This window comes from Elaeis guineensis, chromosome 8, assembly GCF_000442705.2.
Source record: "Elaeis guineensis isolate ETL-2024a chromosome 8, EG11, whole genome shotgun sequence".
NCBI lineage: Eukaryota > Viridiplantae > Streptophyta > Magnoliopsida > Arecales > Arecaceae > Elaeis > Elaeis guineensis.
In genome coordinates, this window is record NC_026000.2 from 55,078 (window position 1) to 127,166 (window position 72,089).

At 43.8% G+C, this 72,089-nt stretch overlaps 2 protein-coding genes across 11 annotated transcripts; one reads left to right on the plus strand and one right to left on the minus strand.

The window, feature by feature from the left end:
• Window positions 1-8,587: 8,587 nt before the first annotated feature.
• LOC105050912 (probable histone acetyltransferase HAC-like 1) lies at window positions 8,588-41,484 on the plus strand. 10 transcript variants are annotated; one of them, XM_010931142.4, is made up of 19 exons: window positions 8,588-9,517; window positions 9,611-9,663; window positions 9,787-10,123; window positions 12,490-12,601; window positions 12,791-13,106; window positions 13,196-13,693; window positions 13,948-15,785; window positions 16,109-16,405; window positions 16,572-16,850; window positions 30,790-30,918; window positions 31,079-31,279; window positions 31,463-31,605; window positions 31,716-32,028; window positions 32,266-32,405; window positions 35,896-35,974; window positions 36,078-36,470; window positions 40,349-40,566; window positions 40,654-41,176; window positions 41,279-41,484. In XM_010931142.4, exons 3-18 carry the CDS (start codon window positions 9,930-9,932, stop codon window positions 40,766-40,768), a joined length of 5,265 nt encoding a protein of 1,754 aa, XP_010929444.1. In that variant the 5' UTR covers window positions 8,588-9,517; window positions 9,611-9,663; window positions 9,787-9,929; the 3' UTR covers window positions 40,769-41,176; window positions 41,279-41,484. The 10 variants fall into 10 exon arrangements, with proteins under 10 accessions (XP_010929444.1, XP_019707805.1, XP_019707801.1 ...); XM_019852246.3 differs by having other exon boundaries at window positions 9,902-10,123; XM_019852242.3 differs by having other exon boundaries at window positions 8,588-9,175; window positions 9,536-9,663.
• Window positions 41,485-44,614: 3,130 nt separating this feature from the next.
• LOC105050907 (uncharacterized) lies at window positions 44,615-47,477 on the minus strand. Its single transcript, XM_010931133.4, has 5 exons — window positions 47,000-47,477; window positions 46,651-46,896; window positions 46,407-46,475; window positions 45,507-45,699; window positions 44,615-45,175 (listed from the first exon to the last, which is right to left on the minus strand). Exons 1-5 carry the CDS (start codon window positions 47,381-47,383, stop codon window positions 44,769-44,771), a joined length of 1,299 nt encoding a protein of 432 aa, XP_010929435.1. The 5' UTR covers window positions 47,384-47,477; the 3' UTR covers window positions 44,615-44,768.
• Window positions 47,478-72,089: the final 24,612 nt, after the last annotated feature.

A 72,089-nucleotide genomic window follows, 5' to 3' on the forward strand; every position in this document is an offset into this window, starting at 1 on the left:
GCTAACTCAATGTCACATTTCTACCTTTTGTAATTTGTTCTGATTAGAGTTTTAATGAGAGCAGTGGTGTTATTCATTGCAAAGGTGTTAACTACAAAATAAACTTAATGCAATCAATTTATGGATAAACATAGGCAACCAATATGCTTAAAAATATTTATAAATATTATTTCAATGAGAGCCTTTGGTACAATGCCATAAACTTCCTTTGAAAAGAAAATAACCCATATAATGTTTCTCTCTAGCATCCAATAGATACAATTAGTAAGGTATCATCAGCTTTTGGAGGTTTATCTACTTTGGTAGAATGAATCCTTAGGCCATGCACCCTTACCTATCATAAAATATTCCACTTCATAATTATAACATAAACAATGAGCTCCATTTGGAGAGATAATTGTATGCAATATTTTTGTGATGCTTTTCAACCCTTCTAAAATATCATGCAGAAGAATCTTGCAAATGTCAATGAATGGGCCATTTTGGTGGTCACCATCTAATGAAATTCACAAATTTGCAAATCAGGGACCAACTAGTATGCCTATAAATCTATTAATACATCTTGATGCACCCACAGCAAATAGTTCATCAAAAGAAATTAACATGTCTAATCTCCTGAAAAACTAAATAGAGAGATCCTATAAATCTCAATAAATGATCCACTTTGATGGTCACCACATATTAAAATCCACAATCCTCTAAATTAGGGATCAACACAAAAAATATATCATCATTCAAGCTTAATATGAGGATAAAATTTATAGTAATATATTCAAAAGTCTTTATGCAATTAAATTGCATTGCAGGGATCATAATATAATTATGTAACAAACTTTAGAACATAGACTAAACAGTAAGAAAGTCTCATTTCAGGGATTAAAAGTTTTTTTTAGAATTGAAATCAAATAATGCATTCTACAAGGACTAATATGCAAAAGTGCCACATAATTCAAAATAGCTAACCAATTTGGTTTTGGGTGAAAACCCAAAATCTGAACCCATTGGTGGGTTCTCCTTCAGTGATCGTGCAGTGGGAAGGGGTGCCAAAATCGACACTCCCATTCTTATTTTGGTTTGACAGTCGGTGAGAAGCCTCAATCAGCAAACCACCAGCCCCTCTCCAACCATCTCCATTGATTGTCGGCTCTTTCTCCACCACCCACTACCGATAGATACAGAAGTCCACACTTTCCAAAAGCTCCTTTTTTTGTTTGATCCTTTTTTTTGGTATAGAGAGGCCCTTGAAGGGAGATTTTTTTTTGTTTGATCTTTGATGGGAAGAAGGGGAAGAACCGGCACCTAGCACCACCTCCCATCATAGTTCTCACCTAACTGCTCAAAAGGCACCACCTATCAGACAGTCACTAGCAATCAGGCCATGAAAAGAGGAGGAGGGCACTACAACGAGAATCGTTGGCCCTTCACCAAAATTTTTTGCTTTCTTTCATGTGATCGAACCAAATAGATTTATTTTGATTCTAATCCTCTATAAAAATCGAGCTCTGCTATAAATTGTTGGAAGGTTTTGTGGATCTCATATAAAAGACTAAAACACAAAAAATTTTCAACAGTAAATCCCAAAAGAATGATGATGATGATGATGATCATACCTTGAGATCTCTGAGCAGCCATTGATGATTACTTTTGGAATATCCTCTATAGAAGAAGAAATCAAGATGGGGTAGATCTTTCTCTTCATCTTTGCTTTATGTCTATTTCCTCAATGGAATAGGTTTGCCATAGAAACGTAAAGATCTTGATGCTATATATAGAATTTTTCTATAGATAGATATATATAGGAGTGGAATGGAGACCTAACCCAGTTAGTATGCTAATGGATCCATCGATCATAGAGCCCATTAATCAAGTCAAGTCTACAGCGATATTTGTTACATCACATAACCAAGACAATAGGGCCCAAAATATCAATATAATTATAGGTAATCATGGCCTCCTTAACCATTCACTCAGATGATAATTTAGCCTATATTTTGTAACAAATTAGAGTAAGAAATCGGCTATAATCAATGGAAGCCCACGTTATTAGAATGTCTAACAAGTTAGTCAAATAACGTAAAGGAACAGATGATGTGGGAAAGACGAAGAGAGGAACTAAAGCTATACCTAGGGTATTAATCAGACTTAGTCCGACATCATACAGGTTCGGCTCGGTCAGTAGCTTATGTTGAGGGGGTACCTCGACATCAAGTAGAAGTTAGAAATCTTCTTGATCCTTGTCAAGGACCATATTATTCCTATTTGGTGACCAACTAGGTCCGACCCAAACCTAGTTGAAGCCCCATAGATAGTCGGTCGAGAAAAAGAAAAATATTTTTTTCATCTATGGATGGAAGAAGGAAGACTGATAATGAATTGCCGATGGAGTCAGAGGGCCGAAATACCACCAGCTCCTTTTTCGAGGATAAAGAAAGCCCAAAAGGGAGATGGTTTCAAGAGAATGTGAAGGATATTGCAAAAGACGACTAAGGAATAAAGAATCCAAATGGAGTTTAGAGCGAGCAGTATGGGGACGATCCGATAAAGGTCAAATATGTGACAAATGAATGGATGAAGAGGAAAACAAAGTTTTAACCAATAAAAACTCTTCATAAATGGTGATGCGACCCTCTCGAGCAAGGATCCAAAATTGATAGCTAGTATCGACCTGAGATATGATATAGATCCTGAAGTCATGTCAAATTGAACTCGATCAGCATGGACTTATCACTTTCCAGACCTAAGAAGTACTTGAGGATCGGACTTTCCAACCTTTGAGTCGAGGACTATCTAGGATGGGGCAAAGAACTCGCTTCGATAGATGACTGAGAAAAATCTTCGGACATCTCCTAACAGTGAGGAGGTTGAGAGCCCTGATCCCATAGACGGCCCCCACCTCCAGACCCATCCCTAAGGCTTGACATTGGAATGGAAGAAAAATAGGCATGAAGAGAAGAACAAGACAATAGGGAACTAAAAGGAAAACTATGAAAGAGAAGTGTAAAAATGAAAAAGAGGAGGGGGAAGGAGAAGATACCTCTAGAAGTCGTAGGAACGATCGGAAAAGGACTAGAACAACGATGAAACTGGAAGGAATGGGGGAACAAAAAGCTTGCTCTCAACTATTCAGTAGAAGAACTTTCATAAAGAAGGAAAAGAATAACAAGGAAGGAGGGAGACTGCTATATATACCTTATTCTGATGGCAATGATTGAAGCCTTGGTTTTCTATCCCTCCATCGATGTCAACATGTTGTGCAGTCTACACTGGTGAATCTCTCGACTTTTCACCACTCCTATCTTGTGATGATGCCGCATAGGATGGGATCCAAGGGACCTATCCATGGCCAATAGTGTTTCGATACATGGGAGATTGCAGTTGATCTGAGGGTGATCCTGCATATCATCGAATCGATTGAAATAAAGGCAACATGATGCTTCATTCTACTCATTTATTATCATAGCCGCACGGGCTTATAAAATGATGAAATGTCTAGGTGTCCCTTTCCAAGATAACTATAAATGCTGGATGGCTGAAGATATAACTTCTCGAAGAAGTACCGAGAATCAGAATCAATATAATAATGAGGTTACCCCTTTCGTTTGAAACAGTGAGACCATCGCAAAACTAGGAGTGGGGGGCAACCAACTATTGAGGCAACCTCTTGAGTTCTTGACCTCAGATCGGTACTGAGAAGAATTACTTAGACTCTCCACCTTGGTTATATGCCAAAAAAATCTCTCAGGACCTAATCGACTAACAATCCTCATCCTCAGTCGATTGACACTCCTTGTCCTCAATCGAGTCGATTGAGGATCAAGGATGATGACAGTGATATGCAAGAATACCATCATAAAGTGACCTCACATTGACCTCGGATGAATCATCGTCAGTATCTTTTTGAGCACACGAGTGATCGGAAAAGAGATGACATCATCAACTTAGTGAAAGCAAAATCCATCACCAAGATCTGGTTGAAGATTGGCCATAGATACTATGACTTTGGATATGATGTCTTCGGACCTAGACCCGAACTAAAAATTTGTACTTCACCGATAGCTCGGTCAGTTCACCAAGTTGATGACCACACAGAACAAATCAATGGTTGATCCTGAAGATCGAGATCGTTCAACACAAGAGACAGTAAAGAAAGTCATCTCATTTAAAAAAGATTCATATTTATTTCATTCAAAGAAAGTTTATTATAAGTCGACTTCATTTGAATAAAATTTGTTACAATGAGAGAGAAAGTAAAGAATACAAGCTCAATCGACATCCTTGGGTTTGGTGGCAACATCGGATCTTATTCGGCAAGGCAACGTGATATTGCTTAAAGAAAATTTTTTCGGTGGTTGTTGGTCTGCATCGAAGGATATTGGAGATGGCATAGTAGGCTTCCTCCTCGAGAACCCATACATTTCCTAGATATTCCTTCTAGAAATTCGAAGAAGTTATCTTGGGGGCTAAAGATCACCCTCCAGAAAGATCTAGGACCTGCTGGAGGGGGCTTGTAGAGCTGTCAAAATGGACCGACCCACCTCGACCCATCCTGACCCACCCCGACCTACCTCTAAATGGGTCGGGACGGACTAGCCCATTTAACTGATGGATTGAGAAAACCTCAATCCGATCCGACCCACCATGGATCACGAGTTAAATGGACCAACCCATCACAATTCAAAAAAAAAAAAACTGTAAACAGTAATATAAACTGAATTTTATATTCAATTTGAGCTCAAATCAACTTATCAAAATCTTACATCTCAATTCTTAGAGTCATAAAATGAAATTATCAAATTTAAACTAAATATTTAATACAACCCAAACTTAAAAGACTTTAAGTTCTAATTTTCAAACTAATTTAGAGATAAATCAAAGTCCCAAAAAATTATCCTCCATATCATTATTGTGGTCTTCATCATTCAATTCTTCATTTTCTTCCTCTTCTTCATCAATTATCTCTTCAATAATATCAGAACCCTTTTTTGAAATATATATATATATAAATATATGTATAAATAAAAAAAGATGGGTCAGCCCGCCTCGACCCACCGACCCAAATGGGACAGATTATTTGATCTGTTTTTAAATGGGTTGCTAAAATATAAATCCAACCCATCTCATTTGCATGGCGGGGCGGGCCAACCCGATGGGCCCAACCCAAATTGACAGCTCTAGGGGCTTGATGCTGAGAAGGCCTCCTAACCAGTTGCTCACTCCTTGTTGAAATTGATAGCTAATATGGATTGCTACATCCTTAACCAAGACCACACCAGAGAGGTGGCACTTTAGCAATAATGAAAATCAATTATTGGCTCTGGATGGGATGGTTGAAACTTCAGCAACTCCTCATTGGAATGATTGAAACTTCAGCAGCTTTCCCTTATTGGCATGCCCCTTTTGGATGGCTTGTAGACAATTTGACGATTAGAGAAAATCTCTCCATGGAAAGGCACACATCAACGATCATTGGACCCCTGACAGAAGGCTGCAGTGATGACATTATGAAGATTAAATGGGACAGGCTTAACTCCAAACAACAAGTCCCTCATATTTATAGAGGAAGTGGGTAGGGGCATACCCTACCATCACCTAGGTCGTGCATCGATATTACAACTTTAATGACCTTAGAAGCCACACCTTCCAAGGAAAGGTGACAAGTCGTCCCCTCCAGCAAAATACCATTTTTGGAACTGTGAGCATTAAAGGCCACATGCATCAAGACCCTCAAATCATGTAATTCCTCATCGCATGGCCTTCGAAACAAACCACTCTGGTCGATTAGGGCCTATCAATATCCAACACATGACAGACTCCAATGAATCTAGAGATAATCCCTGGATCTTCTTTTTACAAGCCATTATGTTGTAGCACCTTGAACTCCCTGTCTCTCATAATTGCAATGAGAATGGGTATTGATAAAATCCCAAGATTCCCTTTATCACATATTATGGAATAAATATTTCAAGAAGAGGATCGGATTGGTAATTGACGATCAACCATAGAGCTAACTACTCCCTTCATCCAAAGTGGTGAAATCGTTTCGGACTCGAGAGTAGGAGATAACTGTTGTGGGGGTTATTCACTATTTGACTCAACCTCCCCTTCTCAGATTGTTCCTAAGCACCTACTGATGACCCGGCAAGATCACCTCGGATATCAGAGAAGCATCTAAGAACCTGAGATGAGCGGTGCTATGTCATTGATTTATGCTCGATCTCCAAATTGGATATTTATCGACCTCGAGGTCAGGGCCCAATTGATAATAGGAAACGATGCTCAATTAATCGCATTGGCACTGATATGCTTAAGGCAAAGTCTCGATTCTACCTTGACCTTAGACCGTCAGTCTATTCGATCATGCGGATGATTCTAGAAATCTCCCAGGAACTTTCAGAATATAGGCATAATTGGTGGCTGACACTCATGACTAACAAATCTGATTCACAGGCACAACCTGCTTCTAGCACCCATGACTAATAATCTCGATTTATGGGTTAGTGGATGGGTTTCAGTAGCTTGTTAGATTGTGGCCTCATAGACCCTAATAGCCTATCAAATTCTAGCGTGTCAGCCTATGGCTTTATCTATATAAAAGAGGTAAAACTGGGGGCCCTCAGGTAAGGCTCAACTTCATAGCGAATATCTGGCTCCTTTTCTCCTCTTTCCTCCTTTGATGGTTTCCTAAACTTTGACTGATCTAAGTATCAGAGGGTCCCCCATCGAGCATGCCTAGGCGAGTGGACTTCCTTTGCAGGTCCATCGACCTTCGTAAGCGGCCCACACCCTCTAAAGTGCCTGATATATACTATCTTTGGATACGTTGCCACCAGGGTTTAGCGGCAATAATTTCATAAATTGCTATACACTTTACTGCTCAGTGTTTAACATGCCAAGAGCATAGCAACCATACAAATCAATAAGCCATTCCATTCAGCATGATTTAAATATCTTGAAATGCATGTGGGTAAAAATTAAATTGGCTAAAAGTATTTTGACATCATGAATTAAAATAAAATGTCCATTTAGCAAGCCAATTTGGCATATTTCTACTAGTTGTTTGAAAAAAAAAATATCATATCCAAATGAGTTGGAAACGCACACACATATATAGGTTTAGGTCATATCTTTTGCATGAAATAATGATTGATCTTTATTTATGATATTGGCTATTGGATTGCATCCCAGACAAATCTCAAAGTATTTCAAATCCTTTTATTTATCCATTTGCATAGATGTTGAAGTGACCATTGCACGATCCGACAGTGGATTTATGCAAAAAAATATGAATCATTCTCTTACACAAGATACAATCTTTATTCTACAGCCATAGCCAAAATGTGTAGAAACAAGAATCCTATGTTAGTTGCCATTGCTATAGACTAACCATCCATTGTTAGTTGGGTTTCCATTTTTTATTGGTTATATTTTTAATGATGCCATGAGTTTAGTTAACTTAGAGTATGTTAATTGCTTTTAGAAATATAAATATAGCAATGGTTGCGGAGATGATAATAGTGATAAAGACAATAGAATTGTTAGAGGTGTTGATAGCGAAGATAGCGATGGTATGCAAAGATGGTGACAATGGCAACAGCGGTTATAGAGGGCATCGACAATGTGGTGGAGGCAGTAATGATGATGACATTATAGTGGTGAGGGTGTTGGTTATCTGATGGAAGTAATAATGACAACAATGGTGATATCATAGTTGTAACAATGGTGGTAGTAAAGTACCGATGATATAATAAAGGCAATGATGATGATAGTGTGGTATGATGAAATCAACAATGATAATAGTTATGGTAGTAGTGGCAATAAGAAAGAGAACAACTATGTTGATTGTGGATTGGGGTATACAAGATTCAGTTTGGATCAATCTTCAAATCGAACTAATTTGAATCAATTTCTTAAAATTGAAATGCGACTATATGAAAAATCAATTCAAACCAATCCAAGATAACCGGTTCGGTTTGGTTTGATTTATCAAATTATGGACCATTGGACTTCCGTGAAATGGGCAGCTTATAGAATTGGTTCAATTGCTACTATCTATTTTAAGTTCTATCATATTAAATAGGCAACTTATGGGATGGACTAAATAGATAGATTATGGATGGGCTAAATGGAATAGAACTATAATCTCTTTTGAGAAATAGGATAACTTATGGTTTATCATATATATATATATATAGACATAATTTGATTTTAATTAGATTTTTCAAAATTAAAATTGAATCTAAAATAGATTTTTAAAATTTTTAACTAAAATCAAATTAAATCTGAAAAAAATTCTATCTAAATCAAATTAGAATTAGTAGTTCAGACTGTGTTTGCGGTTGGATCAGTTTGGTCGAACACTAGAGGCAATAGATAATAGGAACGTAGAGCGTTGATTTTGATAGTAAAAATATTTATTTTTTTGAAAATTATTCATACTTTCAGTATTTTGCTGAAAATAATAAAATAATATTTTAAAATAAAAATAAAAATTTTAATAGAAATTTTGTCTTGCATTATATATATTTTTAAAAATAAAAAAAAGTGATAAAATGATGCAAAACAGTGAAAATTACCAAGCGCACCCTTCCCATTCCATTCGCGCGTCACATAATAATCCCAATTCCGAATCCCGCTCGTGCGCTTCCGATGCTTGCCTTGATTGTGTCAGGATTTGAAACGGCGGTGGGCTGGATTAGGGAAATCAATCAAGAAATCTGTCCGTCCGTCCGACGGGAAATCATTCATATCGGAGCGGCCCGCCGCCGTGCCGCCGCCGCGGCCTGGAGTGGGAAGAAGAAAGGAAGGAAGACCTCCTTCACATCATAATCTCTTCGTCCGTGTCGGAGAGAGAAGGAAGGACCAAGCGGCTTTTATTTCTCTTTTCTTTTGGGGGGATTCCCCTCGTGTCGTCTATCCGTCCGTCGTGGGCGCGGGATCCGTGATTGGTCGGGGTTGGCGAACCTGCGGCGGTTTCTCTCTCTTCTTGGTCTCTGCCCAATCGCCACAAGGCGGTCACCATCCCGGCCCGTCGGCCGGCAGGCCGTGGCTGCTGCTGCTCCTTCGGTTGTGAGGGAGCGAGGAGCAAGGATCGGTCGGTCGTCTTGTCTGTTCCCATCATCGTCGTCGTCGGCGGCGTTGCTGCCCTCTCCTCCTCTGCAGCGGCACTCTTCCCCAGGTGGGTCTGCTTTCCTCGCACCTCTTCCTGGGCTTCGGTTTCGCTTCTCGATTGGGAACAGCCAGAACCTGGTTTATCGCTAGCTAGGGTTTGGGCCCTTCCACAATATTTAATTTTGATCTCCCTCCTATTGTCCCGCACTTGCTGTCCCTCAAATACAATCGCTGTGACATCCAACTCTACGACATCCGGGGCCTTGCTGTATGGGTGACCATCACTTTCAAGCCCTTATCCTCGAGCCTTAATTCCGTCCCGTTTCGGTCTTGACTGCTGTTTCTTAACTTCCTGCTACTACTGTTTTTGCTATCGCATTGTTTCCTTCACTGACATTGACAAATGATGGTAAGAGCCATTCTACAGTCCGTTGAATTGAAGGTTTTTGATCATTGTAATCGCCCTGAAAACAGCATCTGATTGATCAATTGCCATTGGCAGAAGTGAACTCGAAATACTTGGAATAGTAGGAGGAGGACAAGAAGAAAGAAAAGGTGTGGGTGTCTTCTTCCTCATTTTTTCCCTTTTGTTAGATTGTTACTTGTTTTACCCATTCTGTCTTTCATCTACTAGTCTGGACATTGATCAGATCATATGTCCTTGTCCCAATGAGCTAGATGACATCGATACGATTAGCCTTTGGTGATTGGGATGATGGGGCTGATCCTCTCAAGCTTGCTACCATGTATTATCCTAAGATTGGCACTGGATTCTTGAAATTTGGACTCTCAGGTCAGAAATCTTGACACATGTCCTCTGTATGTACGTGCCACTGGGGAAGACGATGAATGCACATGCGCATATTTCGGGACAGATGACAAATCAAGCAAGCCCACAATTGTCTGGTCTGTCCCAGCGTGACGGAAACCCTTTACATTCCCAGATGCAGAATCTAGGACCTCTCAACATGGATCCCGAACTTTTGGCAGGACGCAAAGCTATGCATGAGAAGATGTAAGCTGGTCATTAGGCTGCTTCTTTAAGTTTGTTTTATTTTAATTATTCTCTGAATAGCAAGAGCATGCATTTAATATTGCTTCTGAATAAGCTGCATATATATGTATACATGTATATTTTTTTATGTATATATGTATACATGGATATGTGGATACAAGTATATGTATATGTGTGTGTGTGTGTATACAGGTGTGTATATATATGGGCCCAAAATAATGGTAGTTCAACCTGGACCTCTATTTGATTTGGTTAGGTTTCCACTAATATAGTACTAGATCCCAACACATGATCTTGCTTGACTCAAGATTTCAGTACTTGTTGGATCCAAATACACAGACATTATTAGCCATCATGACATCTGATCTACGGAACGACAAAATAGTGTTAGATTTTCTTGTGATGGTCATAATCTATAAATGTACCTTTTCCTTGTCTGAATCTTCTGCCCTCTATATTGACCTAGCCACCATAATGTCACAATAGCTCATGCTGGAAATCTTGGATGAGCCCCATCACCATTCAGCTGAATATGGCAGCTTAGTCAGGCCTTCAACCATTCTGCAATACCATGTACTCTGTTGCAGATAGGATTTCCATCACTCTAAGACCTTGTTTGGTATGATCCTGCAGGATTCGGAAGGTTGGGCCTGCACCCTAGCAGGTGAGGGAGAGAGTGGGAGGTCATCCTTTCTGCAGCTCCCTACTCTCTCTCATTCCCTCACCTATTCCTTCCATTTATCACCCCCTTCCTCTCTTTCTGGTCCATCTCTCTGGATCCCATGGGATATTCCTAAATAGGGCCTAAGCAAAATTCTTTGTGCACCGCGGGTGGTGTAGAAAATTCGACGTGAAGTGCATCACCTCATCCGATTGGTCTACGTAGTTACCACTTTTTAACGCGCATTTAATGTCTGCAGGTCGATTTTTTTATTTAAAAATTTTGTATAATGAAAATGCTCCTGTCCTTTAGAAAAATTATGATATTGTATGTCCATATTATGACATACTGTGTCCATAATATGCATAGGATGTCATAATTTTTTTCTAAAGAACAAGGGCATTTTCGTCATTCAAAATTTTCAAACGAAAAAGCTGACCTGCAGGCATTAAATGCACGTTGGAAAGTGATTGGACAAAAATGCCCCTCTCATATTATGACATCCGAGGCCCTATTATGACATCTTGGGCTATATTACATCACAGGATATTATAATTTTTTTCAAAAAGCAGGGGTATTTTTGTTATACAAAATTTTTAAACAAAAAAATCGACTTATAGGCATTAAATGCGCGTTGGAAAATAGTGACTACGTGGACCAATCGGACGAGGCGGTGCACTCCACGTCGGATTTTCTACACCGCCCGCGGTGCACAAAGAATTTCTCTAGGGCCTAAAAATATGTCTGTTCTCTAAACATGATGACAAAGCACAGCTTTGGAGGCATTATTGCATCATATTTATTAACATATTACTTTCCTATATAATTGCTCATGAGTGAGATTTTATTAAAAATTCTTGGTAATATGAATATTGCATCATAGTCCATATTACCTATTATTGTGAGAGAAGTAATCAGTTTTGCAACTGTCCCCTTGTCTTGTTTCTTTAATTATTGCCATGGCTGAGTTTGCTAAGTTGCTATGTTGTTCGAAATGACAACTTGCAATCACAAATGACTTTATGTGAGACTGAAACTGCATGCATATAAACATATCATATCTATCTTTGTTTGTATCATGATTATTTCTGCGAGATACATGCTCTATTATTTCCAATGATGAAACTATAAGCTACCGCATGCATCTACTTGTGTATTTTGCTTCTTCTATTATAACTTTCCTTTTAAATTCTTGCCTTTTACACTATAATATTCTGCCTTAGTCTTTGGGATAAACAGAAAATAGTAATATATTAATTGATAAGATAAACACACTCACCTCAATCTGCAAAGCATTGCCATATATATAAAAAGCTGACATAAACAACCTAGTTGTACCAAAAAAAATGCTGACATAAACTACCTAGACTACATACTACTGGCCTTGAGTCAATTCTCAGTATTGTGGTGCAAAATCCTTCCTAACCCAACTTTGGGCAGGAGAATGTATTATCATGAAACTTAGAAGATGAGTTAAGAGGGCAAAATAATCTTATTGTTCACTAGATTAAGCTCATACATTTTCTAGAATGTCCCTCCAAATTTCTCCTAGAGTCGGTAACGCTCCACACAAATAACAAAGAGGTCAAGGTTCAACATTATGAGCCATTTATCTTTAGGCACATGATATACATCCAGAGCCTTTACTGTTAATACTCTAAATATCTAGAGCTATAGACAATCCTAAATGATCGAGTGCGTGCAGCTACAACTACCTCAAAAGAAGAAATCATCCCTCTTATGATGATTGGCTGCGTAGATTACCAGAACTTGCAAGGCGGTTGGAGGAGCGCATATTCAAGGATGCTGCGAGAAAGGTATTTTTGTTCTTGTATCAATAATTCTTTTCTTTGGAGCAACAATTTGTTCATGAATTTAAGTGTTTTAATTGATGTCCTTGTGTTTTATGACCTAAATATTCTCAATCTATTTGCAGTATTCTTGCTGTATGCCTGTATTATCAACTTTTGTATGCAGTCTCTAAACATGCATGTCCATGTCATCAGGAAGATTATATGAGTGTGGTGATGGAGCCGGTTGAGCACCGTTTGCAATTGATAATGAAGAGTTTACCAAACCACAGCCAATCGTTGTCTCATAATATTACATATTCCTCCTCTCTCAGTACAATGATTCCAACACCTGGTATATCCCATAATGGCAGCACAAGTTCCGTAGCTTCTTGTTCAACAGAAAACTCTGCTACTGCAGCCAGTGGTGCTGGTATGGGGATTCAAACCACGGCCAACATGGGTAACTTATTACCAACTGGAAACAACTTAACTGATGTTGGACATAGTGTCTCCTTCAATGCATCCAATGGTAATTCTAGTTGCTTTTTTCTTTGTTCTTACTCTTATTCATTTGTTTGCCCGGGTTGCAGCAACAACAACTGTGTCTTTTTTGTTTAGGACCAATATCTAATGGGTACCAGCACCAACCTGCCAATGGTGCTCCTGGTTCTGGTGGGAGTAACATATCAATAGCTTCCATGGGTACCCCACAACAACTGAGTCAAATGATTCCAACTCCTGGGTTTAATAGTTCACAGGCAGTGCCGATGAACTCTGGATGCTCCAGTGGAGTTGGGTTTTCCAGTATGGGGTCCACTGTGGCTTCACAGTCACAGCAACCAAGTCAACATGTTGGAAGTCAAAACAGCCATATATTGCATACTCTTGGAGGCCAAATTGGTGCTGGAATGAGGTCTGATCTGCAGCAGAAGCCTTCAGCATATGGGTTTACAAATGGACTTATAAGCAGTGGTCTTGGGTTAATTGGGAGTAACATGCAGCTGGTGAATGGGCCTGCAGAATCAGAGGGGTTCCTTAGTACGGCTTATTGTGGTAGCTCTCTAAAACCTGTATCACAGCACTTTGATCAGCAAGATCTCCAACAAAGGATCCCAAGTAATTTTATCTACCTTAAAAGACGAAGAAACTACAGTATCATGCCCCCTCCCTCTCCGTTTGTGGTGCATTTCATGCGCATGCATGCTTGTTTATGTGCAATTTAAGTTGTCTGCCTTTTTTGAGTTTCATGCTGATTTGTGGCGTTTGTAGTCTGCATGTGTATCTGCCTTTTATGCACACGTTCATCATTTGTTGCCTGTTAGCTAATTAATTGTCACAAATTGTGATGATATTTCTGTCTTTGGGTATAGCATCATTGTCCCAGCAAATATTACCTATGGTAGGGGATGGTTATTCAATGAAGGGAACTGGTGTAGCTGGGAGCATTCATGGAGCTGGTTCATCTGCTTTATCTGCCAAAAATAACCTGAATATGAATACTGCAGGCTTGAACTCGAAGTCAAGAGTAAACTCGGCCTTGCTAAGCCATTGGGCAAGTCTGCAGTCAATGCAACCACCTCCACATATAAGAACTCATATATTTGATCATTCACAAAAGGGGAACTTCCAGTCAAACCAGTCCACACATGAAAATTTACTGCAATCACAACAACAGATGGAGCTATCTCAGCAACAACCTAATCAGGCCTGTGTACAGTTTGCTCAAAATCAGCATCAAGAAAGCCAGCGGGACCAACAGCTTATGCTCAAGAATGACACCTTGAGGCAGTCTTCAATGACTCCCAATCTAAGTCAACAGCTAATGGCCAATACAGTTGTATCTCATAATGAGTCAGTACTTCCACAAGGAATTGAATGGGTTCACCTTCCAGAAATACAGGGTCAAAACCTGCAAAGTACTTCTGCTGATCATCATGCCAAAAGTGCTCAACTGCTTGGTCATTTATCTGGCTCTCAGGGTCTTCATGCTTCATTTTCACAAGGTTCACTGCAGTTGTTGCATCCACATGAGCAGGATGATGAGTTTCAAAAGGAGATTAGTTGTCTCTCCAGTGGATCACAACCAGTGCCACTCCTACAAGTTCATCGTCAAAGCCACATGCCAAATAAGTCTTCACTTGAAAAGCACATCCAGGAGGAACTTCATCAGAGATCAGTGGGACAAGATGAAGCTCAACAACCTCATACATCATTAGAAGGGTATATCACCAGTTCTGCTGCTACAACAGTAAGTGCTGCAGTGCCTCAATTTCCAAGGGGAGTCACCTGTGGACCTGAAAACTCTACACAAAAACGAAATTATCTCAACCAGCGGAGGTGGCTGTTGTTTTTGTACCATGCTCGTTGGTGTTCTGCTCCGCAGGGAAAATGTCGAGAACCTAACTGCATAAAAGCTCAAGATTTAGTGAGGCATATGGATAAGTGTGATAGAAAAGAATGTCCATATCCTCGTTGCTCAGCTTCTAAGAGACTTGCTAATCATTTTCGTACTTGTGGAGCGACAGATTGTCCTGTCTGCATTCCTGTACGTGAATATATAGCATCAAATCGAAAGGCACATGCTTATTCTGTATCTGATCCTGGTTTGTTGAGTCGGGCTAACGGCTCATCTGTAAGTATCAATATAGCTGATTCTAATAGAATGAAGAGAGACACGATAGCTGTTGAAACTTTTGACGATCTGCAGTCTTTGCCAAAACGCATGAGAGTGCAACATATATTGCCATCTGTCATGCCTAAGAGCGAACACTCTCCAGTTGTTGTTCCTCCAAACCAACCCCATGCCTTGCAAGAGGAACTGTCACGAGGGTGCGAAGAGATTGAGATAACCATGTCTGCTAAGTCTGAGGTCATTGAAGTGAAAATTGATACGTTCATGCCCTCTGGACATGAAGATTCATCTGTCTTTGGCGACGGTATTGATGGGAATTTGTGTATTACGGGACCTGATACAGATCATGGTGTTTCAAATGATGTTGATGGTCATGTCAAGCAAGAAACTTTGGTGTTTGAAAAAGGGGTTGACCAGGATAAGACTGTTAAGCAGGAAACAAATGATCCACAAACAGATCCAATGGTTGGAAGTAAATCAGGGAAGCCGAAGATAAAAGGTGTTTCATTAACTGAACTGTTCACTCCAGAACAAATTAGGGAGCATATTGTTGGTCTGAGGCAATGGGTTGGTCAGGTTAGCTTTTGCACTTTCAAGTATTTCTAGCTTTTTGGAAAAAAATATTGGTTCAGAATGTGTTCTAACTTGTATAAGCAAGTCACTCTGTTCTTATACTCTAGATGTATGCTGCACTTCTTCAAGTTGGTTTTTATGCTTATTTTGTTGGAATTGAAAAACTAGTTGACATATAAACATTCAGCTATTGTTTCTGATATTGTTGATTGTATCATCACTAATCCTGTCTACATTATCCAGGCAGCAGTTAGAATGATGATTGACTTTTTTTCCCCACTTATGTGATGTTCTGTCTTTCATACTGCACATTGCCTTACTTGCAGAGTAAGGCCAAGGCTGAAAAGAATCAAGCAATGGAACATTCAATGAGTGAGAACTCATGCCAGCTGTGTGCAGTGGAAAAGCTTACCTTTGACCCCCCTCCAATATATTGTACACCGTGTGGTGCTCGCATAAAGCGGAATGCAATGTATTATACCATTGGAAGTGGTGAAACCCGACATTGCTTCTGTATACCATGCTATAATGAGGCTCGTGGTGAGACTATTGAAGTGGATGGTTCACAATTCCAGAAGGCAAAGCTTGAGAAGAAGAGAAATGATGAGGAAACTGAAGAATGGGTAAAGTTTTTTCTGATTTGTCTTCACCCCCACCCTCCTCCCCCCCACTCCCACGTGTACACACACAAAAAAAAAACCAAAAAAACAATAAATTGGTAGTGTGAGATGGTTTTTGAGAAACTGTAGTTAAAAGCTCAAGTTATTATTGTTTTATGATGTGCTGCAGTGGGTTCAGTGTGATAAATGTGAAGCTTGGCAACATCAGATATGTGCTCTCTTTAATGGCCGAAGAAATGATGGAGGACAGGCGGAATACACTTGTCCTAATTGCTACATAGAGGAGATTGAAAGAGGTGAGCGCAAGCCCCTACCCCAGAGTGCTGTTCTTGGTGCCAACGATCTGCCAAGAACTATACTCAGTGATCACATAGAACAAAGGCTTTTTAGCTGCCTGAAACAAGAGAGGCAAGAGAGAGCACGACATCTTGGAAAAAATGTTGATGAGGTTAGTATGATAGAAGGGGCCATATAAGTTCCTGATTTTTGTTTTTGAAAACTATAATCCGATTTGAAAGGTGCCAAATTTGTAGGAACAGTAATTGTAATTTGGGTTGAATTTTAGATGGTGGAGGGTGCAATTGAATTTGATATGATCTCGTATTTAAAAAGCACTATTTTCGCATGTTTTCATTTTATTTTACTAAAATATTTTTTCTTCCCTTGTTTTATTGATAGCCTTTTGAAATGACACATAAATTTCTTTGAGTTATAGAAGTCTGCAGCGTTCTTTCTGGATCTGAAATGTAAGGATTATATGCTTCTCATAACTCTTTTTGAACCCTGTACTTTGTGCACTGTAATACCACCTTTTTTTTTTTTTGAACAAAGTGTTAGTGTGGAACCACATATTTTGTTTCTGGAAAACATCAATAGTCGTTGTTATGCTTGTTTTGTCCTTGTTTAAGGGCTTACTTCATGTCAGGATCCAAAAATTTTGACTTGGTCTTTCTCCACAGTGCTGGCCATTTTACTTTGCTTTACCTTTTGGTGACATGGTTGAGCAAATTAAATATAAATTTGAACTAATTAGAAAGAAAGATAAAACAGTAAAGTTTTTTCTATGATCATTGATGCTGGTTCAGTGATTTAGATGGTTAGAGCATTTGGTTTTTGATGAATAATTACAAGGTTGAAGGATTATCTTTCCTCTCCTTACGAGTTGAAGAAAGCATTTAACTTCGTTAGAACTAAATAATTTGATCCTCTTGTACTTCAATCGTATTGGAACTTAAGAGAAAAAAACAGATGGATGTTTGCTTTTACTTAAATAGTGACAATTACGTGTTTGAATGGAAGATGTACCTCGGTTCGAATTTTGTGAATGGAATGGTTCTCTTTTTTTGTAAAGTGTCTGCAATTTCCAATAGTAAAGCTACATAAAATGCAATTAATTCGTAAAAAGGATATAGATATAAAGATGCAAGCATTTATTTATAGATGCATTACGATGAAGTTACCAAGGATTTGACAAAATGAGCAATTGAAAATTAGAAGAACTTGATTTTAGAACATAAAATGACCTACCTTCGGTTGTGATGTCGTTGTCTATATATTTATTTTGTCACTGAAACTACATCTTTTTTTACCAAAAAAAAAGTTACATCATTTTTTTGAGAGTAAAATGTTGCAGCGCCACCAGGGACTTTAGCATCAAATGTAATACACCTAGGTGGATGGGAATTGACATGATCCATAATTTAGATAGACCATTAGAATACTTTTAGGGCATATTTAAATTGAAGTGTTGCTATATTCTGACATCTTGGAATGTTGAGAAGGGTGCTGATTTTCAGGTATTGTTAGTCAGCTGTCATCATGGAGCCATAGCTCAAGGCGGACACTTGTTAACTTGAGAATATCAGTTCAGAAGCTGACTTTTAGTTCCCCTTCCCCTAAGAAAAATGAATTGCTGACTTTACTCCCCTGACTTTTGCTTTACAATTTCATGCTAATCGTGTTTTTAATGGTCCAGTAACTAGATTAGGCTTGGATTTTGGGTCTTAAGTATAAGAATTGACAAGGAGGCTGGGGTCTAGGGAGGATAGATGTACTTAGCCTTACCTCCAACACCTAGATCACAATGGAGCAGCATTACCATTGCCCCAATGCTCACCCTCTATAATTCATAAATATTGACAATTGATTTAAAAGCTCATATATTCTTTTAGGAGGTATCAAGGTCATTTCTAATAGGAAATTCTTCTTTTGTAAGCTTATTTCTTTCCATCATCTTCATATTTGAATTCCGAAGTAACATAATTGTTTGGTGATCATATACATCATCTTTCATGTCAAGATCCATTTTTGGATGTTGAATGAAGATCATCTCCCATAAATTGGCCAACTCTTCTCTTCCTTCTCAAGGAACTTTTTATCTCCATTGCTTCCTGCGAAACAATTCAGCTATTGAATGAGATGCTTTGAAATAATTAAGATGTTGCAGTGTGACAACTTATTAAATATGCAAATCCCCCTATCAATAAAATCAATAAGGGGGATTGGAAACTAAAAGACCCAAAAGAAAACTAAAAAGGACTCAGATTAGAATCTGATCCTGACCAAGCTCCTGTCACACTGAACATGCTTCTGTTATTGATCTCGAGCGATTGAGGCCGTAAGTTTCTTCTTTTGATGCCTGGTGTATCTGCAACCGTGAATCTATTAGAGCCATTCTCACAAATATGACAATTTCATCACTATCAACACCTTTTTGAACTTTAAGCTTTATTACTGTTGGGGAATACCCACCGACCGACCAATGGTCGGAGGGACCGACCGACCGACGGACGGTCGGAGGGACCGACCGACCGACTGACGGCCGGACCGACCTTCCGACCGACCGACTGACTGACGGCCGGAGGGACCGACCAACCGACTGACGGACGCCATCACCGGCCAATTAGCGGCCCATCACCGACTGGGGATATGTCGGGCGTACCTTTCCCGACCGACTGAACCCGGAGGTCTGATGGCCGACTCACGTAAGACTCACCGACCAACGGAGGGCCCCGACGCCACTCAGCTGGCCACCGACCTAGGGTCGGTCGACTCCTCCGATCGCCGTACAGCCGCCAGGGCTTGTCAGTCCTGACAGCCGCATGCGGCATGGCCATCTAGGGACATTGTCCCGCCGAGGGCATTGTCAACCCTAGCGATTTGACAGCCCCACGGCGACATGACACTTTCACGGCGACTCTGACAGTCTACAGTGAGTTGACAATTCCTCACTTGTCTGCGTCATTAATGACGGCGCCATACTGTGCTCCACTATATAAATCGGGGAAGGCAACAGTGCAAGGGATCCGCTCCCCCCACTTCTCGAATTCAAAGCCACAGGCTTGCTCCTCTCTCTCCCTCTCTCTCGATTGAGCTCTCTGTCTTCATTTCACTGTTGCCCGGTCACCTCTCTGACTTGACCGTCGGAGGGTCCCCGCCGGAGCCGCCTCCGGTCAGCGTGGACTTCTCGTTTTTGCAGGTGCACGTTCCCCGACGATCGGACGACGAGGCGATTGGCCGCAACAGATTGGCGCGCCAGGAAGGGGAGGCGAACGATGACGAAGACAAGAGCCCAACGATCGAGGATCACCGGGTCGGCGAGGCGCTCTTCCCGCCGGGAAGAGGCCTCCCCGCCACCGTCGGCGGCGGAGCCTAGCTCTCCACGCCCTGCAGTGACCACGGAGGCGCAGATCGCGGCCATCGTACGGCAGATGACCGTACTGACGGACGCAGTCAAGAGCCTCCAGCAACAGCCGGCGGCCCGTCCGATGCCTTCCAGGAGCAGCCGCCGACGACCGCGCCGGTCCCCGTCGCCTCCGCGCGAGCGCCAGCAACAGCGATCCCACGGAGAGGAGGAGGGACGGCCATGGCGCGATGACCGACGGTCCCACCAGCCCTCTCCTTCTCTGCTGGAACGGGCAAGGAAGGAGAAGCGGCCGCGAACGTCGTCCGCCTCCCCTTCGGAATCTTCTGGAGACTCCACTCCTGGGGTCTCCCAGCACCGACGGGCGGACGACTACGAGCGCCGATTCGAGGAGATCGACCGCCGGCTCGCGCAGTTGCAGGTGGACGGCCAGAAGTCTTCGAACGACGTCGACTTCCAGACCGCCCAACCTCTCTCCCGACTAGTTCTCGACGAACCGATTTCCAGTCGGTTCAAGATGCCGCACGTGGAGCCATACGACGGCTCCACCGACCCGATCGACCACCTTGAGAGCTACAAAGCTCTCATGACGATCCAAGGGGCAACCGACGCTCTTTTTTGCATCGGCTTCCCCGCCATACTCCGCAAGGCTGCCAGGGCCTGGTACTCCAGTCTCCGATCGGAAAGTATCCACTCCTTCGGACAGCTCGAGCACTCGTTCGTGGCCCACTTCAGCACCAGCCGGAAGCCACCGCGAACGTCGGACAGCCTTTTCTCCCTCAAACAGGAGGAAAATGAGACGCTCCGACACTTCGTGGCGCGATTCAACACGGCCACGCTTGAGGTCCGAGACCTCAACGAAGACATGGCTATCTCCGCCATGAAACGGGGGCTGAGGGCGTCCCGATTCACCTATTCTCTGGACAAGACCCTCCCCCGGACGTACGCCGAGCTACTGGAGCGCGCATACAAGTACATGCGCGCGGACGAAGGGGCTTCCGACCGACGCTTGGCCGAGCCCAGAGGCTCGAAGGAGAAGCGGAGGAAAGGTCGGGAACCCGCCGAACCCAGCAGGCCCCCGACCGATAGTCGGGTCTCGCCACCCCGACGAATCCAAAAGTCACCCCGGCAACAGACTCCGAGGCCGGCCCGCCCAGGTATGACTCCTACACTCCTCTCTCCGCTCCTCGTGCACAGATTCTAATGGAGATCGAGGGGGAAGAATACCTGCGACGGCCTCCGCCTCTGAAGGTAAAAGGCCTCGACCGTCGGAAGTACTGCCGATTTCACCGAGGCCACGGCCACAACACCGAGCAGTGCATCCAGCTGAAGGATGAGATTGAAGCCCTCATTCGTCGGGGGTATCTCGGTAAATTTCGGAAGGGCCCGCCGACTCAACCAGTTGCCGATCGACGACCCAAGCCGACTGAGGAAGCGGCGACTAATCAGCCGACGGCCGGAGTCATCAACATGATCTCCAAGCGGCTGGGCTCGGGGACATCCGCGGGGGGGAGCCGACGAAAAAGCCGCGCCCGGACGACGTAATCACTTTTACGGAGGAAGACGTTCGGGGCATCCAAACTCCCCACGACGATGCTGTTGTTGTGTCGGCAACAATAGCAAATTATGATGTAAAACGAATTTTTGTTGATAATGGAAGTTCGACAAATGTTTTGTTTTACTCGACCTTCTCCCGGATGCAACTGTCCACCGACCGACTTAAGAGGGTCTCCATGCCCTTGATCGGCTTTGCCGGAGACGCCGTCACGACAGAGGGAGAAATTGCCCTGCCCGTGACAGCCGGCACCGAACCACGACAAAGCACGGTCCACTTAACTTTTGCGGTCGTCCAAGTTCCTTCGGCCTACAACGCCATCCTTGGAAGACCCGGACTGAACGCCCTCAAAGCGATCGTCTCGACGTACCATCTTCTCGTTCGGTTCCCGACCAAAAACGGAATCGGAGAGATGCGCGGGGATCAACAGCTCGCCCGACGGTGCTTCCAGATCTCCGCTCAAAGCGACGAGTCGAGGGGCTCCCTGACAATCGACAAGCTGGACCAACGGGAGGAGGAAGAGCGAGGTTCGCCGGCCGAGCAGCTCGTGGCGATCCCGATAGCGGAAAATCCGGATCGGAGAGTTTGGGTCGGGTCTTAACTGTCCGACCCCGAACGACGACGACTGATGGAGCTGCTGAAGGCCAATACCGACATATTTGCTTGGTCGGCAGCAGATATGTCGGGCATCCCCCCAGAAACAATAACCCACCGACTCAACATCGACCCGACAATGAGGCCGGTGAGGCAGAAGAAAAGGTCTTTCGCTCCAGAGAGGCAGAGGGCCATCGACGAAGAAGTGGACAAGCTACTCGAAGCGGGCTTCATCCGAGAATCCACGTATCCCGATTGGCTCGCCAATGTTGTCATGGTCAAAAAAGCCAACGGGAAGTGGAGGATTTGCATCGACTATACCAACCTCAACCGAGCCTGCCCAAAAGATAGCTTCCCACTTCCCAAGATCGACCAGCTGGTGGATGCGACGTCCGGATTCCGACTGCTCAGCTTCATGGACGCCTTCGCCGGATACAACCAGATCCGGATGGCGCCTGAAGACGAGGAGCATACCGCGTTCGTGACTCCCAAGGGCCTCTACTGTTATCGGGTGATGCCCTTCGGACTGAAGAACGCCGGCGCCACTTACCAGCGACTTGTCAATAAGGTCTTCAAAGACCAGATCGGGCGTAACATGGAAGTGTACGTGGACGACATGCTGGTGAAGAGCGCGCAGATCCCGGATCATGTTCAGGATCTCGAGGAGACCTTCCGCACTCTACGATGACACCGAATGAAGCTCAACCCGACCAAATGCGCTTTCGGGGTGACCTCAGGGAAGTTCCTCGGATTCTTCGTTTCTCAGAGAGGGATTGAGGCCAACCCTGAGAAAATAAAGGCAATCCTCGACATGCGTCATCCGAACACCAAGAAGGAGGTCCAACAGCTGAACGAAAAAATCGTCGCTCTCAGCCGATTCATTTCCCGATCAGTTGAAAGGTGCCTCCCGTTTTTCAAAACTTTGCGCCACGCAAATGGTTTTTCTTGGTCGGATGAATGCCAACGGGCCTTCGAAGACCTGAAGAAGTACTTGACTTTCCCACCGCTGCTCGTAAAGCCGCAGGTCGGGGAAACCTTGTATCTCTATTTGGCCACATCTTTCGAGGCGATCAGTTCGGTCCTTGTCCGAGAAAACGAGAACCGAACCCATCAGCCTATCTACTACATCAGCAAGGTGCTTCACGGCGTCGAAGTCAGGTATTCGGAGACGGAAAAGATGATCTTCACCTTGACCGTCTCCGCACAACGACTTCGTCCATACTTCCAGGCTCATGCCATAGTGGTGCTCACCGACCAGCCCCTGAGGGCGATATTGCGCCGACCGGACACATCTGGACGACTGGCAAAGTGGGCGATGAAGCTCAGCGAGTTCGACATTCAGTACCGACCGCGGCCTGCCTTGAAGGCTCAGGTCTTGGCCGACTTCATCGCCGAGTGCCCGACAACCGACCAAGGGTCGGGAGCTGAAGACCCGGGACGAGACGCGGTCTCCGAGCCAGACCCGGTCTCCACCTGGGTACTGCACATCGACGGAGCTTCAAACGCTCAGGGGAGCGGGGCTGGGCTCCTGCTCACGAATTCGGATGGGGTGGTCACCGAGTACGCCCTCCGATTCGACTTCAAGGCCTCCAACAACCAAGCCGAGTACGAGGCACTCCTCGCTGGCTTGAGGATGGCGAGGGAACTGGGCGTCGACAGCCTCCGGGCATTCTCCGACTCTCAGCTGATCGTGGGGTAGGTCAAGGGCGAATTCGAGGCACGAGATCCGACCATGATCAAATACCTTCAGAAAGTAAAGGTCCTCGTGGCACGTCTCAGGTATTTTGAAATTTTCCACATCCCTAGATCGGAGAACGCCCGTGCCGACGCACTCTCCAGACTGGCGACTTCGGCCTCCGATTCTTTGGGTCGGACGTTCGTGGAGACCCTCGAGCAGCCGAGCGTCAATCGGGTCGAAGAAGTACAGCAGCTGACGGCCGAACCAAGTTGGATGGATCCGATCGTTCGGTATCTGACCGACGGGATCGGCCCCGAAGATCCGGCGGAGGCCAAGCGACTCCAATGGTCAGCCTCCCAATACGTAATCATAGACGGCCGACTCTACAAGAGGTCGTTCTCGCTCCCCTTGCTTAGGTGCTTGGGACCGACCGACGCCGACTATGCTCTCCGAGAGGTGCACGAAGGAATTTGCGGGAATCACTTGGGGGGCAAGTCCCTGGCCTACAAAGTCCTGCGACAGGGCTTCTACTGGCCTACCATGAGGAAGGACGCGACCGAGTTGGTCCGGAGGTGCGAACCTTGTCAAAAGTACGCCAACATTCAGCACCAACCGGCCAGCCAAATTGCTCCTATTGCCGCCCCATGGCCCTTCGCCCAGTGGGGGGTCGATATTCTCGGTCCTTTTCCACCAGCGTCGGGTCAGAGGAAGTTCATAGTCGTCGCCATCGACTACTTCACCAAATGGGTGGAGGCTGAGCCCCTGGCGCAGATTATCGAGCGGAAGATGGAGGACTTTATCTAGAAGTCCATCATCTTCAGGTTCGGGTTGCCGCATACGATCATCACCGACAATGGACGGCAATTCGACAACCAGGACTTCAGAGACTTCTGCGCCAGGTTCCACATCAAGCATCGACTGACTTCAGTCGGGCACCCACAGTCCAACGGCGAGGTCGAGGTGACCAACCGGACCTTGCTCCACGGACTCAAGACCTGACTAAACGAAGCCAAAGGCCTCTGGGTCGACGAGCTAGGCTCCGTTCTGTGGGCTTATCGAACGACCCCCCGCGTTCCGACCGGGGAGTCGCCTTTCAGCTTGGCCTACGGGACGGAGGCAATGATCCCGCTCGAGATAGGATTGCCATCTTCAAGAGTCGAGCGGTATCAAGAGCCGGACAACTCCGAGTGTCGGAGGGCCGACCTAGACCTCCCCGAGCTACGAGACGAGGCTCAAATTCGCATGGCTTCGTACCGACAGAAGGTCGCTCGGTATTACAACGCCAAGGTCAGACTAAAGCTTTTCAGGCCTGGTGACTTAGTCCTGAGGAAGGCTGAGGTCTCGAAGCCCCTGGATCAAGGGAAGTTGGCTCCAAATTGGGAAGGGCCCTACAAGGTAGCAGACACTTATGGTCCGAGAGCCTACCGACTGGAGACCCTTGAGGGAAAACCCATTCTCCGAACTTGGAACGCCGACAACTTGAAGTTGTATTACCCCTGAACTTTGTAATTGTCCAGTCGGAATACAAATTCGGTTTGAAATCTCGGAGTTTTAACTCTTCGACTAATGATCGGCGCTCACCAAGGTCAAGCCCCGACATACCAACATGGACTTAGTGTCCACCCGGAACCGACGACCTTATCGACGGTAACGCGTCGGACCCTTACAAGGACTGATGCATCCAGATGGACGGGAGTTGACACTCCTTCGACGGTCGACGATACATCGGACCCTTGCGAGGACTGATGCATCTACATTGACGGGAGTTGACACTCCTTCTACGGTCGAACTTTCGGGCCAAACCATCGGCTAACAAGCCGATCGGGCCCCGACCAAAGAGAGGCGAAATGCCTACGCGACCGACGTCGCGACTCCCGACCAGGCTACGACCGGTCGAAGGATATTCGGCTTACCACCGTCTATCGCACAACGCGACCTTAGTCGCATCCACGACTTACCGACCGAGCTACGGCCGGCCGGACGATATTCGGCTTACCACCGTATATCAAAAGGCGCATCATGAATACCCGACGCAAGGGTATCGGGATCCGACTTGTCGTCGTTTCCCCGACTAATTGCGCCGGACGACATTCGACTGAACGGTCAGTGGAGACCCGACTACCGAACCTTTGCCACCATTCGGTTGGCTCCCGACTCAACAGACGCGCCCGACTGACGACCTTGACTATCAAAGGCCGATCCAAAGTCGGGACCTACTCTACCTTCGTGGCGGCACGAGTTGCCGAACGTCCTAACCGACCTATATGGGTTAGAGACTTGCATAAGTTAGCGACTCACGAAGACATTCAGCAATATACGTGAAAGAAAGAGACGAAAGAAAAAGTGAAAGAAGTTTTCATTCAAAGTTAAAGGTAAGATTTACAAAGTCGGGTCGAAGCTCGATTATAAGTGTTCCAAAAACAGAAAAGACAAGAAAGTCGGCAAGGCCCGATCATCCTTCTGAGTCGATCTCCTCGACCGACGGAAGATCGGGGATGACCGGTGTGTCGGCCACGATCGGCGCTGGGTCGACGGCTGAAGCTGGACCTTCGGTCGGCTGGGGACTGGCAGTCGGCGCCACCTGCTCCGGGACGGCTTCCTCCGCCACGACGACGCCTCCCGATGGCTGGTCGATCATTTCCTCGGTGGCTTCCTCCTCGGCCCCCGGTGGGACGATGCTGCTGAGGTCCAGCTCCGGGTACAAGGCCCGGACCGCATCCCGACCGTCCTCGTATCCCACCCGGTACGAGGCGAAGCCCGACTCGAGCATCTCCTCCCGATACTGGTCGGAGGCCCGGAAGTCCTCCACCGCCCGACTGGCCGACTCCTTCGCCGACCTTGCTTCCTCCTCCGCCCGGCCGAGCGCGTCCTTCGCCGACTCTGCCTCCGCCATCGCTATGTCGGCGTCGGCCTGGGCAACCGACAAGTCCTCCTCAGCTTTGGCAAGCTTCTCCAAGCTGACTCGAAGCTGCTCGCGCTCGCCTTGGAGTTCGGCGGCAATGCCATCCCGCTCGTGCCGCAGACGACGTACGGCCCGGCCCTTATGTCTGGCCTCCTTCTTGGCCGACCTTAGCTCGGACCTGAGCTGGGAGACTTCGTCTACCAACTTAGCCTCCCGGTCGGCCGACTGCTTTAAGTGGTCGACCAGCATTGCCTTCTCGGCTTCGGCCGCCGCCGACCTCTCCTTCCAAGCCGCCCGGACGTTCCCGAACCTCCGGTATCCGGCTTCGAGCTCCGACATCATGTAGATCAGCTGCCGATGCAAGCGCTTCGTCAGGAACACATGGTGAGAAAAATTCTAAGGAGAAAGAAGGCGAAACAAAGCTTACCTCGACCATGGTCGGGTAGAACTTGGACAGCATCTCGGTCACTTGCCAAGACCTCAACGACTCCACGTCGGCCGGGAGGAGGATCCCCTGGCACAACCTCCTCGCCAGGTTGTGGTCGGCCAATGCCGACGCTCCTTCGGGGAACTGTGCGCTGGGCGGCACAGAGCGGCTCCCCGACCTTGTTTCGTCCGTGGGGTCCATCGGGGCTTTCCCTCGATCGGCCGCCCCGACCGACGGAACCGGTAGCGAGGGGATGCTCGAAGTAGAACCAGCACCCCCCGTTGCGGCCACAGACGCCGCCGGATGATGTTCGGTTTCCCGAACGTCATCCGGCTCCACCGCTGCCGGCGAGGCCGCCGACGTTCCTTCGGCCGCTTCTTCCACCGGCCTCTCCTCCGCACGCGCTGCCGGAGCCGCGAGCCCTAAGACGGGCTCCGATTGGTCGGTCACCGACGCTTCGACGATCGGCGCCGCTGGAGCAGGCCTCTTCGGAGGGCGCGAAGGTCCGGCCCCCGATGCTGGCCTCTTCCTTGTCGCGAATTGCCGAATCTCGGCGTCTGTCGGCCGCATTCTCGGAGGTGTCCCTGCGATACCGACAAAGGTGTTAATCAGAGAACCGGACCAAGGGCCGAATGAAAAAGAGGACCGGGGGATCGGGCGATACTTAGTCGGGGGACCAAGCTCAAGCCGGTGTCATAGAGAGCTTGTTCGGTAATAAGCTCCCTCTGCTTCGGGACCGACATATCTTTTAGTCGGTGGAAGTCCTCCCGGTCGTCCGCCTCCACCCGGCTGTTGTCATTGGCTTCAGTTCGGGGCACGCCCCAGTGGGAAGGAAAGCCCCAAGAAGATGGAGAAGAAACAAAGAAAAACTGGTTCTTCCACCCATGGATAGACGATGGAAGACCAGTGATGAAGGAAAGGCCCTTCCGGGGGTTGAAGAGCCACCACCCTCGGGCTTTAGGGTGGGGTCGGAGCACAAAGAAGGCCCGGAAGAGCGAAATATGAGGGTTGGTCGGCAAGAGCTGACACAACAGCGCAAAGCTAATTATGAGACGGACGGAGTTCGGCGCTAGTTGCGCCGGACAGAGTCCGTAATAGTTCAATAAATTCCGGACGAACTCCGGAATCGGGAGCCGAAGACCCGCGCGAAGGTCTTCGACATACAACGCCAGATGGCCGGGCGGAGGGCTGTTAACCCGACCGCCGGCCCCTGGGGCGGAGAGTTGAAACTGCTCCGGGATGCAATACTGCTCCCGAAGCCGATCAACATTCGGCCCCGAAAGCGAGGAAACCTCAACTTCCGGAGTCGACCGGGAGTCGTTAGTCGGATTTCCCGACCGAGCTCTCCGAGTCGGATTTCCGGCCATTACACCGGAACCGAACGAGAAGAAGAAGCGAAGGGAAAGAAGAAGAGGCGAAGAAGAAGTAGAAGAGGAGGAAAAGAAGACCACGAACCGGAAGAAACTCTTCTGGAAGCAGAAAAGCTCTGCCCGCGACGACTGAGAAATCGCCCGGACAGAGTTTTGGCAGCAAAATGGCGATAGTGAGGTCTTGGGTCCGGATGGTCCTATATATATAGGGCCGTCCGACGGCCGAGATTTCTCCGCGCCGACCGAAGCCTCACGGATGTGCGACACGTGGTGGCTTCCGGGTGGCCTGAGGATTCGGCGCGCCCCATCCCAGGACGGCTGCACCGCCCATATTAAATGCGGGGGGCGCCGGCCAACCACCTTCGACACGCAGCAAACGGGGCCGCAGTTCCGCATTAATGCGCCCGCGCCGATTCGCGTTCCCGATGGGACGCCTGACAGCGCCCCGCGCTCCCAGAATCGGTGCCGGATATCCGGTCATCTGACACCGCATCGTCCGGTACCCGATCTGCTGACACCGACGTGACGTCTGACGACGACAAGACGCGACGTCTGACATCTGACGCCGACGTGACATCTGACGCCGACGTGACATCTGACACCGACTAGGCGTCTGACGCCAGCGAATCGCTTGGCATTCATGAGACGCCTGACATCGGATCAACCCGCGGTACGGTCGGAATCTGGCATACGACGAATCCACTTCTGATCGCCTAGGGTTGCTGCCCAAATAAAAGCATCGGCCAGCTCACCATCCGACTCAGGAGTGGAGGGGGGCAACTGTTGGGGAATACCCACCGACCGACCAATGGCCGGAGGGACCGACCGACCGACGGACGGCCGGAGGGACCGACCGACCGACTGACGGCCGGACCGACCTTCCGACCGACCGACTGACGGCCGGAGGGACCGACCAACCGACTGACGGACGCCATCACCGGCCAATTAGCGGCCCATCACCGACTGGGGATATGTCGGGCGTACCTTTTCCGACCGACTGAACCCGGAGGTCTGATGGCCGACTCACGTAAGACTCGCCGACCAACGGAGGGCCCCGACGCCACTCAGCTGGCCACCGACCTAGGGTCGGTCGACTCCTCCGATCGCCGTACAGCCGTCAGGGCTTGTCGGTCCTGACAGCCGCATGCGGCACGGCCATCTAGGGACATTGTCCCGCCGAGGGCATTGTCAACCCTAGCGATTTGACAGCCCCACGGCGACATGACACTTTCACGGCGACTCTGACAGTCTACAGTGAGTTGACAATTCCTCACTTGTCTGCGCCATTAATGACGGCGCCATACCGTGCTCCACTATATAAATCGGGGAAGGCAACAGTGCAAGGGATCCGCTCCCCCCACTTCTCGAATTCAAAGCCACAGGCTCGCTCCTCTCTCTCCCTCTCTCTCGATTGAGCTCTCTGTCTTCATTTCACTGTTGCCCGGTCACCTCTCTGACTTGACCGTCGGAGGGTCCCCGCCGGAGCCGCCTCCGGTCAGCGTGGACTTCTCGTTTTTGCAGGTGCACGTTCCCCGACGATCGGACGACGAGGCGATTGGCCGCAACAATTACCATGCCATAATAGTTTGGCATGAAATATCTCAATTTTTTATCTCTAGGTGGGGCTCTCAAGTCGAATACCTAAAACCTTATGTCTTTCCTAAATACCTTGGAAATACAAAACTAAGCTTATCTGCATTCTGCATCTGATTGACTAGTAAATAACTTCATGCATAGTGGCCTTAATATTGCTGCATGTTCAACATATCACTTAATGATTGCTCCAAATTGCATTCTAGCTCCAATAATGAACATATTCTTGGGTAAATTAATTTCACCAACAACTAACGCTAATTGACCAGGACATCTGTTTCTCTGTTGTTGCTTGCTTGAGTTTTACATATATATTTTTAATGCCTTGCTACAATAATTTAGACAAGTATATATAAAGTTGGCAAGTTTTACATGGTACTTTGAGTTGGCTTTAGATAATTTAACATGACAATATCAGTTTTGGATTATGATTATTATTATTTTTGTTGTTCCAGTTCCTTTTGTTGAACCCTGCATACATCAAATACGTTCTTCTTTTGAGTGATAAAAAAGGGTTCTGACTTTGATTGCTTTCTTGTTCCTATTTTTCTTTTGTATTTCAATGCCAGATGTTGATTATAAATTATTTTATATTGATACTTAGCATTGATGATTTACATTTCAGGTTCCAGGGGCAGAAGGACTTGTGATTAGAGTTCTATCATCAGTTGACAAAAAATTGGAAGTGAAGCAGCAATTTTTGGAAATATTCCAGGAGGAGAATTATCCAACAGAATTTGCATATAAATCTAAGGTATAAAATTTATATATGAATCCAATACCAAGTAAATGCTTTTCATTGTCGTAAAATAGTTGACACAAAAAAATGTTCTAACTAAAGGATGATATGAGAATGATGTTAGGTTCTGCTAAAACCTGCAGATTGTATAGTCACCATTTTTTTATCTGTGCAGGCTATATTGTTGTTTCAGAAGATAGAAGGTGTAGAAGTATGCCTTTTTGGCATGTATGTTCAAGAATTTGGTTCGGAATGCCCTTTTCCAAACCAGCGGCGTGTTTATCTTTCATATCTGGACTCTGTCAAATATTTCAGGCCTGAGATAAAAACAGTGAATGGAGAAGCTCTACGCACTTTTGTTTATCATGAAATTCTGGTACTTCCAGACTTTTCAGATCTGCTGAACTTGTTAGTTGTTATAACTATTTTTTATCTTGAGATTCTCTCTTTATGTATGTAAACCCTTGAGTCTCTGTTTATTAATGATGATCTTCCCTTTTTTTGGATTTGATAATTGATTATGAGTTGAATTGGGACTTGAATTGTTATATGCAACCAGATAGGATATCTTGAATACTGCAAGAAACGGGGCTTCACTAGCTGCTATATCTGGGCTTGTCCTCCTTTGAAGGGTGAAGACTATATCTTATATTGCCATCCTGAGATTCAGAAGACCCCAAAATCTGACAAACTTCGGGAGTGGTGAGTGCTAAGATGATGCTTTTGTATATCCTATTATTTAACATCTGATATTTCATGTATGCCTAGCACTTCTAACTTCCATGCATGGATTGGTGGTTATCTTTTGTCAGGTATTTATCTATGCTTCGGAAAGCTGCAAAGGAAAATATTGTTGTTGATCTCACTAATCTATATGATCATTTTTTTGTAACAATGGGGGAATGCAAGGCTAAGGTGACTGCAGCTCGTTTGCCATATTTTGATGGAGACTATTGGCCGGGAGCAGCGGAGGATATGATAAATCAACTTCGCCAAGAAGAAGATGATAGGAAACAACAGAAGAAAGGAAAAATTAAGAAGAATATAACAAAAAGGGCTTTGAAAGCTGCTGGTCAGGCTGATCTCACTGGCAATGCTTCTAAGGACGCTTTGTTAATGCAAAAAGTATATTTTTGTACTTTAATTTTCATTTAGTGGTATTATTGCCATGGATCCTGTAATGTTGGCTTCCAAGCATTATTTCTTGGCAGTTGTGCGATTTAGGTTAATTTGAGAGTTGACATACTTATCATCTGTTGAGAGTAATATCTCTAGCTTTCTTTGTTTTTAGAATTATACTATGTGAAAATTTAATTCTCTATGATGATATCCTTAAATTATGATTTTTTTTTTCTTGCACAGCTTGGTGAAACCATTTGTCCTATGAAGGAAGATTTTATCATGGTTCATTTGCAGCATGCTTGCACTCATTGCTGTCTACTTATGGTATCTGGGACACGTTGGGTTTGCAACCAGTGCAAAAATTTCCAACTTTGTGATAAGTAAGTACCCTCCTACTAATTCATTTATGTCTCTCACTCCTTTGTGTCATGATAACCAAATTGTTATAAATACTGCTAGCTGTGTTTTTCTCATGAGCGAATGGAGGATATTGAGATTAGTTACCTGCTTCTTCTAACACTCTTATCATGCATTTAGACAACTGACTGGTTCTCGGTCTTCACAAAGGCCTAAATGGGAGAATGTTATGAAATTTAATGGCCAATATTTCAGTTTTTACCTACTGTGATTTTGAAAGGGGGTGGAGGATATAGGGTTATTACAAACACTAATGCCTATACTATTGTTGAGTGAATGTACATACACTTTTTGTTGCTTTTCTATTCACATGTTATTTAAGAGAGCTTAGCCTTTTATAATTGTTTATTGGATTGTTGAACCGATAATTTATTCTAAGGGTGGCACTTATGACCCAACTTGCCAGACCAGCAACCGACCTGAGTTAAGCAGGTTTAGGTCTATGTCATGAATAGGTTTGATCTGCCATCAACTCGTTTACGTGTCAAGTTCAGGTATAGACAGATCTGACCCGTTTAATCTTTTTGACTCGTTTAATAGTTGGGTCTAGTTGACATGGTTAAGACCGGACCCATTTAAGGCCTTTTAACTCATTTAGGATCCTTTTTAAAACTCACTTATCCTCTTTTGACCTGATCCGACCTATTTGTTAATTGGGTTATATGATTGGATCTAGTTACCTGTTTAGTAAAGAGGTCGGATATGATTTTGGATTTTTGGCCTATTTAATAAATGGGTCAGGTTCGGGATGATAGAATTCCAACCTGACCCATATCCAACATTGCTGGTTTCCAACAACCTGACCCATTTTTGACCCCTAATAAATTGGTTGCATCATTGCAAATCCACAACTTGCTTCTCTAGTTCCGATATTTATAGGAGCGTGACTCTTCCATATCATTTTGTGCGCTATTCTTTTTTACCTAGTCTTTCAGGAAGGTCATGATGAATGCATAATCTGTGGGTACGAGCAAAACCTTGTGGGAAATTTAAAATTTGCAGTGTTTAAGTATATGTGGCTTTTACTTCCCCTCCAATCTTAAAAAGAAGAATGATCAAAAGCGGTAAATAGAGAAAAATTTGATCTATATTATTTTTTCGATTTTTATATATATATTTTTTCTGATGTTGACTTTTTATTTCTGCAGATGTTACATACTCCACAAGTATTTAAAGGATTCTATGGTATCTTTTTTCATTTTGTTTTAAAAGTTGCCATTTGTCAAGTATAGCAACCTTTGGTGAGATTGTTTTGTTTTTTTGATTTTTCTTCTATAGTGTATCTCAACCGTGACAACTAAACGGGGTCCAATTATGATTCCTTACAAAACTTATAAGGGGCATATCATTTGTTTGCCGTGAAAAGATCCAAACTTTATGCACAAGGACTCACCTATATATATATATGTATGTATGTATAGATGCGTTTCTGTGTATCCATGTGTGTGCTGGTGGTCAGGCGGCAATTATTTTGATGTCACTTCAGTTGAAATGCATGGTACTTGAAACTGGGTGTCTGGGTATCCGTTTCATTACAACTCAAAAAAGTGTAAAGTGTCCATAGATGCGTTTGTGTGCATCCATGTGTGTGCTGGTGGTCAGGCGGCAATTATTTTGATGTCACTTCAGTTGAAATGCATGGTACTTGAAACTGGGTGTCTGGGTATCCGTTTCATTACAACTCAAAAAAAGTGTAAAGTGTCCACACTTTTTGCTGACATGAGAAAATCTGAAAGTGCCCACACTTTTTAGAAACCTTAAAAATGTAGTGGCCAGGCAACGCATAGACAAATATCTGAGTTAAGTTCTATCATCTTATCAAGATGTATCATTTAGAGATACCAATATTAGTATATTATGATTTGGAGTCAAACTTTCTAGACAATTCTTTTTGTTCAGATCTGGATTACTGTTCATGAAAATGAATGAGGTGATTCCTGTCTGTGGTTTTAATGTGGCTAAAGAGTAACATTTATCTGACCTCTACTATTTCTTTATGTTAAGTAAAACTTTGTATCATATAAGCAAATATCTGAGTTAAGTTTTATCATCCAATCAATATGTATCATTTAATCTGGAGTCAAACTTTCTAGACAATTCTTTTTGTTCAGATTTGGATTACCGTCCAAGAAAATGAATGGGCTGATACCTGTCTGTGGTTTTAATGTGGCTAAAGATAATATTTATCTGACCTTTACTATTTCTAAATGTTAAGTAAAACTTTGTATTATGTAATCAGAAGGTTTCAGAATTCTTTCATTCTACATAGGTAAGCTCATAGATGAAGCCAAATTTATGGCTTGAGGATATGTGGTTATAGCATAATTTTATATTGCAAGTACCTTAGTTTGATCCAATGCAAAATAAAGGATATGCATTGATGAAGAATAACAGAATTCTTGGGCCCACTGCTACATCAACAGACCCCTGAATTAGCTACGCTGGTTGCTTCTCTGACCAGGCTATCTTGGTTCTTCATTTTTTTCTTTTTGATTTTTGACTTTTGGGAACCTAATGCATGAAACAGCTTCTTCTTCTTCTTCTTCTTCTTCTTTTTTTGCATTTTGAGAGTGGAGTTTGATACTGGAGCTGGAAGTACTGAAACTGGCACAAATTTTCAAGCTGACTCATTAGTCAGAGCACAAGTCTTTTTTTTTAATTAGTTTAAGATAGGAGACATTAGACTTAAGTGTATAGGATCAAACAAGAAATATAGGGTGATGAGGTGCAGGTGATGCTTGTCGATATCATAAAAAGCTAAGTTGAAGACCAGGTTTCCATCCACTTGTACATAAGGTTTTATGTCCCGACAAGATGGGAGGAGGGGGGGGGGGGGGGCATCTCGGCCTCCCATCCTGTTTCTGTGAGAAAACAGGACCGGAACGGGCTCGGGACTCCGAAGCCCATTCACATAGGGAGAGAAGAAGAAAGAGGAAAGAAAGAAAGGAAAAAAAGATGAAGAAAAGGAAAAAAGAAAGGAACGAAGAAGAAAAATGAGAAAAAGAAAGGAAGGGAAAGAAAAAGTAAAGGAAAGAAATGAAGGTATAGGAAAAGAAAGAAAAGAAGGAAGAAAGGAAGAAAAAAGAAAAATAAAAGAAAGGAAACAAGGGGAGAAAGATGGAGGATATCCATCGGGAAACATGATCGGGATTGCTATTGGGATGGGATGAGACAACAGGGCGTCCTGTTCCATCAAGAAATCGAGACACCTTTGTTCCATAGGATTTAAAACTTTGCTTGTACATTGTTGCTGGTAAGACTAACTTGCAACATCTCATGAAGTATCTTAAACTAACTATTTAATATGGATGTCTCAATTGAACTCAAGGACTAATGTGGTAAGAAGTATATGAAACAAAATTTTGCTGAAAAACACGTGTATAATTTTCCACCGGAATCAGTTTGCCCAGACTGTTGGAGTCTATAATTGATTGATTTTTATTTCGTTTGTAGGTGTCATGATGCAGAACGAAGACTTGAGGAGAAGGACATGCATCCGGTTAATAGTAGGGAGAAGCATGTGCTTTGTTCGGTGTGTCTCTTGATTAATAACTCTTTCCTAGTACCATTTTGATCTAACTTTTGTGCATGTCTATTTACCAACTAAACATTACTAACATAAAGCCACCATTTAGGTTGAAGTTAATGATGTTGCCCCAGATACCAAGGACAAAGATGAGATCCTAGAAAGTGAATTTCTTGACACTAGACAGGCATTCCTAAGCCTTTGTCAAGGAAACCATTATCAATATGACACTCTACGCCGTGCCAAGCACTCCTCTATGATGGTCTTATATCACCTTCATAATCCGACTGCACCTGCATTTGTGACCACATGCAAGATCTGCCATCATGACATTGAAGCTGGTCAGGGCTGGCGTTGCGAAGTTTGTCCTGATTTTGATGTATGCAATACTTGTTATCAGAAAGAAGGTAGCATTGATCATCCCCATAAGTTAACAAATCATCCATCCGTGGCGGATCAAAATGCTCAAAATAAAGAAGCTCGACAGCAACGGGTTTTGCAGGTATTTTATTAATTGAGAATTTGCATATGATAGAATAACAACGATTTTTTAATGTTGTCCTTTTCCTGTAATTGGGCATATTACTGAATTTACATTGTGATTTCATTCAATTCTTTTCATTTTCATTTCAGAGCTTTTTTAGAAGTCTTGGTTTATCGACAGATACTTTAATCAAAACTAATTGTATCTTTTCTTGTTGACCTTGCTTCATCCAAACATGCTTGGAGAGAACGGCCTTATGCCTAGCTTTATAATTATCATTCTGGTCCTTGCACATGTTACAGCTTAAACTTTGTCTCACCTGTATTTAATAAAAAATGATGACAAATGCATTCAGAGTTTCCCTACATTTTTATAGTCGAATAGAAGGAATTTTATCCGGATTCCTTCATGAGTTGCATTTGGAAATCATTGTTATTTGTGGACTATATTCATGACCTATCAGTTTTGCAATGTGTCTTTTCTTTGTTGATGAACCTGGTTAAACCGACAAGACTTATGAAACATTCTCAGTGCTTGTCATTAATAGTAATGGAACATCTAGCTCGCTTTGTGGCATTTAGTTTCTGCTTGTTGTCTCTTTTGAGATCTAATATTGCTTTTCCAATGGATGAATTACACATGTTAGTTTGGTAAAATCAATCATTTTACTAAGACCATCTGTTACAAAGCCTACATGCAAAATATTTGGGTTCTGGAGCTCCAGTTTATTGAATAGGAAAAGCAGTCTTATTTTTTCATTTCCTGACATTAGTGTTCTATACATGTGAAGAGACGAATGACAGATCATATAAGATTGGCATACGATTGTCAAATTTTGTTATTGAAAGTCTCCACACAGCCATAACCATGTTTCTTTGTTGTATGCATCAATGAGAAAATCAGTGAGGTTGATCAGAGGGCAAAATGGCCTTTTCTGAGGCACTGTTGATTGACAACAAGATGTTCGCTAAGGTTTACCCGATTCTTTGTTATTATGATCAACCAAAGTTGTAGGATCGTTTGTCAACTAGATCTTTCTCTCATAAAGTTGATTTGATGAAATCAAGGAGAAAAGGAATAAGATGATTTCTATTTTGTCAAAATTTTGATTGTACTTTTCTTATATCTATGTACATAGGAGTAAGGCAAGCCATAACTATTGTTTCATTCATATTGTTTATTGATGGCTTTCACTTTGTCAGTATTAAACTAAGTGCAATTCAATTTTGACTCAATGATCTGTTGCATGACCTCTTAAATCCCATCTTCTCGTTGTGAAGAACATCACTAGGACCGCATCATTTCTGCATGATTATATTAAACCTTTATAACTTATATGGTTCAGTTGTACTGCAGTTAGAAGTGAATTTTGAGTCCAGAAAATTTATATAGTCAAAAAACTTTTTTAATATAAGGTAGGAAGGGTTGGTCCAAGGCATAACAAAACTGATATGTGGGATGATGCAATGACTAAACAGTTGAGATGACTTGATATTATGAAATGGATTATAGCTTCGCTCGAGGAGCAAAGCTGGATCAAGGTAGGATCTTTTATAGTGGACTTAGATAGGAGGAATCAAGTTGATTTTGAGACATAAAGCATGAAGGAAATAGTTTGTAGATAGTAAACAGTGATTTTGAAATTTATGAAGTGTATGTAAGAAAAACAGGTGTATGGATTTTGTTATGCCTTACTGCTTTACGCAATTGAGATGGAAGTGATGTTATTATTTATCACCCTGGACCCTTCCAACTTTTTATATTTTTGGAGAATAAAATGTCTATATGCTTACAGGTGGCTCTAAGTAGGAATGATTGGTGAATGAGGATCTGTAAGTCTCTAATTCTGACTAGCAGATGGTTATAGCTATGGTCTTCCAATTTTGATCATATGTATGTTTTACATTTCATCTCTGAAATGGAAATCTTCATGTGTAATGTTGCTTTTGCTTCCTGTTTGTCTAGCCTCTTTCCAAACCTTGGGGAACTTTGGAGGGTTGCTAATAACATGGTTTAGAAATTGAAGCCAAATGATATCAGTAATTTTGTGTACATGGTATGATTTTGTCATGCTATCATGCTTCATAATGGTTGTTTGTTGATATTAGGAATGTTTAGCAAAGCCAAACAATGAAATGAACAATGAGAATCCATAGCAACATTATTTGAAGAGATGATCAAATAGATAAGAAGCCTATATACAAGATAATGCTAAATTCACTTGGAAGTCATTCATTAGTTTTGGACTTGAAGAGAAAAGTGCGATTGATCAATTGAAATGTTTACTTTCCCTGAAAGAAGTAGGTTATGGAATGAAGTCTTTCCAATTAATAATTTAGTTGCTGACTAATATGAAATTTCTGTAAGTGTGGTGCTTCAAGGAACTAAGGGGGTGTTTGGTTCGTAACCGAAATCAAAATAGGAATGGGAATAGGAATGGCTTGGAATCGGAATCGGAATGGTCAAATCCTCCGAAACGTTTGGTTCGGGACTGGAATCGGAATCGGAATGGTCAAATCCTCCGAAGCATTTGGTTCGTGACCAGAATCGGAATCGGAATTGGAATGAAAACTTAAAATCCATAGAGGAGAGTAGGGATTGAGTTCTATTTAGATTAAGCCATTCCCGTTCCATCCTGGAATCGGAATCGGAATGGGACTCCTCCCAACCAAACGGTTGGAATGGGAGTCACCCATTCTGATTTCGATTCCAGACCCCCACTCCCCCCAACCAAACACCCCCTAAGTTGCCAGTGAAGATCCTTTTGTGAACATGGAAGAGCAGCACAATGATTGCATAGTATGGCATAGTTTTGTAAGCTCTTAGCATGCCAAAGATGAGGATTTACAAGTTAAAGAGTGCTAAAATCTGTTATATGTTGCTTGTTCGAGGATGTAGATGGGGTGCATTGGGGACAAACAGCGGTGTAGGATTTTAAAGACTGGCATATGGTGAACATTTGTCTAAGACTGGCATGAGGTTGAACATTTATCTCAAGGGGATCAACATCAAGAATGCCATTTTTCATGTCTGTATTGTAGAGAAGTCAACCACAAGAATCAACAGCATTAGTAATAGTTTCCACAATCCTCATTTGTGGCTTGGACTAAAGTCTTATAGCTGTTTATCAGTACGTATACTGCAACATTCAAGGCAGGCAATGAAAGTGACCTGTTGCGGTGCTGGAAAACTACCCACATTGGGTCAAACTTGATGTGTAGGATATATAGCGCAAATTTCGCATAGCTGTAAATGCCTGGTTATTGGGCTTTTCCATTGGAGACCTTTGTGGGCCTCAAGTGGGATTAATGGACCAGCTTGCCTTAGTCCAAAGTTTGTTCTTCTGAGTTCTATTAGAAAGTATCCTGTTTGGATAAGTTACCGAGGAAACTTATGTGAATTTTTATCCTTTTAACAAAATCAGTTGCTTGATAGTGTACTGCGTAATTAATTTCATGGCCCTTGTCAACTTATAGAGCCTATTGTTTTTACTTACCTACAATGTGCTCTCAGTACAATCAATGTCATCAGTGTAGTGTGCTCTAATTCCTGTTATCTGTTTGTATTTTTTACAATTCAAAAACTTTGCTTGTGCACTTGTCCTCAAGAGCTTCGTGCTTGCAAAATGTTGGTGTAAAAGATAAAAGGAAGAGAAATATAGGGGTTCCCAATTCACTTGCGACCCCGATTCTCATGCTCTTGTGAGTTTCACTGCTACAAAATATTGGATGTTCGCTGTACAATCGATGTGTAAGATTCTGTTTTGATAATACATATTGTTCATATTTCTAGGTACTGTTTGACATAAAATCATTCTGGTTAGTTATACGCTTTGTAGTTCCGCATATGTGAAGTTGTTTATGGCCATATCCTTACCCTATTTCTGGTTTCCACAGCTTAGGAAAATGCTAGATCTTTTGGTGCATGCCTCACAATGTCGCTTCCCACACTGTCAATATCCGAATTGCCGTAAAGTCAAGGGACTTTTCCGTCATGGCATACACTGCAAGACACGTGCTTCAGGAGGCTGTGTTCTATGCAAGAAAATGTGGTATCTCCTTCAACTCCATGCTCGAGCTTGTAAGGAATCAGAATGTAGTGTACCACGCTGCCGGTGTGTAGTTCAATTCACATTTGTGATGTTTTGATTAATTTTCCTTTTTTCTCTGTCCATTGATATCAATTGTTCTTATTGTTCCAGGGATTTGAAAGAACATTTGAGAAGGTTGCAGCAGCAGTCTGATTCGAGACGGAGGGCTGCAGTGATGGAGATGATGAGGCAACGAGCTGCTGAAGTTGCAGGGAACAATGGATAGCCTGCCGTACAGATGGGTTTCTCTAGGTAAAAGGTTGGGTTGTGCCTGCTGTCTCCTCACCCCAAACATCTGACGTGTTTGGAGAAGCAACTCATAGGAAGCTAGCAGAGCTATGAATTAATGGAAAGTTATGGACCAAAATTACATCCTGGAAATTTCTTCTTCCACCTGCCTTCCTTTGGTCCAAAGATGGAGTTGGTGATCGGACATTATTCTTCGAAGCTAACCATATTGAAGTCAACATTTTAAGGTTTTTGGTCAGTCTCAACCCATCGGGGGTAATTCTTTAACTGGCACTACATGAATCCCGTCATCCATGGGTGATGGTTTATGCAGATGTCCAAATTTGTCCATTCTCAGTGGAAAATCAGGGCGTCCAAATCTGTCTATTCTCAGCGGTTAATCAGGGTATTTTTTTTTATTTTAATTTTCGTCTGTCATTTATTTATGTCCATAGGGTGGCTAGTTTATTCTTTGTTACCATATTGACGCATTGTATTTTCCTTACAGGCACAGTTTCCTTTCGAAAATGGGAAATGAGGCAGGTGAAAGGAGCTTGCAATGCATCCCATATTCGAATAATGCTGATATTATTCCTGTAGATATTTAAAATTTTTCTTGCAATTTTTTTGTCCATCTTTAGCAGCTTTTCCATGATTTTTTCCTATCAAGGGGTCAATACATGTTAATGGTTTTGATTATTTAATTCTTCTCTCCTTGTTGGCTGCCAGTGATTCGATTCTAATAGGGATGCAATGGGTAGGGTATCAGCAAAATTTTCCCTAACCCATATTCGAACCGGTTTAAAATTCTATTACTTGAATCTATCTCGAGTCCGATTACAAAATTAACCAACAATCCTAAATCTATCCTATTTAAAATTGGTATACCCATCAGGTATCCAATCTCGTTTGGCTAATTTTTATTCTTATTTATATTATCATAAGAATAGGATTTATAAATCTAAAATTTTGTAGCCAAAAAGGATCGTTTTGATCAAAAATCCTCATATCTTATAAAATGTCATGTTTCTACCAAGATTAAGCTCTCAAAAACCCAAGGGACTAACTCACACCACCATAATTGGAATCTAAAAGCTCCTCGGACTTCTTTTGGGATCTCTTTTTCTCCATAAATATATGAAATAGAGAATGAAATAACATAGATATCTGAAATAGAGAATGAAATAAAAAGGAAAAAAAGTGAAAAGAAAAAAAAAATTCCAATCCAACTGGCAAAAGGCCTTACCATTTATTTTTTTTCACTGATTTTCTTATGTTTTCCCCTGATTTTTCTTCTGTTTTTTCCATCCCTAAGAGTTTCAATCAGGTGAGAGATTTGGAGCCTTTCGATAAAAAATTTCTCAAATCACACAAAACATAGTGCTTCTACCCAGATTAAGCTTTCAAAATCTAAAAGGGCTAACTCACACCACCACAACCCACAAAATCCTATATGCTAGAGGAAAAACCTCAACAAAACTTAAGAAACCCATCTCTCTTACATGCTCTCCTTTCTCATGGATCTACGAAGAAAGGGATTGAAATAAAAAAAGAAAAGGGAAAAAAAAATGATCAATCCATGTAGAAAAGATATTATCTTTTAATTTTTTTTATTTTTTCTTTATTGTCCTTGACATTTTCTTTGTTTTCCCTTGGTTTTTCCTCAATTTTTCCGTCCTCAAGAGTCTTAGTCGGGTGGGAGGCTTGGAGCGGCCGATGGAGAAGCTTAGACACTGACTAGGGTTTTATTTTGATATTTATATCTAAACAGGTTTGGATAGCAAATATCTAAGAGCTAAATCTCAAATCTATCTTAAATCCGAACGGATTTTAGTTTTAAATTTCAAATTCTATTAGGATATGTTAAACAGATCCTATTAGAATTTGGAAAAAATCCATTTGACTCCCATCCCTAGATTTCATGTATGTTGGCAATGACTGATGTTGGGGAATACCATCATTTTGTTCCCAAAACTAGTACTGTGATGATCGGTTGGCTTCCTGGAGCTAATACGCTTATCCGTTTTACAATAGGCCTCGACCATTTTTATACTTCCATTTGGATGCTTACATATGGCATAAATTCTGTTTGGTCATTGCGTGAGAGAATGGTTAGCGTAAACTTAGTTAATGAAGCAATTAAAAGGTGGCAATCAAGGTTGCATAGGCTTGATACCTAGCTTCAAGAGGAGTATACTAGCAGTTGATATAAGACTCGAAATTAAATGCAGAATGTCTATAAAAGGGTATTTGGCAATTTGCAAGAACAGTCATTTTTCTTGGTTTGTAGAGAAAATCATTCTGCTATTTCTCAGACTGAAATATTCTTCACTATGTCATCTTAGGATACAAGTAGAAAAAGTAGAGAAGAAAGGAAATGCAATTGTAATATAATTTTTATGCAAAACAAAATTAGAAAAAAAAATAGCTCAAGTGAGAAAAAAAATTTGAAAGATAACCTCTTATGATCCTCTTTTTCTTATCATCCACTATTGAAACCACTAATTGCCATCACCAAATTATCATTCATTATGTCTAGCAATTTGTACCTCCATCAGTATTTCTAACCATCTCCTCCATTCTCCATCATACCCATCATAAGATCTCCACCACTCTACCACTGGCCACCCAAATATCCTCTCCATCATCTATCATTGATATGCAAGACCAACCATTGTCACTATTGATCTTTACCAACTTCTACTACCATTACTAATAAATTTCACCGCTATTAATCGCTATCAACAATATCCATTATCATCCATCACTGTAGGCAACCTCTACACCACCCACCACTTCCTATGATCTCCACTATCATTGATGATCTCCATTGCTATCCAATATCAGCGGTTATCTTCACCATTACTCATTATCATCAACTATCTTCATCACTACTCACCATGTCAATGTCTGTACCACCACTATCTACCTTTTATAATCTCCATCATCATTTACCATGATCAACAATCTTCACCATTACTATCCATCATCCAACACTATGTCCCATCTTCACCACCAACCAGCGTTGTTGATGTTATCCATCATTGCCCACAACCATCGGTGGTATAGGTTATTGGTACACATTTTATAAAAAGCAATATACATATTGGATGACAATTGATGCATACATTTCTAATTAGTGATGCAAAAATGTTAAATAAATGATATATCAGAATCCCATATAAATATTTTAAAAAAAGTGATGTGCATTATGAATTATTATTGCATACATTTGAAATGAGCAGTCTACGCATGCTCAACATTGTTATAAGACTTATTGTTATGCCTAATATTGTACAAGTAATCTCATCCTCTACTAAAATGTATGCCCTAGCAATTAAGCATATGCGGTTAGCCCATTCCAAATATATATCGGCAATTCATAATACACGTTTGATCCTTTTAAACTTATATATCATCAACTTGCGACATGTATAGAACTTATCATCCCATGAGAGAGTTATCTGCTTAAAACATACACATGACAAAAACTAAAATCGCTACCATATGACATGATATTCGAATGGTTTCAGTGAGCCTCTCTTCATTTCCCCTATTAATTTGAATTACATCTATTCACTAAATAATGGCCTCAATGATTTCTAATCCGAGTGGATGGTCCGCCCTTTTTTTTTTTAATTTTTTTTTTTAAATTTTTTTTATAACAATTCTTTTCATCCAACAGAGAGATGTCATCTCAATGGACGGATAGTGCCTTGGTGAGTTATTCCATCGGGCTTACTGGAATAATAGCACGGAACCTTCTTGGAAATTCAGGTGCACTAGCTTTATCAAGATTTAGGCAGAGGGTGGCACGAAGTGATAAAAAATAAAAAAAGTGTAATTAATAAAAAGTTAAAACATAATTTATTGCCACAGATACGATCAGATTCATCCACAGTAGCCAAAAAGGGCACTAGAATAACATATGACAAACTCGAGAAAGCTCCGTCAGTATGGGTACAAATAAATGCTGTTGCTCATAAAAACATTGCTGTTCAGAGCTTCTGAATAACTCTAAGCTTAGCACTTCGACACCTTCGATTTAATTTCTCTTCTTCCTTTGAAGGTGTTATCGGCCGCTTTGTCAGAACGGTACCATGCCTTCCCTGAACTCTATGCCTACTCCACGTTTCTCCTCCACCATCAGTCTCATCCTCCCTCCGGCCCTTACCACCCTCAGCACTCAAATGTCCTTCACCCTTCTTCTCAATGATGTGAAGAAACGTCCGCTTCACAATTTTGTCCTCCAAACTGTGGAAAGAGATGACAAGAAGCCGACCACCAGAGGAAAGGCAATCAAAGCAGGCGTATATAGCATCTTCTAGAGTCTGGAGTTCATCATTAACTGCTATCCTGAGGGCTTGAAATACCCGGGTCGCAGTCTTGATCCAACCACGCCTTCCTGCAATTGAAGTTTAACCATGAGATACTCATCCAAGGCAGGTACAGATGATCACAAAATTTGTTAGGCTGATATCTCCGCTTCCAATAAGGGAGTGACAGATGGTTATTTCAGAAGTTCAAAACGGCGGTAACTAATTCGGAATCACGGGCGCATGATCTCCAGCTGAATGTATTCATGCAATTTAGTACAGGACCACAGCTCAACTAGGTCATATAAATCATTCCTGTCATCCAATCCAGGTCGCCCTTGTGTTTTCTACGTACCTCCCGTGCGCACGTGCAATGTTAGCATGCGCAAGATCGTACGCATTCAGTAACAAATTACCTACCTCCTGACCTGGCAGATGTACTCCGCACGAGATCTACAAGCTGACCTGTAGAATGCAATCCCCCATCCGCACGGGCATCCACAATTTGTTTTTGAAGCAAACGCCAATTGCTTTCCTCTCCATAATCACGCAATATCCGTCCCACCTCAATATCAGGCCAACAATTCAAGATATCCTCCGCTTTCAAGCTTGCCTGTCACAATCGGTCAAATATCACAAAATCTTTCTATATCTACATAAGAACTGGAAGGTTTTCTTCATTATGAATATAATGACAAATTCAATCCTATTATGAATAAGATGATTGATCATACATCAACTCAACTCAGGGAGAAAAAAAAAAAACGAGGCAGAACAATATTTAGCTATTGAGCCAGCTAATGAAATAAGCATGTCATAAAGACAGCAAAGTATAACAGCAATAGCCATGGCCTGGGATTATCATGGTGGCAAAGCCAACTTGCGGAGAATAAAAGTCGGTGTAACCACGGTGCAGTAAGCATCTAAAAGAATTGCAGGAAAGTTTGGGACCTCTGCTCATCATTTAGCTAAATTAGATTTAAAAAAAAAAAAACGAGGTTGAAATCATGTGAGGAGATCAAGGTAGGGGTGGCTAAGGATGCTCTCCACATGGGTTCCCCGTAGGGTGGCCAAATAAGCAGGCAGCTTGGTCAGCAGGTCGTGCCCGGGTCAAAAAGGGCTCCCCTACGAGGATAAGATCCATGGAAAACCCACTCGAGTAGGTAGCAGAGAAGAGAGAGAGCCTAATCTTATTGATTGGATGCGAAGCAATCCCCTAAACTTATCAGTCCATGCCTCTCCACGGACTAACCAACGTCAAAGGCACAGAATCAGAATATTTTTTGCTATCAGAAGAAGAGTTTCAGAGGCAGCTCTCACCTGAGGGTTCATCCGCATATCCAGAGGCCCATCGCCAAGCACACTGAATCCTCTGTCGGAATTGCCCACCTGCTCCGTACAGCACATCCCGCATTAAATTTACAGCGGCAATCTCTCAAACAGGAGTGAAGCAAAAATCAACCATGCCCCACCAATACAAGTGAAATAAACGACTCCTCGGACGTCTCCGCACTCCCCCGCCCGTGGGGTGTATATGCATTTTGTGACCAGGGAGGGGTTATACCTGCATGGATGACATTCCTAAGTCCATCAAGATCCCGTCGACTCCGCCCTCGAGGAGGTTCTCGTCGATGCCGCCAAGCACGGACTGTATGTACTTGAAATTCCGGACATGGGTGTAAGCTTTCAAGCTGCCGGCGCGAGGATCATCATTTAGGAGGTCTTCGATCCGAGCTCGAGCCTTGTCATGGGCGATGGGATCCACGTCCAGACCGACATACAGCTCCAGCTCTCTATGCGCCTCTATAATCTGTTGGGAAATAGATCGAACACCACAGCTACGGAGATAAGATAGCCATCAACGAAAAGCAACGCAAGAAAAGAAAGGGAGGATGGGGGAGAGAGAGACGGACGGCGGCGGAGTGGCCTGCAGCACCGAGGGTGCAGTCGACGAAGGAGCGGAGGCGGAGGTGGCGTAAGACATCGAGCACCTCGCCCAGCATGACGGGCACGTGGGCGTAGCCCCCTGTGGCGTCCGCGTAGCGCCGGTAGAGGTACCGGTCGAAGCCGGCCCCCGAACGCGTCCGCCTGGTCAGATGGTCCGCAAATGCAGACGCGGTGCCCTTGGCCGCATCTCTCTTCTTCTCGGCGCTTGCCCTGGCACCGCAAGCAGCAGCGACGGTGGCGAGCGCCCAACCACCTTGACGCAAACGCCATCCCCGTCCCCAGCGGACGAGGGAATGAAGACGGGCATGGGGATGCGGTGGCCCGAGCAGGATGACACAACGCGTTGCCATGTTAGATATTTCAGACGAGACGCTGCACCAGCCCTTCGCACCGCCAACCGTGGTGGTGAAGAAGACTGAGAGTGTTTGACCACCCGGTCGGTGTTTATCTCAGAGACTGCCTTTTATAATGATCCAGGCAGGCAGCAGTCGTTGTTCCAGTTTTAATTTACGGTGCGTATTAGCCATTAAAAAAATATATTTTTTTATTTTTTTATTTTTTAAAAATAAAAATTAAAAAATAATATTTGATAACATCGTAAAAAAATAAAAAATAAAAATAAAAAAAATTAAAATAATTACTTTATATGCAAAGTAAAAATTTTTTACTTCCCAAAATTTATTTTTTTATTTTTTATTTTACTTTCCCACCTCTAAAATATCAAATCAAAAAGTAAAGAATCTGAACTCTTCTTCCTCGTTGAGCTCTTCACCTCCCTTCTCTTTTCCTTCTCGAACCTTTCTCTCTTATCGAGCTCTTCACCTGCCATCCCCAAACGTTGTTTTTTGCTTTATAGTAAAATAATTATCAAACATATTTTTTATTTTTTTATTTTTACTCCGTAGTAAAAATCAAAAAAATCAAAAATATATTTTAAAAATTAAAAATTAAAAATTAAAAATCAAAAATCAAAAAGTGTAACCAAACGCACCCTTATTATTTTACCAGCTATGCCCATTGATATTTTCTCTTTTCTTAAATAATAACTTTGATAGGTTTCGGGATTACATAGCCCTGCTTAATTTTATCTTTAGGAGTAATTCTTTGTGCACCACCGGCGGTGTAGAAAATTCAATATGGAGTGTACCATTTTTTTTGATTGGACCATATAGCCATCGTTTTTCGATGCATATTTAATGCCTGCAGATTGGTATTTTTATTTAAAAATTTTATATAATAAAAATATCTCTGTCCAAAATTATGACATCCTTTTACAAAAAGTCCTTTATGACTTCTTATGAATATATATAACTTCTTGTGACTTTCGATGAATATACATGACTTTCGATGAATATACATGACTTTTCGTAAATATATATATTTTTCTGTGAATATATATGATTTTCTGTGAATATATATAATTTTCTGTGAATATAAATGACTTTCTATGAATATATATGACTTTCTGTCAACATATACGACTTCCTATGAATATATATATATTCACAAAAAATCATATATGTTCATAGAAAATCATATATATTCATAGGAAGTCATATGACAGGAAGTCATACAAGGTATCAGAAAGTTATGAAAGATTTTTTTGTTATATAAAATTTTTAAATAAAAATATCAATATGCAAATATTAAATATGTGTTTGAAAGCGATGGCTATGTAGTCCAATCAGAGGAAGTGGTGCACTCCACTTCAGATTTTCTACACCGCAAGCAAGTGGTGTACAAAGAATCTCTTACCTTTGGAGGGGCTAAAAGTAGATTATGAAGCCTAAAAAGTACCTCTAAACCATATATGAATATTTGGTGAACAAAAACTTGGGATAATTTCTAATCCTTCTAAAATCTAAAAAATTCTCTATTTAGAAAATACTCCAAGATAGAGCTTCTTCCCAAAAATATTTTCTGAAGCTCATCTTGTAATTGCTTGTGCGATCAAAATAACCTTTGAGCTTTGCACTATATTAAATTAATATAAAATAATCATATAATCATAATATCATGTTAATATAATGATATTATATTATGTGATATGATTATGTAATAATAATTTTAATGTCCAATATCTAAATATTGTACTATAATTATTAACTAATAACAAAAATATTATATTATATTATTGTAATAATATACTATTATATTATAACACTATTATATATTATGTTATCCAAAATAAATAATTTACAAATTAAGAATATTTTTATAATAATAGTTCTTGATTGTACACATAATTAAAAAATTGAAAGTATTATATAATATCCTTTTTTGTCATTTAAAAAATATATTTATTTGGTGTCTTACCACTAGATATATTATATTATATTATTATAATAATATACTTTATATTATGATATTATTGTATTCTAATATTATATCATTTAAAATAAATAATTTATAAATTAAGAATATTTTTTTTAATAATAGTTCTTGATTGTACATAGAGTTAAAAAATTGAACGTATTATACAATATCTTTTTTGTCAATTCTAATATTAAAATTATTTTTTTAATTTAATTATCAAATAGATATTAAAGTTGCATAATATTTTAGAAATATAGTTACAAAAATCTTTTGATAAGTGTAAGAGTGTTGTGCCCTTTGATTGTTGGGAATAAGGTGGAATAAGCGCTTATTCCACCTTATTCCCCTAAATACACTATAAAATGCCAGTGGGGCTCTTGGATTTTACAATTCCGATCAAAGGTGCATTAATTATACCTTATTCCTTTTCATCTAATTTAAGCTATTCTATGTTTCACCATGGAATAATTTATTCTAGAGAAATGATAAAAAATAATTTCACCTTATTCTAGTTTAGAGAATAATAATATATAATTCCAATGGGTCCCGTAAATTTTCAACTAAACACAAAATTAGAATAGGGATGATGAATAGGTATTCTGAAGAATTAGTATTTCTATTTCAAAAATACCAAAATGGCTGCCAAACATCATCCAAGGAATAATCACTAAGTTTATTAGCCCATAAAATTAGAATAAACAAAAACATGTTTATTTGGTGTCTTAGCACCCATGTAGGGTAGTCTTAGCACCCATGTAGTACCCCACATGGGTGGGCCACTTTGACATCATGCTATCCCGTCTAACTTATATTTTTTTTTTTGGTGAAGACTAACTTATATTTTTTTCAAATGCATTGGTGCAATATGATGGATGTATTGGGAAAAGAGAAAATCTTTCTTCATCACCCCTCGTGAGAAAAAAAATATTACATAATTTTAAAACTATTATGTCTGAATCATGCTTTTAATTACTTTGAAAATAATTTTCAAAACTGATCAATCTTATGCTAGAATAACCTTTGCAATATAGAGGATAAATCCTATACCAGGACAACTTTATATCAGCATAATATCGATTTTAAATCATTAAAACTTTCAAATCTATTAGAAAAATCAGATCATACATGTTTTCAAAAATCAGTGGCTTTGATATCACTATTAAAAAATCGGATAGGCAGTATATGTAGATTTTAATTTTTTTTAAAAATATAGTGAAAAATAAAACAGATTAAACTTTTTAACCTCACATGCAAAAGATCAAATTTAATCCTACCCAAGCTCTGGAGAAAATATATATATACAATCTAAAATTTAGAAAAAAGTATGAGATCGGCTCTCATTACCTTGGCATGAAAAGATATTCACTGCTTCTGATGATCACGGATTCATAGATACTCGAGCCGCACACGTGTCCGACCTCTACAGGTATCCATCGAGATCAATCTCGAACTGATCTTCTCATTGTATAATCTTCTTCTCAAGAAGAATCTTAGCCTTGAGATCTTAGACCAACACCTTGATCTGGACTGTGCGATCAACTTCTTGATCTACAGTCTTCTTCTCCTTGATCTTTACTCTTGAAGATAAAACAGCATCACCTCTTGGCGTGTGGAAAGGGGATGCCCAACTCTTGAGCGTGGAGGAGAAGAGAGGGAGGAGAGGAGGCATGGAGAAGGGAGAGAAAGAAATTTGTTTCACAAAAAACTCTATTCTCTAGAAATTCTAGAGACGTACTCCTTATATAGGCACTACCCTGACACATAATAGGAATCCAATTATCTTAAAAAGGTAGATCCTTATCTCATAAGAATCTTCTACTTTTTTAATTTGATTTATTCTTATTAAAATCAAATATAATTGGTATATAATCAGTCTCTTAAGGTAGGTACAAGAGGTATCCCTGAAATATTTGTCAGGTAGCTAGGGCGCCAACCCTTGGCGCCCCATATAAGGGTTTCTTGTCATATGAGAGAGGGCATGGTCCCTCTCTTTCTCCTCCACACATGCCACATAAGAGGGGGCGGACTCCTCTTGCAATATCCTGGGATTTGGCGCTAAAAATAAAAGTAGGCACCACCCATTCTTCCATTTATTCTACATGTACTCTTAGAGATAATTAGGAGATAAAAAAAAGATAATGTTAGGATAATTATACCAACTAATTGACTTAATCAAATTCTTTTGGGCTCATAATTAAGTGTCCAATTAAATCCAAATGGATTTAGGTTAGGTTCAAGATTATGGATTTGATCAAATCGAAGTCCCGAAAAGAATTAGATTTAATCGTGTGCTAGTATGATTCTCATAAACCTAATAGAATTTTCAATAAACCCTAATTTAATTGAAACTTCATAAGCCCAATTAGCAAATTTGAGTTTAAATCTCTTAATGTGTCATCCCATAGGTTCCATTCTATCTAGTAGGAGATATATTGTGATCTCCATCACAATATCATTGAAACTCTTTTCGATAGATTGAAATATTTTCAATTCTATCCTTTGAGGACCATCGATTATCAAGATGATGCCCGATGAATCTCACAATCCACCAGTAACATCTAGCAGTATGTAGTGACAATCCAGTAGAATGAAAATAGAAACTTCTAGGTGTAGTTATTATATGATTCAATTTTTCTATCGTAAGTCTCGACTTGACGGAGGTCATGGAGAACTCGTCAGACCCCATCGTCAATCATATACAAGATTGGCTTGACTCGAGTTTATTTGTGAATCCCGTAATTTTTTTTTCAGTATTCACACTAGCTTTGATCAAAGATTTTCTGAACTCAGTCTCGTAAATTGTATAGGACTTCTTCTTTTCTATCAAGCTCGATAGATTCCATCTACGTGTATCCTACTCCAAACAGCGAATCTGAATTCACTGAAACCAACATACACAGTAAGGACCTGAATGGTTAGGGACCAAAAAAATGTGCAGTCAAATCCAATAGCCTCACTGCGAATAACCAATGACACTGCAGGTCAAAAGATCACTCACACCACTGCAGTATCGAGAAGATCACTGACGAGTGAGTAGACATTCATATGGTTCTCATATTGATCATGCTCAGTGCAAGTTGTTCTCTAACAACCACTCACACCTTCATCCCAGTATCTCTACACCACAGACCCGAGACTCATCTATCCACAAAGGAGGTGAACCGTGCATCAATCTCAAATGGATTGATCACTATTCTCCGTGACGATCTTTTAATCGAGAGCATTTAGAAATTAACCACTAGTTAATATATGTCTCAAATTCTTAACATTTTAAGAATATATAAAAATTATCTTTATTAATTTCTAGAATAAATCATGGACACATAAATATGATTGGAAAGAAAATTTTTTTTATTGATAATAAAAAGATTACAAGTATAAATTTAGACCCTAGAATTACATAATGTATCAGCCAACAATTAACTTTTAGGGCACAAATCTAACATCAGGGTGCCTATAGGTATGAGACTTCGGCTAGTATAAAATTACCCCCAACAGTCTTCCACAAGAGTATGGCTAAAAGAGAAATTTGACGAGCTGATCCGGATAGAGATCGACGGATTGGAGGATCCGAAAATAACTCGACGGGCTACAAAGATCCCGTAGGTTGACTTTCGTAGGAGTATGGCTCAGAGAAAAACTCGACAGGTTGGTCTAGATAGAGATCGATGGGCTAGCCCAATTAGAGATCGATGGACTAGAAGATCTGAAGATAACTTGACGGACTGCGGAAGTCCTGTAGGTTATCCTCCACAGGAGTACGACTTGAAGAAAAATTCGACGAGCTGATCCGAATAGAGATTGACGGATTGGAGGATCTGGAGATAACTCGACGGGTTGTGGAAGTCCCGTAGGTTGTCCTCCGCAGGAGTACGGCTCGAATAGAGATCGACGAGCTGGTCTGGATAGAGATCGACGAACTGAAGGATCCGAAGATAACTTGACAGACTGTGGAGGTTCTGTAGGTTGTCCTCCATTTGAGTACGGCTCGAAGAGAAACTCGACGAGTTAGTCTGGATAAAGATCGACGAGCTGACCTTGATAGAAATCGACGGATTGAAGAATCTGGAGATAACTCGACGGACTGTGGAGGTCTCGTAGGTTGTCCTCCATAGAAGTACGGCTCGAAAGAAAACTCGATGAGCTGGCCTGAATAGAGATCAACGGGCTGGCCCGGATAGAGATCAACGGGCTGGCCCTGTGGAGGTCTCGTAGGTTGTCCTCCATAGGAGTACGGCTCGAAAGAAAACTCGATGAGTTGGCTTGAATAGAGATCAACGGGCTGGCCCGGATAGAGATCGATGGGCTGGAAGATCCGAAGATAACTCGATAGGCTGTGGAGGTCCTATAGGTTGTCCTCTACAGGAGTATGGCTCAGAGAAAAATTCGATGAGCTGATCTGGATAGAGATCGATGGACTGGAAGATCAGGAGATAACTCAACGGGCTGTGGAGGTCCTGTAGGTTGTCCTCTGTAGGAGTACGGCTTAAAGAAAAATTCGGTAAGCTGATCCGGATAGAGATCGACAGGTTGATCCGAATAGAGATGGACGGGTTGGAGGACTCGGAGATAATTCGATGGACTGTAGAGGTCCCATAGGTTGTCCTCCACAGAAGTATGGCTTGGAGAAAAACTCGACGAACTGGCCTAGATAGAGATCAATGGGCTGGCTCGATTAGAGATCAATGGGCTCCGTCTGGGGTTTGTAGTTACGAACCTGCATACAAAAGATGAGAGGACTCGTCAGACCAGCTTTAGTTAGATTTTTTGATTTTTCAATTAAAACAACAAGTAGTTAGACTGATATTATCCTATTTTGCTTAGGTTGGCTTTTTTGGTGATGTTGATTCTTTGAGGCTAGTTTTTTGGAGGCCTCATCTTATCATTGTGGTCTTGGTTTGATCTTCACTCCTGCTTAAGTATTTGAAGATCTATCATTCAAAAAGAATAATACAGGATAATAGATAGTGTCTGAAAATTTTTTACTATGAAAATTGTGAGTTCTGTTTGAAAGTTTTTGGATGTTTGACTTCTATTATATTTTAGTTTGAATCGAAGCTTTGCTTCGATTTGAACTTATTTTTGCTTCGAATATGCAGATTTTACCTCGGATATGACTTGATTTCAGCTCGGATCTACAGGTTTTACCTCGGATCCATAGGTTTTATCTTGGATTTGGTGGCTCAGAGGTTTGATCACACTACTTGGGAGGAGATCGAAATCTCCAAAGGAAGAAATCATCTCGTGGCCGAGCCCCGCCCCACAGAAGAGAAGTGTTGCCGCACGATCGCCTCGTCGCCTGGTCGTCGGGAATGAGCGCCTGCAAAAGAAGTCTGCACTAACCGGAGGTGACTCCGACGGAGACCCTTCGACGATCAAGTCAGAGAGGAGACTAGGCAACAGTAGAAAAGAATCAAGGAGCTCAACGATGAGAGAGAGAGAGAGCTAGAGAGAGGGGAGTTCAGGGGTTTCGAAGGAACCTCCTCCAGCGTTGTTGCCTTCCCCATTTTAGAGTAGAGCACGGCATGGCACCGTCATTAATGACGTAGACAATGAGCGGAGTTGTCAAATCGTCGGAAACTATCAGAGTCACCGCGGACTGTCAAGTCGCCGTGGACTTATCACATCGCTGGGGTTAATCTATGTCCTTGGTAGGATAATGTCCCAGGGCGGCTGTGCCGCATGCCTTTGTCAGGACAGCGGCCCTCAATAGTAGTACGACGTTTGGAGGAGCCGACCGACCATACGTCGGTATTTGGTTGTGGGATGTCGGGTGATGACCCGGAGGCACCGTCGGCTGGTCAGGTGTCTTGCTTAAGTCGAACATCGGCTGCCACCTCCGACAGTGAGTCGGTAATATGGGTTTGGCCGCTCGATCAGTCAGGAACAGCATGGGTCAGTTCGACCGACACTCCTTCAGTCGAACAATGTCGACAGCTACTATCGACAGTCGTCGATCAGTGCGGTCGGTAGAGTCGGACGTCGGTCGAAGTCATCCATCGATCGTCGGTCAGACCGATCCGAGGGTAAGTCGGCATATGGGGGTCAGTCGGTATATCCCAACAGTTGCCCCCCCACTCCTGAGTCCGATGTCGTGTTGGCTCGCTTGAACACGTGGGCGACGGCTTCGGGCGAAAGAAGTGGTTTTCTGTCATGTCTTGCCCCGACTTTGGCGATCGCATCAACGAACAATCCGATGTCGATCGTCCCGACTGCAGGTCGAGCATGTACGTCGGGTCGGAGGTCGGCCAACCTCCGAACGTTGCTCATCGACACGATTATTCCGCAGAGTCTGATGGTCGAGTAGCGTCCGACGTATTTGGATAGGAAAACGATGGCAAGTCGAATATCCATTGACGTAGCATGTCGAGTCGTATGATAGACGGTGGCAAGCCGAATATCCTTCGACCGGTCATGATCGGATCGGTATGTCGCAAGTCGAATACCCGTTGCCTAGACCTTGATTGGGCGGGTATGTCGTGGTTGTCTTGGCATTTTGTCCTTTTTTAGTCGAAGCTAAGTTGGTAAGTTAGCCAGCCGCATTGGTCGAAGCCCTTTGCCTTTAGAGGCGGGGCCGTCGGTTCGACGATCGATGATCGAGCCGTTGATTCGACGATCGACGATCGAGCCATTGATTCGGCGATCGGCGATCGAGCCATGTTGGTCGGGGCCTTTTGCCTTCAGAGGCCGAGGCCGTCGGTTCAGCGATTGATGATCGAGCCGTTGATTCGACGATCGGCGATCGAGCCGTGTTGGCCGAGGCCCTTTTGCCTTCAGAGGCGGAGGCCGTCGGTTCGACGATCGATGATCGAACCATTGATTCGACGATCGTCGATCGAGCCGCGTTGGTCGAGACCCTTTTGCCTTCAGAGGCTGAGACTGTCGGTTCGACGATCGATGATCGAGCCGTTGATTCGACGATCGACGATCGAGCCATGTTGGTCGAGGCCCTTTTGCCTTCAAAGGCCGAGGTCGTCGGTTCGACGATCGATGATCGAGCCGTTGATTCGGCGATCGACGATCGAGCTATGTTGGTCGAGGCCCTTTTGTCTTCAGAGGCTGAGGCTGTCGGTTCGACGATCGATGATCGAGCTGTTGATTTGACGATCGATGATCGAGCTACATTGGTCGAGGCCCTTTTGCCTTCAGAGGCTGAGGCCGTCGGTTCGACGATCGATGATCGAGTCATTGATTCGACGATCGATGATCGAGCCATGTTGGTCGAGGCCCTTTTGCCTTCAGAGGCCGAGGCCGTCGTAGATACTCCGCTCCTTCGATCTCTATCAGGACCTGCGCACGAGGAGCGAGGAGAGGGGTGTAGGAGTCATACCTGCGATGCATCGATCTCAGACTCCGTTGTCGGGACGAGACCCGTCTATCGATGGGGCCCGCTGGGTTCAGCAGGAGCCTGATTTTTCTTCCGCTTCTCCTTCTGACCCGTGCCCTCGGTCAGACGCCGGTCGAAAGCTCCTTCGTCCGTGCGCATGTATTTGTACGTGCGCCCCAGCAATTCGACATACGTCCGAGGAAGGATCTTGTCCAAGGAATAGATGAACCGAGACCCCCTTAGTCCCCTCTTCATGGCCGAGATAGCCATATCTTCGTTGGGATCCCAGACCTCAAGTGTGGCTGCGTTGAACCAGACCACAAAGTGTCAGAACGTCTCGTTTTCTCCCTGCTTGAGGGAAAAAAGGCTGTCCGAGGTTCGTGGGGGCTTCCGGCTAGTGCTGAAATGGGCTACAAAAGCATGTTCGAGCTAACCAAAGGAGTGGATGCTTCCTGAGTGAAGGTCGGAGTACCAGGCCCTGACAGCTCTGCGAAGTGTGACGGAGAAACCGACGCAAAGGAGGGCATCAGTTGTCCCTTGGATTGTCATGAGAACCTTGTAGCTCTCAAGATGGTCAATTGGGTCGGTGGAGCCGTCGTAAGGCTTCACATGAGGCATCTTGAACCGACTAGAGATCGGCTCATCGAGAATTAGTCGGGAGAGAGATTGGATGGTCCGGAAGTCGACGTCGTTCGAAGACTTCTGGCCATCCATCTGGAGTTGAGCGAGCCAACGGTCGATTTCTTCGAACCTGCGTTCGTAGTCGTCCAACCGTCGGTGTTGAGAAATCCCAGGAGTCAAACCTCCCGAAGAATGTGAGGGTGAGGCGGACGGTGTCCTCGGCCGCTTCCCCTTCTCTGCCCGCTCCAGCTGGGAAGGAGAGGGACGCCGAGACCGATGAGGGTCACTCCGTGGCCGCCTTTCTCCTTCTCGGTGGGAGTGCTGAGGTGGCTGCTTTTGAGGAGGAGACGGGAGCTGACGCAGGCGTCGGCAACTGCTTCTGGACGGCATAGGGTGCATCGTCGGTTGTTCCGTCGGCGGTTACGACAACTGAGTCGGTTGCTGTTGGAGGCTTTTGACTGCGTCCATCAGAACGGTCATTTGCCGCACGATCGCCGCGATTTGCGCCTCCGTAGTTACCACTGGATGCGGAGAGCTGGGCTCCGCCATGGAAGGTGGAGGATGGACCTCTTCCCGACGGAAAGAGCGCCTCACCGACCCGGTAGCCCTCGATCGCTGAGCTCTGATTCTTGTCATTTCGAAAGGATGTTTCGAGTTCTGTGGAGGTCGTGATCCCCCCTTCCTAGCGCGCCAAACCTGTTGCCGCACGATCGCCTCGTCGCCTGATCGCCGGGAACGAGCGCCTACAAAAGAAGTCCGCACTGACCGGAGGTGACTCCGGCGGGGACCCTCCGACGGTCAAGTCAGAGAGGAGACTAGGCAACAGTAGAAAAAAATCAAGGAGCTCAGCGATGAGAGAGAGAGAGCTAGAGAAGGGGGAGTTCAGGGGTTTCGAAGGAACTTCCTCCAACGCTGTTGCCTTCCCCATTTTAGAGTGGAGCACGGCATGACGCCATCATTAATGGCGCAGACAATGGGAGTTGTCAAATCGCCGGAGGCTGTCAGAGTCGCCGCGGACTGTCAAGTCACCGTGGCCTTATCACATCGCTGGGGTTAATCTATATCCTTGACAAGACAATGTCCCAGAACGACTGTGCCGCATGCCTTTGTCAGGACGGCGGCCCTCAGTAATCGTACGGTGTTTGGGAGAGCCGACTGATCATACGTCGGCATTTGATTGTGGGATGTCGGGTGATGATCCGGAGGTACCGTCGGCTGGTCAGGTGTCTTGCTTAAGTCGGACGTCGGTCGCTACCCCCGATAGTGAGTCGGTAATATGGATTTGACTGCTCGATCGATCGGGAACGGCATGGGTCGGTTTGGCCGATACTTTTTCAGTCGGACAATGTCGGCAGCTACTATCGGCAATCGTCGATCAGTACGGTCGGTAGAATCGATCGTCGGTCGGAGTCATCCGTCGATCGTCGGTCAGACCGATCCGAGAATAAATTGACGTATGAAAGTCAGTCGGTATATCCCAACAAGAAGTTTCTCACGAGCGGCGGTGGAAGCTTGATCCGTCGTGGGGAAGCTACCTGCAAGCAGCGACGGTCGAACCTTGATTCATTGGGATCGGACTGAAACATGGTGGGGCTACACCCATCAGACAAGAAGGAGATGCCGCCGGCTCAGAGTATCCCAAGAAGAGGAGCTGCAGGCCAAGAGGAGGAAGAAGCGCTGTCCCTACCGCAGGAAGATGCACCAATTTTCGACAGTGGGATGCTCGGATCCTGGAGGCTGGGAGAGCTCAGACGGCAGTCGGGGAGCACGGATCCAAGCTTGCAGATGGCCGACGAGCTCGGACGGAGGCGTGGGAGCTCAGATGGTGGCCGGGGAGCATGGATCCGAGCTTGCGGATGGTCGGCGAGCTTGGACGTAGGCGTGGGAGAAGTCAATTTCACCGCCATCATTGGCAGTAGGTGGAGCTTCGTTGCGCTTCCACTTGTAGTGGTTGCCCATGATTCACCGGGGAGAGCTTTCCTCGACTGGCGAGTTGGAGGAGACGAACCTGCAGGAAGAGCAGAACAGGGGAGCTCACTTCGGAACTCGGCTAGAGCTCGGGAGCTCAAAAGCTCGGAGGAGAAAGCTCAGAAGGTGGTGAGCTCAGAGGAACAAGCTCGAAGTGGAGCGAGCTAGGAGGAAGAAGCTCGGAGCAGAGTGAGCTTAAAGGAAGAGCACTTGCGGCCAGCTTAGAGGGGTCCAACGCGATGCCGAAGACATCACCAGTGAGGAGGTTGTAGACGCTGCTGCCGATGATGCCGAAGGCGGTGCCCTGATAGGCTTTCGTCATACGGGAATGAAACGGAGGAGAAGGAGGTGGAGCTTCACCTCGCGGTGGCCCTCACTGCCGATGGTGGTACCGGCCACCCTCAGAAGGCTGAGCTGGTTAATGAGCCCTTCCATCTGGGCTCGCTTCTTGGCGGCGGAGAGCGTGCAGGGAGTTTTGGAGGAGCTGGAAGCACGGGAGGAATAGGGGAGAGATTGTTTCCACCGGCGAGCAGGAGGAGCGCAAGGTCGCTTTGGCTGGTGAATGGAAAGAGCAAGGGGCTGTCTAGCTGGTGAGCGGGAGGAGCAAGAGGCTGTCCAGCCGGCGAGTGGGAGGAGCAAGAGGCTTGTTTAACTACCGCCGCCCACGTCGGAGAGGGAGGAAACGCCGTCGGCTGTCGAGCAGCGGGGGTTCAGGCCCCCCACGCCCCCTATCATCGGCAGTCTTTTCAATCCGCAGGGGTGGAGGACAGCTCATCATATCACTTTTCCTTTCTTTCTTTGCTTTTTTTTTTTTTTTTTTTTTTTTTTTGACAGTGACGTTGGGCGCTGGACTGCAAATTTTTTTTTTTTCCTTTTTGGTTGCTTGGACGCAAAGCTGGCAGTGGAGCAAGGAGCAAGGAGTGCAGGGGAGCTTTGGCTCGGGTGTGCGACGGGTGCACGCGCACGGATCCGCCGACCCGATGACTTCGATGTGCGGGAGATTGGCCACAGCTAAGCGTGCAGGGGGGAGATCGGCCGGATGCGAGATGGATCTGGGCGCATCTCCTTCCTTATTTGAGCCTATGAAAAATTTTTAAAAATATAAATAAAAAAATAAAAATAATTTATAGATCGAAAAATTTTTATATCTTTCTTGTCATTTGGATCGCAAGCTCTCTATCTTCAAGACTAGTTTCGAGCAAGCCCAAATCTAGTCGGCATCTAGATGATCCATGGAATCGGATCGGCATTGAAGTGGTGTGATGAAATTTTTCTCCTTGAGTACTCTTTTCTGTAAATGGATCAAGAATCGATCTTTCTTCTATCTATTGTGGTTGAAAATGATCAGAAAATCAGATTGGCTTGAGAATAATAGTGAGTGTAGGTCGACGGTGATCGGACGACGGTGTCAGAATTTGTAAGATAAATTTTTTATCAAAATTAATTTTGATGAAAATTTTTTGACATTTAAGTTAAAATTTTAGATAATAAAAAAAAAGAAGCATGCATTGAGAGAAAAGAAATCACTGAAGTCTCCTTTTTGATTTTTTTTTTTTATAGACGAAAGTTGAGGAGTCACGAGAGAAGGGTGGCTCAGGCGGCTATGCTTGTCTTACCGGGCAAGATATTTTCGTTTCCCTTCTTTTAATCATGGGATTCAAATATGTTGCTGAGAGTCAAACGTTCCTACTGTGCTAAGTCCTTGTATTCTCCATGCGGAGAAATTTATTGTTTTTGATTTTTTCTGTATGACGTGGATTGTTGCCATAAAAGTCAAAAAAGATATTAATTGAGGTGTCAGAATGGATGGAGCTCAAGTGGAGTCGAGCTCAGCATGAAACATGGCAAAGTTTTAGCTCAGCATATTAGCTCGGATAGCTCTTCAACATACCTCGAATAGCCCATCCTTTACCTCAGACGGCTCATCCCAGTATGAGCATAGCTAGGCCACCCTCAAATCTATGTCCCGATCGTACATCCGAGGCATCGAAAATACTCCCGTAATAGTACCTCCAGAGTAGGATCGTGTTGGATGAATATTTGATCAGAATATCACCTCTCAAGATCCTTTCAGTACCACACGATGCAGCAGGAAAAAAAAAAATAAAATAAAAAGAAAAACAATCAAAATACGTGAATCAGCCACAAAAGGACTCGCCTCCACGAGGTATGCAAACTTCACTATAAAAAAAAAATTTTACAAGAAGAGACCTCACCCTCAACCCTTGTACACCCAATTCTCTCTCACTAGAAGTTTCCCTCACAAAAGCTCTCTCTCTCTTGAAGACCCCCCTGAACCTCTGAAGAGCCTGACGATCGCTGTCAAGAAGCCTCATGCTCCTTCTCTCACAGCAGCCTCACACCTCTCTCTCTCTCCTCTGGTTCGTACGGCGGTGAGAAAATCCAACCACCCCTCTCTATTTCGTCACAGGACCCTTTTAAAGGGTTAAACAGGGTTTAAAACATGATTAGAGAGGGATTAGGAGTCCTAAACAAGCCAAATCAGCATCCCAGACTGTCGGATCAAGACCGAGAGCCACCTAGGCGTTGGATCGCGCTCCGATCCATGGAATAGTACCGTGGACAGCGAGAAACACGTGGACCACGGCGGCCCGGGGCAAGAAGGACCGTGGCAAGGGGGCCAGCAGGCCGCTGGCCTGGGCCGACCCGCGTGCGCGGGCCTGTGCGAGCATGGGCCGCGCGCCCGGCTGGGCCGCGCGCCCGCCTGGGCCGCGGGCCTGGGTCGCGCGTCCCACGCGCCGCCGCCTGCGGCCGTGCCGCTGCCGTCCGCCGCCGGTCCTCCATCGCCTCGATTCTCGTGCCGACTTCAAAAGCTCGTATCTCCTCCATCCGAGCTCCGATTCAGGTGATCTTGATCTCGTTGGACTCTATTTTTTGCTGCGAACCTCGCTGTGGGCTCAATGTGGGCTGAATCTCGAGGCGTCAAATCCTAACAATCTCCACCTCGACTCGATATTCGGCCTCCTCCAAACTCCGAGAGCTTCTGGATCTCCTCGCCCCCATGCCCTGGGGCAATCGCCTACTGATCATGGATGGGCAAACATGGGAGTCGAGCCAGGCTGCTCGATCCCATCTCCGTCGTATGCTGTGCTCCTCCTGACCTGAGACCTGCTCGGGGCATCATCCTGCGGCAATAGAAATCTTACCTTGCGACATCGCCTCTCGTCCTCCCGAGTCTCCTGTCTCGTGCCCGATCCGCCTCCTGGAGCTCCACCTCGCTCTGGGCTCCGCCTGACTCCCGATGCTCCACCTCGCACTGGGCTCCCTGCCAGATAATAATGTCCTCTGCTCCCATTCTTCCCCTCCAGCACAATCCTATTGCCGCATAGCACCCTCAGGATTCCTCCACCAGCTACCGTCCTGTAGCCTCTCAAATCCAGTCTGCTAAGTGAGATAAGATTCCGCCTGAAATCGGGTATGTATCGGACCTCCCCCAATCTCCTCACTGCACCGTTATGTATCCTCCAGCTGACCGTCCCAATGCCTCTGATCGCACAGCTCGATCCATCCAGCAGATATACAGTGCTCTCACAGTTCTCCAAGGAGTCAAACTGCTCCTCTCTGCAACACACATGATAGGGGCATGCAGAATCTAATATCCACTGCTGGAAAGAAGTAGATACCTCGTCAGATATCTCCAGGACATCTCCATCTGAATCGCTGTCGGCCGTCGCTACAGCAGCCACCGTCCGATTTTTCAGTTGAGGGCAATCTCTGGCTAGATGCCCCAACTCCTCACACCGGTAACACCTAATTTTGCTCAAGTCCCTCCTGGACTTAGATCGCCCTCGTTGCGAACTTCTGTCGCTCTGTCTACCGCCTCCTGCTCCTCCAGAAGTCACCAAAGCTGAGCTATCGCCACCTGAGCTTGAAGCTGGGTTCTCCCTCCTAAGAACCTCGTTCTGGAGTATCGCCGCGGTGACCTCGTCCATCTTGATAGTGCTCTTCCCCACTAGAAGAGCAGTCACCAAGGACTCGTACGAAGGGGGAAGCGATGCCAGCAAAACCAGCACCCTGGTCTTCTCCTCAACGTTCTCGCCAACGCTGAGAAGGTCAGTGAGGATCTTCTGGAAGTGGCTCAGATGCTCCTGCATGCTCTGTCCCTCAGTCATCCGCAGTTGGTAAAACTGCCTCCAGAGGAAAAGAGTGTTGGTGAGAGACTTCGCCATGTACAACTCCTCGAGCTTCGACCACAGCACCGTCGGGGAAGTCTCGCTCAGCACATGGATCACCACCTCATCCGTCAGGTACATGCGGATGGTACTCACCGCCTGCATCTGTAGCCGTTTCCAATCCCGCACCTCTATGGTGGTCGGCTTCTCATCGCACAAGAGAGCATCGATCAACCCCTGTTGGATGAGCACGTCCTTCACCCTTGCCTGCCACAAGGAGAAATTTCTCTTACCATCGAACTTGTTGATCTCCATCTTGATTGTTCCTGTTTTCTCCATCTTCAGTCTTGCTCACCACCACTGCAATCTGCGTCCTTGTACCGTCTTGCTCTGATACCACTTGTTGGGTGGATGTCTGGCCAGGACACCACCTCCCAAGATCCTTTTAGTACCACGCGATGCAGCAGGAAGAAAGAAGAAACAAAATAAAAGGAAAAACAATCAAAATACATGGATCAGCCACAAAAGGGCTCGCCTCCACGGGGCATGCAAACTTCACTATGAAAAAGAAATTTTACAAGAGGAGATCTCACCCTCAACCCTTGTACACCCAATTCTCTCTCACTAGAAGTTTCCCTCACAAAAGCTCTCTCTCTCTTGAAGACCCCCCTGAACCCCTGAAGAGTCTGACGATCGCTGTCCAGGAGCCTCCTGCTCCTTCTCTCATAGCAGCCTCACGCCTCTCTCTCTCCTCTGGTTCGTACAGCGGCGAGAAAATCCAACCACCCCTCTCTGTTTCGTCACAGGATCTTTTTAAAGGGTTAAACAGGGTTTAAAACTTGATTAGAGAGGGATTAGGAGTCCTAAACAAGCCAAATCAGCATCCCAGACCGTCGGATCAAGATCGGGAGCCACCTGGGCCGTTGGTTCGCGCTTCGGTCCACGGAATAGTGCCGTGGACCGCGAGAAATGCGTGGGAAACGCCCACGCGGTCCACAGACCCGCCGTAGACCGCCTGATCCACGGTGGACCGGGGCAAGGGGCCAGCAGGCCGCTGGCCTGGGCCGACCCGCGCGCACGGGCCTGGGCCGCGCCTGCGCGCGGGCCTGCGCGCGCCTGGGCCGCACGCCTGCCTGGGCCGCGTGCCCGCCTGGGCCGCGGGCCTGGGTCGCGCGTCTCGCGCGCCGCCGCCTGCGGCCGCACCGCTACCGTCCGCTGCCGGTAGCCGGCGGTCCTCCATCGCCTCGATTCTCGTACTGACTTCAAAAGCTCGTATCTCCTCCATCCGAGCTCCGATTCAGGTTATCTTGGTCTCGTTGGACTCCATTTTTCGCCGCGAACCTCGCTGTGGGCTCAATGTGGACTGAATCTCGAGACGTCAAATCCTAACAGATCGGAACCAGGGGTCTGATCTTTCAGCCACAGTCGCATCTGCTGCAGCAAAGGATAGGAAAGATCCTTCCTGTGTTCTGAGTCTGAGAAGCCGCGGACAAAGGTCAAATAATCTAATCTGAGTGCATACCTGCAGAAGAAAAGAACGAGAACAATTTTTCAAAGCTATTGAAAGGCATGCCACCCCATGCGCAATGACTTTTACGAGCGTCGTGAGCAGCAGTTACAGGCTCACCATAGAAAGCTGGTTCAGGAGTCGGTGGAGTGGTTGGTCACTGATTTCCACTTATACATGCAGGCATCTGTTTCCTGATTCCGACCTCAGCATACCTGTATTGACAGTTAAGTTTGGGAATTAATTATTTGGATATATCTTTCTCCATGATGTTAACTATGAACTAATGACTTTTGAATCAGAGTCGGTCTGGATCGAACAAGGCAGAAACTTGGCTCAAAAAAAAGAAAAAAAAAGGGAAAGGTCGTTCTTTTTAATTTTCTTCGTAAGCTCGTAAGGTATTTTGGGAGGGATATGTTTTGCTGTATTGTTGCCTTTCATTCTCATTGTTATACAACAGAGCAGAAAACGGACCTCATGTATTGTTGAGAGATATATCAGATCTCCAGCGCCTAAAAATCTGTGTTGGAGTATGAAATCTACAGGAGGCCATGCGGATTAAAATCATCGGAGGATCCTCTAGATGCGAAATCCGTGTTACGAAGACAGGAAATGGGCAGACAGGACAGAATGCAGATTGTAGCAGAAGGATCGTGAGCATGTTGTGAGGGAGGGTGTTGGTGGAATTTTAGAATGAGCTGACAATATGAAGAGATTGGAAGATATCCAGCTCATTAAGTCTGTGTCAGTATATTTCAGCTATACAAGCAATCGACCATAACTCGCTCGTCCAAGTCCGATAATTTCAACTAAAGGCTGTCTGACCCTTGGTCGGTTGGCACTTGGTCCGACACCTGATCAGCCAGCTCTTGGTCCGACCTCTGATCATCCAGTTTTTAGTTCCAATAGCTATTCGGCCAGTACTTGGGACCGACTCTTGGTCAAACAGCTTTCTCTCCACCAACTGTTAGTCGTCTGTAAATTTTGACGACCTCTAGTCGAATAAAATGCAGTACGATCTCGAGTCGGCTTGTATCTAGCGCTGAGCCCTAGTCGGGGCATGCCTCTCTTTTACTCTCACTTGATTTGTCAGCAATATAGAATCTCGACCATCATCTTGCATCCGATCTCTAGTCGGTGAATGTGCAATGCCGATCCTTAATCAACCAGTATCTTTGATTGATCCCTCATCGAGTGGCTCTCAGCACTAACCTTTGGTCGTCCATAATTTAGTGTTGACTCCCAGTCGGTCAACATACAGTTCTGACTCATCATCGACCAACACAGATCCCTGATCGGCCTGAACTGACCAAATCAAAATTCAAAAAGCTGGCACCAATTAGATAACAACTGTCAGAGAGTAGATAAGACAACCATGATCTTCATGATATGGAAATCTCTCGAATAGTTGGCTATTACGCAAAATCTACCTCAAGTCTCGCATAATCGTGCCAGCCCACCTGCTAACCATGGCTTCGACCTTTATCTATAAAAGGAGATAAAAAAGAGAGACCCAGGTACATAATATTTTTTAAGCCTGGCGTTCCTCTATCTGTTGGTTCTACTAGCTGACTTGAGAATTGGAGGGTCCCCATCAGAATCTCTTTCAATTCAAACTTTTTGCAGGTACACCACCTAGAGGCTCTGTTCACACCTGCAACTCCAGTGAATCTGGCGTCAATGAACTTTAGCACCAAAAGATTGGTGCTAGAAGGGGCCCATCCCAAATCAGAGGAGCGCAAGTCATGGCAATATCACCATGCCACCAAAGAAAGCAGCAACTTCTCGCCAAGCACGATCCAGCAACACCGGTGCAGCAGCCTTGCAGTAAAAGAAGAATCATGTCAATCAGTCAGCCTTGCCACCTCTGGTGGGAGTCTTGGCTCCCCCACCTGCAACAATCACAGTGGAGCAGTTCAACCCGCTTTTTCAGCAGATTCAAAATCTGACGGCAGTGGTCCAAGCAATCCAGGCTACTGATCCTACGCCACCTCTTGTGAGGCAGGCACCACCGCCTGTGGTGCAGACGGTTCCTCCACCACCTCTTGTGGCACGATCTACATCGGATCTGCCTCCAGCAGTCTTTCAGCTTGCAGCACCGCTACCTCATGCCGAAATAGTTCCACCACCTCCACCTGAGCAGTCCTGAGTCTCGAAAAGACATGCTGCTCATGAACACCGCCCCAAAAGCCCAGACCCAAGAAGGCAACACTCCCTTAGCCCCCAATCAGGGCATGATTCAAACCCGATACACTAAGTTAGAGAAGCTAGCGTACGCTCTCTTCATCATCGCTCGGAAGCTCCAACCCTACTTCCAAGTTCACACCATCACCCTTCTAATCGACCAACCCAAAAAGAATATCTTGCATCAGTCGAAAACTTCTGGATGAATGACGAAGTGGGCAATTGAGCTCTCCAAATTTGACATCTAGTTTCGACCTCGATAATCAATTAAGGTTCAAGTGCTAGCCAACTTCCTGGTTGAATGTACTATTCTAGAAGATGAACCAATTAGAGAGGAGGGGAAAACACTCACAGGGCAAATCCCAGATCCTCCAGAAGATCCAGCTGATGCATGGAAGCTATATGTAGATGGGTCCTCCAATCAAGTCGGGTCGGGAGCAGGACTTCTTCTTATGAGCCCCGAGAGAATCATAGCTAAGTATGCCTTACGGTTCGAATTTTTCACATCCAATAATGAAGCAAAATATGAAGCACTAGCTGCAGGACTCCGAATTGCTAAGGAGTTGGGAATGCAGGATCTGGAAGTATATAGTGAGTCTCTATTGATCGTTGGCCATGTCAAAGGCGACTATGAGGCTCAGGAGGAAAACATAATAAAATATCTTCAGAAGATGAAAGATGTGATCCCAGTGTTTTGAAGCTTCTGGGTCCATTAGATACCAAGGGTGAAAAATGCACAAGCCGACTTGCTATCTAAGCTGGCCACTTCCTCGCCTTCTGACCTGCCTAGAAGAGCCTACTTTGAGGTGGTGAAGAAACCTGTTATAAAAGATCCGACGAAAGTGATGCAGGTGGATGATGAACCCTCATGGATCGATCATCTTCTCCACTATTTGAAAGGCGGATTTTTATCCACTAATCAGAAGGAGGCACACAAGATTAAATATCAAGCATCTTGGTATGTCCTGCATGAAGAAAAGTTGTATAAGAAATCCTTCTCTCTTTCTCTTCTGAAATGTTTATGACCATCAGAGGTGGACTATACCTTGAGGGAGGTCCATGAAGGAATATGCGAAAGCCACATTGGAAAGAGAGCCTTGTCTTATAAACTTCTTTGGCAAAGTTATTACTAGTCGACAATGCAAAGAGATGCCAAGGAGCTGGTTAAGCGATATGATAAATGCCAAAGAAACTCTAACATACAACATCTGTCCTCTATGCCGATCATCCCCATTTGTGCGCATTGGCCTTTTGCACAATGGGGATGGATATCTTTGGCCCATTTTCTCCAGCTTCTGGGCAGTGAAATTTTTTTTTGGTTGCTATGGATTATTTCATGAAGTGGATGGAAGCCGAAGTCCTCGCTAAAATCACAGAAGCAAGAGTGAAGGATTTCATTTGGAGGTCGATAATTTACCTATTTGGCTTGCCTCGGGTATTGATAACAGACAATGGACGACAATTCTCAAGAGCCAAATTTGTAGAATTTTGTAAAGACCATGGAATCTCCCACCACCTGACATCTGCAGTGCACCCTCAAGCAAACAGAGAAGCTGAGGTCACAAATCAAACTCTTCTGTAGGGCATAAAAAGGTGACTAGACACAGCCAAGGATTCTGGGGCTGAGAAACTTCACTATGTGCTTTGGACCGATCGGACAATGCCCAAAACTCTCATGGGTGAGACACCCTTTAGTCTCGCCTTCGGCATCGAAGTAGTAATACCGATGGAGGTTGGGTTCCATTGGCAAGGATTGAGAACTTTGATGGACAGACTAACTCAGAAAGGTAGCGTGCAAACTTAGATTTACTGGAGGAGGTCCAAGAAATAGCTTAAATCAAAATGGTAGCCTACCAACATAAAATAGCCCGCTACTTCAATTCTTGAGTTCGAAATAAAACTTTCAGAGTCGGCGATTTAGTCCTACATTGAGTAAGAGTCTCCCGACCAAAAAAATGAGGTAAACTATCTTCAAATTGAGAGGGACCATACTGACTGGTCGAGATCGTCAAATTGGGGACTTATCGATTGATAAAACTCGACGAAACTCCACTGCCACGACCTTAGAATTCGAAGAACCTCCATGTGTACTATCAGTAATGTAATTTTTTCAATAAATGAAAATTTTCTTGCTTGCTATTTTGTGAGTTGTAAAGCAAGGAATACCTTTGATCAGTAATGCATGGAATGCCTTTGATCGATAGAGCATGGAATGCCTTTGACCGGCAATGTGTGGAATACCTTTGATCAACAAAGCGTGGAATACCTTTGATTGGCAATGCGTGGAATGCATTTGGTCAGCAATACATGGAATGCCTTCAATCGGCAAAGTGTGGAATGCCTTCAATCGACAAAGTGAGGAATGCCTTTGATTGGCAACGCGAGGAATGCTTTCGATTGGCGAAACAAGGAATGCCTTCGATCGGCCAAACATGGAATGCCTTCGATCGACCAAACAATTGGAATACTTTTGATCGAGGAGTCATCATTTCCACATCAATACCATAAGGATTTCAAATTGACTTTGAGGTCAGATTCTAATACAGAAAGATAGCTAACTTAGAAATAGTCAAGCCACAACTCACACACCAATGTGGAGGGAGATCTCTGATCGAAATATTTTTGCAATCTTAACTTGTTTATCTATGGCAAGAAAAAAATATAGAAGCAAAGCACATAAGTGAAAGAGTTATTATTTCATTTCATTGAAACATTTATAAGGATTCAACCAGCTCGGCAGTCGATCTTACAAAAAAAAAAGGGAGAGAAAGAAGAGAAGGAAAAAGCCTCCCCAGTGATTTTTCAGAGTTCTAATATGATGCCTCCTTATTTGGATCAAGTTCAGCAACCTCAGTAGGATCTGACTCGACCGACTTGGCTTCATCGATATCGGGAAGTCCTCTGTCATCAAAATCCATATCATGATGTACTCTGTGAGAAATTATGAACTCAAAAAATCTGTAACTATCTTTCCGCTTCTCACTCAGTTGCATTAAGGCATCATCCAAGCTCGCTTCCAAACCAGAAAAATCAGAAAGATCAAGATACGGGTACAGCATCCGAATAGCATTTCAATAGAAATTGTAGCCAGAATAGCATCCATTGATAATGTGGTGTGGATCATCGACCATGAGTTGAGCATTGATGGCCCACTTACTCGGGAAGCTCTCTCCATTCCTCGTTGGACCTCTTCACTCACCAGTGGCAGGTTTCTTGGCTTCCCTTCCCTCGTCAGAGCAGCCACTGGGATATCCCGTTCTTGCATGACCTCGACGACAGCAACAACCTTTTTATCATTCAACGCCTACTGCAGGTTGGAAATCTTTTTCTTGGCATTATGCAGTTCACCTTGAAGTTGCAGCATGCACGCGACGTCACCCATCCAGACTCCCTGCTGGCGACCAATGATTCTAGAGCAAGTATTTGCCTCTGGGTAGAGTCAAGCCGACAGTGATATGAAGTCATTTTTGCAGCTAAACCCCACATCTTTGTTCCCACTGAGTTGGATACTTTCTTCATCTTCTCGATCAGTCATGCTTTCTTAGCACTACGCACTACCATTGTTGAGAAATATGTCTCAAAAGCCAATCATCAACCTGTTGACGGTTGAGCAACCTTGTATTGTAATTGATTTGTTAATAAATAAAATATATATTTGATACTTTTATCATAAGTTTTCATCTTCTAATGAACTCCATAGTTGTGATGAAGTCCTTAGGACTATTTAGGTTCAATAAAGAGAAAATTTATCGATTAGTCTTTAAAACTGTTCATGACCAAATGATAGGCTGTTAATAAGGACGACAGCTTCTATCGAGCATAGGTCACTGTAGGCCATATGGGTTGGTTGTCCTCTTAATCAAGGAGTATGGAGACACTGATATGGCATACAGGTAAGATGTAAGGATACATCATCATTGAATGTGACCAACTCTAGAGCATTCTGCTGTCGAGAATGTCTTTGATGGGATATAGGTATAAGTGTCCCTTAGACCTGAGATCGCTTCAGTGATTTGCAAGCAACTCACTGTGCTTTGATACTGGACTAACTGAATTTCTAATTCAGTGACAAAAGACTTCTGAGCACAGTCAAGTACTTACGAAGTCAGAGTGTGATCGAGATGGGATTGACCACTCTAAGAGTTGGAGAAGAATGAGACACTGTATTTCAATTTAGTAAAATTTTGGTCAGAATAATCCATCAGATAGATTTGATATTTTGAAATACAATGTGGACAACATGATCAGAGTTGACAGTTGAACTCTGAGGTATCCTATGAGCATTTTGGTCAAGGGGATGAATTATATAGAGACTATATTCTTATGGGTTCTAAGGATGCTGTTCTACACATTCGACCTATCTGATCGTCGGGTACCATTGCTAGATGATCACTTCGATTGGTATAAAAATTTATACCTGTGCTATCGGCTTATGTTCAGACTTATGAGGTCACACACATTATAGTTCATGATCTGATCAGATGGTTGATCAACGATTAAGAATCATTCTAGGATTAAACGATCAATACGATTGACATTTAACCTAGTGCAAGTATTACAGGAGGATCGATTAGCAATTCGATTACTAATTAGCTTAATTTAATTAAACCAATGAACTGAGATTAAATCTAATTGAATATAATTTAATTAAATTTAATTTGGGCTTGATTGGATCAAGTCTAATTGGTTTATTGGATAAGCCAAGTGCAAGGAAAAACTAGTCTTAGTTCAATTAAGACTTGAGTCAACCTAATTTTTAATTCGATTAAAAAATTAAATTAGATTTAAATCTAATTTAATATGATTAAATTAAGTTTTTAATTGGGTTAAAACTTATTTCAATTGGGTTGATTTGATTTTGGTTTGATTTGATTTGAGAAACCAAATTTGAACAAGTCATAGATTGAATCTTAGTAAGACTAAGATTCCACCTTGCGCCACCTTAGCCCCCCACGCCCACTCTCTCTTATTTTGTGTGACAAAACCTTCTCTCCCAGGCC

What these genes read in the sequence shown, in the direction of transcription:
- LOC105050907 (XM_010931133.4), bottom strand. Translation starts at nt 47,383, where the DNA reads ATGGCAACGCGTTGTGTCATCCTGCTCGGGCCACCGCATCCCCATGCC. An exon ending in TAGGAATGTCATCCATGCAG is followed by an intron (nt 46,476 to 46,650) that starts GTATAACCCCTC and finishes TGTACGGAGCAG; the next exon opens with GTGGGCAATTCCGACAGAGG. An exon ending in TACATCTGCCAGGTCAGGAG is followed by an intron (nt 45,176 to 45,506) that starts GTAGGTAATTTG and finishes CTTCAATTGCAG; the next exon opens with GAAGGCGTGGTTGGATCAAG.
- LOC105050912 (XM_073262031.1), top strand. Translation starts at nt 9,930, where the DNA reads ATGTACGTGCCACTGGGGAAGACGATGAATGCACATGCGCATATTTCG. An exon ending in TCTCCAACAAAGGATCCCAA is followed by an intron (nt 13,694 to 13,947) that starts GTAATTTTATCT and finishes CTTTGGGTATAG; the next exon opens with CATCATTGTCCCAGCAAATA. An exon ending in AATTTCCAACTTTGTGATAA is followed by an intron (nt 32,406 to 35,895) that starts GTAAGTACCCTC and finishes TTTCGTTTGTAG; the next exon opens with GTGTCATGATGCAGAACGAA.